At 40.1% G+C, this 67611-nt stretch overlaps 1 long non-coding RNA gene across 2 annotated transcripts; it reads right to left on the reverse strand.

The window, feature by feature from the left end:
- Positions 1 to 34927: 34927 nt before the first annotated feature.
- LOC133213209 (uncharacterized) lies at positions 34928 to 58848 on the reverse strand. 2 transcript variants are annotated; one of them, XR_009725730.1, is made up of 4 exons: positions 58754 to 58848; positions 55293 to 55749; positions 51689 to 51761; positions 34928 to 35252 (listed from the first exon to the last, which is right to left on the reverse strand). It is a non-coding gene; the product is annotated as an uncharacterized LOC133213209 (long non-coding RNA). The 2 variants fall into 2 exon arrangements; XR_009725731.1 differs by lacking the exons at positions 34928 to 35252; positions 58754 to 58848 and adding an exon at positions 43277 to 43562 and having other exon boundaries at positions 55293 to 56593.
- Between the last annotated feature and the right edge of the window lie 8763 nt (positions 58849 to 67611).

Here is a 67611-nt window from a genome sequence, read left to right on the forward strand (position 1 = left end):
AGTCTATCAGAGAGTACATGATGCTTGTGGAGCAGGGACTTGGCCATTCTCTGCCAAGCTGACTGCACTCGCCAGCAAGTCCACTCCACTCTGGCCTAGTAAATCTGGCATTATTTTCTGCTCTAACGTTCCATGAGAAAAGAGAAGGTATTCCACCATGAAACATCTTAGATGCCTAGCTATGGCTTATTCTAGTGGGAGACTTGAAATGCTTAATGGTTTTGAACCCTGTAAGCAAAACTGGGCATCAAACCTTTCCTTACATCCCAAACACTCCACCTCAGCAGAAGGCCACTGTACTGCTATTTGATAGCTTTTGAATATAAGTTTCTCCACTCCCTTCAATCTCTTCTCAAACCCTCAAAACGCGGGCAGGGAAATGCCTAGACAAGGATGTCAAGCTGAAGACAGTTTCTTATTTCCTGTGCTCACGTGGAATGAGAACACCTGGGAACACAGAAATCTTGAGATGCAAATGCTTTTTGGGCACTTACAGTAAGAGGCCTATGTCCCACACACTGATTTAGCCACAGAGGGGAAGTTAAACAATACTAACTGCTGGAATCCAGCTAGGAATCTCCTCTTAAGCCTCTTTGCACTCCAGTTTGCTAGGTATAATAAGGAGAATAGCATTTTCGTGCCTCTCAGTGTGGTTTGCAAGGACGAAGAAATGTATGCAGCTCAATCTGTGTGTTACAGAACCAAAGATTGGTTTGAAGAGTCAATCTCTCCAAACCCATTTTTTCAGAAAAGCATCTGATCTCAAAAGAAAAAAATGAGCTACACATCCTTACACCAGTTTGCACATGAAGAAAGACAGGCTTGGTAGATGGAGGCACTTCACAGTGAACCATACAAATAGGCTCATCATGGAAGTGAGTGGGATGAAAATAGCTTGGAGTTCAGGACAGTCCCTAGGACAGTCCAGGACAGGAAATGTCATGCAGTCCGCAAAAGCAGCACCTGAATCCTCAAAAAACGTGATACAGGCTTTTACCAGCAGAAGCTAAAATTGTATTCCCTGAGTAGCTAGCAGTAATGAATTCGGGAGGGGAAAATAGGATTACTGAAAGAAACCCCTGGAGGACTACAAGTTCTCAGGTGTAAGAACTAGGATTCTCTTCCAAGACCTCTCTGGATAAAGCAAATCTAAGATGTAGGGCATGCAGGAGAACACAATCTCTCATGACAAAAGATTTTAAAGGAACTCTTCTAAGTAAAAGGAAAGATATTCTGTAAATCAGTGAATTTATAACAAGTATGCTTTTCTTTCATTCCTTCACCTGTAATTTCTTTAGGAATTCATAACTCGGATGTAGTTTGTAAAATGGCTTTCATTTGGGATGGTTTATGTTCTTTTATTTCCAGTTTCACCTTCACCTAATCTGAAGTTTCTAATACCTGACTAGCATCAAGACCGAATGTAAAAGTTCTTAAATTGAGACATCAGTGCAACAGTTGCACACTTGTGCACATTGCTTCCTAGTATGAAAAGAGTAGCTGTCTGTGCTAACCAAGCAGCTCCGTAGGCATTTTTCGTACTGATGGGAGAGGAGAAAGTGCCGCCAGTGGTCAGAGAGAGACAGGAAAACCTTCTGGCATGTGGCAAAGCAATCAGAGCATATCTGAATCCTAAGGAACCATTTGCAACAGTACACAATGCTACTGAAAGCTAAAGCTGTTGGTCTTGCACAGTTGTGGCTTAGAGAATCAATTTGCAACTTGCAAGCTTCGTAAAATCATAGAATAGTTAGGGTTGGAAAGGACCTTAAGATCATCAAGTTCCAACCCCCCTGCCATGGGCAGGGACACCTCACACTAAACCATGTCACCTAAGGCTCTGTCCAACCTGCCCTTTAACACTGCCAGGAATGGAGCATTCACAACCTCCCTGGGCAACCCATTCCAGTGCCTCACCTCCCTCACAGTAAAGAACTTCTTCCTTATATCCAATCTAAACTTCCCGTTTAAGTTTTTATCCATTACCCCCTGTCCTATCACTACAGTCCCTAATGAAGAGTCCATCCCCAGCATACTTATAGGCCCCCTTCAGACACTGGAAGGCTGCTATGAGGTCTCCACGCAGCCTTCTCTTCTCCACGCTGAACAGCCCCAACTTCCTCAGCCTATCTTCATACAGGAGGTGCTCCAGTCCCCTGATCATCCTCGTGTCCCTCTTTTAGACTTGTTCCAACAGATCCATGTTCCTTTTATGTTGAGGACACCAGAACTGCACACAATACTCCAAGTGAGGTCTCACAAGAGCAGAGTAGAGGGGCAGGATCACCTCCTTCAACCTGCTGGTCACGCTCCTTTTGATGCAGCCCAGGATACAGTTGGCTTTCTGAGCTGCGAGCTCACACTCATGCTGGATCATGTTCATTTTCTCATTGACCAGCACCCCAAGTCCTTCTCTGCAGAGCTGCTCTGAATCTCTTCTCTGCCCAACCTGTAGCTGTGTCTGGGATTGCTCCAACCCAGGTGCAGGACCTTGCACTTAGCATGGTTAAACTTCATGAGGCTGGCCATCAGCTCAGCTCACAAGCATGTCAAGGTCCCTCTGGATGGCATTCCTTCCCTCCAGCATATCAACTGAACCACACAGCTTGGTGTCATCCGCAAACTTGCTGAGGGCGTAGTCAATCCCACTGTCCATGCCAGCAACAAAGATGTTGAACAAGACCGGTTCCAACACCAATCCCTGAGGGACACCACTTGTTACAGGTCTCCAGCTGGACATTGAGCCATTGACTACAGCTCTTTGCATGTGGCCATCCAGCCATTTTTTTATCCATCAAGTCATCCACCTATCAAATTGACGTCTCCAGTTTAGAAACAAGGATGTCATGTGGGACAGTCATGTCATCTCTATGGTTTTGCTCCTGCAGTGTGAAAATTTGTGTCTATCAAGTTTGCTACAGGAGTCTTAACTTCTCTCACAATGGGCCCAGACTCACAAACCAAGTTACTATGGAGCAACAAGATACTACAAGCTAAATAACCAAGTATGCTTAGCCGCCTTCTATCCAGCTATTTTGAATGCTAAGATACATTTGGCCAGTCATGTTTTGATTTGTTGAGCCTATAATGGTGAGCTTAAACTTAAAAAAGTATCCCTGTGCTCTTTCTGCTTACAAATGATACTTGACACACAATGTTAAAATTTCCAAGCTGTTTCTTTTTGGCATTCACAAAAGCTTCACAGTTATATATGTCACATTGCCATCACACCCTAACAATCATCAGCTCAGAACCATCCTCTCCCACTACAAAATAAGTATTGTTCTTATAGTTGGGCAGCAGATTTACTGGGAAAAGCAGTATTAAAGTATTTTTTGCTTCTTCAAACACAGCCTACCAAAAGGAAATAAAAAGCAGACTGGCTATAGCTGCACAGTCAAGAGTCTGAAAGAAGAGTGGTGATATCCTAGTTTATGCAAACTAGTCTGTCCTGTAGGTTTTTCATATGTACTCCATTTCATCTTCATATCCTTCTCTACTTACATTACTCAACCAGGCTCTTGAATTAAACGGTATTATGCACCATGAACAGGTAACAGTTGTACAAGATGAGCAAAAAGAACAAGTTATGAGTGTACATACAAGTTGCCATATATGAAAATCTATGAATTTTAAGTATTGTAGAAGTCCCATCAGTCATATGCATACACACAAAGGGCATATTCCAATTCTTCATTCACAAGGGAAGTTACTTTTCCCCTTTCACTTGGTAGAAGTTAGTTTTGTATTTTTTGGTGAGCTCTAGGTAGCAGGACTAGATATACCAGGAACCTATTGCACGAATTGTATGTGTCAACATATTAGAATTATTGTTGTATTTGCATGAATATTGTCACAGAGTTTTGATGGTTATACTTCAGACATATTTTCTCTGATTATACTTTAACAAGATTTATGAATTAATATCACAGCAAGAAGCCTGCAACATCTGGATGAGGTTCACTCAGAATCATTATGATGGCATTTACTTTATCAGAGTCACTAGAAAATACTTTTATCTCTGGTTACATGACAAGCAGCAAGAATTCAATCTGTGTGTTTGGTGTACAGGCTGATTGCTATCCCATTAATAGTCTGCATTGTTAACAGTTGTGGAGCTTGAACTGTTTAAAAGTGGTTTTGCTACATAATGGAACATCAAAGCTTTCTAAGACCACTAAATTTAACCACTTGTTTGCCTTTCAGTGAAGATGCATGCTTCTAGGGAAGCTAAATTCCAACATGCTCTTTCAGAAACAGACCTGCTTATAGATGTCAGTCTTAGATCAAGTGATGTGTAAATTTAATGGGCAAAGGTGTCACTGAAAGTAGTAATTACAGCCAGAGAAATTAAAAATAAAGGGATGTTAAGTCAACTACCCAATCTTCCCTTTCTCTTTGTTAGCATAAGCCCATAGAGAAAAAACACAACCACCAAAACAACCCAACAGAAAAACTATAAAGACCAACTTGTAATTCTTCTTAGTTTCCAACAGAAGAAAATATATTCCAATAATGTTATATAACATGGATATACTATTCAGTTGTTTACAGAAAACATATCTTTCCCACACCAGTGTTATCGTATCATCAGCGTGTTAACTTGCCCTGTTTAGCTGCCATGTGAGATGGTCAACCTCTTTGCATTGAATGACCAGAAGAAAAGTTACAGTAGAAATGGTTACCAAACTTAAGAACACCCTACCATTTGATGTCCAACATGAGTGCAATGGAGCTTAATACTTTCAGAACTGAAATAATAAAAAAAAAAACAAAAACAATAGAACCAAGTGAGTACATTCACCATTCTCTTCTTGCCATACTTTGAGGATGAGGCTCTCTAAATACATTCTAAAGAATGACAAACTGCTGCTTCCTGATACAGAACCATAGAACAATTAGGGTTGGAAAAGACCTTATGATCATCTAGTTCCAACCTGCCTGCCATGGTTAGGGACACCTCACACTAAACCATGCCACCCAAGGCTTCGTCCAACCTGGCCTTGAACACCGCCAGGGATGGAGCATTCACAACTTCCTTGGGCAACCCATTCCCTTGCCTCACCACCCTTACAATAAAGAACTTCCTCCTTATATCCAGTCTATAACTTCCCCTGTTTAAGTTTTAACCCATTACCCCTTGTCCTATCGCTACAGTCCCTAATGAAGAGTCCCTCCCCAGCATCCTCAGCATATGTGAAAGGCCAGTTATGTACTCACACAACTGATGATCTCTGCTGGAAAGGAATAACATAAAAAAACCCTCCAGTTGGACTTTTTTTTGCACTCTCAGACTCTTGAGCATCTTAGTAACAATGTTTTCACATTATTAACTCCATAGCATCACACAATCAGAAGAACTAGGAATGTTTCTACAGTTACTGCTATCAGAAACTTATCAACTCTTCCCAGCAAAACACATTATCAGTGTTTAAGCATTCAGACCAACAACTCAACTATCTAGTGAAAAATCTTTGCTAAAGAAACCCACTGGAGCAGGCTGGAGCGAAGCAGACAAGGGCACTTACTGCTGTTTGTATTTACATCAATTGTATGGGTTTATATTGTTATTACAAACAATACTCCAGCTGTATTTAGTGGCAATATTTTTATTAATTATTGTTCAGGGAACTCATTTAATTCTGAAAGAACAGATGTTGCTCCATTAAAGTAAGTCACAGGAACTCTTCTGAGAGAGTAAATGATGTTTACCTGAGACAGTCTCTTCATGTTAACATTTATGCCTTTATTACATTACTGGCACAAAAATAAGCCTTATACCAATGGAGGATAACAGAGAAATATTACAGTATAATAACAGGTAGAGTTAATTTTATGCATATTTCTTCAGTGAAGTTGAAGACCAAGAGCTCCATCATGAAGTTCCTATGACGATAATATAGATCTTTAATTATGAAAAAGAACCTTTCTTTTTGCCAAGAAGGGCCTCTTAATTTAGATGGCTATTGTTTAAATTTGTACCCATATGTACATATTTTGTACATATATTACACTTAATCCTTCCTTCGACTGATCTTGATAATCCTTTTAGGAAAAAACACAGTAGAAGGATTTTGTGTTTAAATAGTATATATAACATGTAAATTCAAAATTGACAGTTAAATGTTCATTAGAAAAGGTTGCAGAACAGGAACACTGACTGAGATTAGAGAAATACGAATTCGCACAAGCTGTTACCACATGCTCTACGTAGGGACCTGGGCAAAGCTGATGTTAAATCACAAAATGAAGCCAAAACCTTTCAAACCTTGAGAGAATCTGCGTCGTTTCAGCAATATGCATTTATTCACACATTTTTCTTTGTGCTATCATGGGGTTTTGAGCACCCTACTCAGGTAACCATGCTACCTGTAACCTGGGGGTAACTTCCACAACCACAGCAGGTATATGGGAATGATCATCCATCACAAATCCTACCTCTGATCAAAAGGGAGCTGCAAGGACCCAGGATCTCCCACATCAGACTGCCAATACCCACGTTTCTGAATGCAGGTCACCAAAGATCTACAGACCCAACTTGGCAAACAGCTGTCCCAGTGCAAAGCTGTTGGATATGGGCAGTCTGAGTCATCTATCATCTCACAACATAGGCATCTTTAAAGTACCCAAGAGGGAACGGATTCACTCTGACATGACAAGAGCTCGCTCGTACAAAGGAATGCCTTCCCATCAGCAGTCAGATCTGCTTATCTTGTGCAATCACTATCATTGCCCCATTTATGCAAACTAGAAGAGTGCATTGCACCTATGGGACATGCTCATTTTCACTTTCCTCTAATCAGTATTTTACACACCTGAAGGAACTGACCTTCTGGTCAAGCCTTTTTAAACAAAAGATGTGGCCATTTGAGCGGAATAGAAGCAAAGTTTAGAAGTGGTGACAGACTTAAAAAAAATAAAAATAAAAAAATAATGGAAGCACCAGAAGCTGACAGAGGCCACATACAAATACCCAGAAATACAAGCACACATCGTGAAAGTCTGCAATATCATCATCCACAAATACATACCAGACTTACATCACTTGCTAGTCAGTCATAATAAAGCCATATAGTAAAGATGGATAGCTGCACTACAGTGGCTTCCAGCTGTTATGTATAAATGCAAAGAGACAGTCAGAAACTACTGGCTCTGACTGCAACACTAAGAACTTCTGAAATGCAAACATGGATCAATTTTTTTCCCAAGCCCACAATTTGTTTGTGCCACATCCATTTTGGACTGCTATCTGAATTGCCTGGAGTTATAAACCACCACAGATCTGATTCTTGTTCATGTGAGTCAGGACAGTACAAACAACCAAGACTCTCAGTTGAATAGGGATTTGGATTACTGAAGCTTGGCAGAGAACACGCAGAAGGAACAGAGATGGGAACTTCAACTAGGTGTCCCACAACCATACTCAGGAACAGCTATCTGTGTGTTGTACCATCTCTTCACAACACCTTCTGTGCACTTCACTGAAGAGGTTTCCAATCAGTACTCTTTGGTGCACTTAAGAGACCGTTTTTATGGAGCATCACCAGCAGATCATCTCAGCAACAGACTTCTGTTCTTTCCCATACTACTTCTATCCCCTGTACCACTTCTTAAGCTTGTGAGGTACAAATATGTCTACTTTGGAAAATCATGATTTCAAGGATGCTTCTTTCTATACTTGCAAGTTTAGCCAAAGAGCTTACACCTTCAGCTCAGATTTTTGCTGGGCATACACTTTGAGCAAGTCAGGAAGGTACAAGCATGAAACCAGTAAAAGCCTCTAAAATAATTAAGAAATTTAAGCCTCTGCTTCCAAAGAAGCCTGGGCTGATCACTTGCTGCCACATTCCTACTTTCTTTGTCCATCACAGACTGTGGTTCTACACCCTTTCTGTGCCAGCACTGGCCTTATTCCAACTGTGCCCAGAGACACCTCATCTTGTCAAGATGGCAGAAAGCAAGTCACTACATCAGCTAGGGATAAGGTATTGTTCTCAGTCCCATGTAGCTTCCCACCAGACAGTCTGCCTTGTGGTCAGCACAGATGGCCCCACATCCATCCCTCAGATCCTGTGAAGAGCTTCCCAAGCTAAGTTTCCAGGTCTCTTCTACAGTCACTGTCACATAACTTGAGAAGAAAATGATATTTTCTCCTGATTTCTCGGAATTAAGGGATAATAATGATCCCTTTTGAAATCTAGTCACTCAGATTTTGCACTGGCATCCGAGTATCATGTTTCGGTCGCAGAACAAACTGCTGTCCCAGGAACTTCTCTTCTTGAGTCCCTCTAGAAGCAAGCCAGTCTAGATTTGCTATATAATTATTCCTTTAAAGGCCATTAGTCTATCATTCAGAGTATCCATATTCCTCTCCACACTCCTCAGGACTAACAATCCCCTGTTTTAAGTCTTCAGGGAATCTCCTTCATCCTTAGGCTCCTCCAAAACTCACAGGCCAGCAGAAAACAGCTGGTGTTTCATATACTGCTACTGAAGGACTTTTCTCTCTCCATTCATACGCTGAACACATCCTTCTTTCTCTCTTCATATAAGCAATTACTATTTCACAGAAACACAGCTGCCCACCTAGGTATCAATTATCTCTTATCAATTCTTGCTTAAAAGAGAAGGGATCAGCATGCCAAAGCAACAACAGCCCTGCTTATGGGTAGAGATTTCAGGTGCTCTTTAGATAAGATCTATGTTAGGATTTCTCAAGACACTTCCTGTCCAAGACTTCCCTTGAGATGGGCTGTATTCTGTATCTCTCCTTGGTATAGTTTATAGAATACAGAGGAATGTTTTTAAGTAGGAGTCTAACTAGAGAAACATAAGCATGAAGTGAGGAATTCAGATTATTGGCCTTAGACCATCTGGGTAAAAAGAAAATGTCATAGCCCCTCCTCCCTCAGCACCCTGGTACTAAGAAACAAAATGATGACAGAAAACCGTGCAAGCCTACTCTACTGAAACGTAAGTACATTTGACAGCAAAATGAACACATTGAATCCAACGTTTGTGCTTATGGCTGTCTTTTACTACTTTTTGTTTTTTATAATACAGTTTGGATGCCTCAGGCCTGAACTGCAGATGGGCAGTCTACAGTAACGCTGATTGTACTAGCCTTGACCCAGCTTTCTCTAATTTATCTTGATCCAAGATCAGACCTCTGCTGAGTACACAAGCAAAGCTTGGTCATTCTCACATTAATTAAGACTTGCAACATTTGACTGCAAAATTGCTTTAGACATTCCCAACACCTAATCCCACAGAAATGTGAGAGCTGTTAAAGCATGGATTGCTCCAGTAGTTTAAAATCATTGTGCAAAGTAATTAAAAACATCATTGTGTTTCCAATCATTAAGACACCTCGTTAATTCTTCAATACCCTATGTCACTTCTTGATATCAAGTACCACATGTGGTAAGCTGCCCATACTTCCTAAAACACAAAGAGGAAATTTGGTTTCAAACAAAACCTAGAACAGTTATTCCCCTGATGACTGCAAATACTTAATTCCAGAGTACCAAGCAATCTTTATGTTCCTTCCCTCCACTTACATTATCAAATGGATTAATTCCTATTTCTCTCTCACCTGCAGATCTTATGCAGAGTTTTCCTCTTGGAAGCAGCCATCCAGTATGGAATAAAGGGAATGGCTACAGCCAGATATATTATGGCTGTCAAATTAATTTGCATAATTGTAAGTATTGTTTTGAAAGCTAGATATCAATGTGGATTGAATTTCATGGCTGATTTTCCAATTCTAGATATCTGGACATATACAAATACTGACTTCATTCTGCTACAAAGGATTCAACAGTACATCTACAGAAAACAGTATTAGTCACATCCTGGATCATTTGCAGACAAAGGTTTTTGAGGGCCTTGACTGTAAGTATTAATACAATGGAAAGACTTCTTCACAGATAAGCAGACATGTTGAAGCACTAAAATACAGCATTAAGAGTTGATCAATGTCATATACATACTAAACCCACTTAGCTTGGTTCTTTGACTTCTTTTAAAAGCTACACTAAAGGTAGATTCACAACTTGCACAGACCTGCAATTTTAAATTTTACAAGGGATTTCAAAGCTGATGGGAAATTTGTACATCTAATTGAAAGTGAGTATAGGAGAAAGGGAAGAACCAAGCCAGTGTGTATTTCAGAGACTCCATGCCCATGAAATCCCCACATGGGAACAGATCTAGCATCAGACTCTAGAGAATAACATAGGACTTACTCCACTACCCAGCACGAGCTGGATTTATTCTGAGCCAAGGCAAAAGAAAAATTACATTTTGTGACAGACAGAAAGAAAGTACCATTACTAGAAAAGTGAAATGTGCCATTGAAGTTTCATGCACACAGAGACCACTAAATCATTTTACTAAATATTTTTTAAGATCTCCTAGTAGCTTTTCCATGTAATAGCAATTTCTCTGATTAAAGGTAGTGTTATGTTAAGAACCGTGTAATAGCCTTATTCTGACCTTGGGTCATAGCTCTGGAAAGGCCGCATCAGAAGTTTGCCAGTTGTTGGAGGAATGGTTGTATTTTTACACAAAACCCTCTGCATAAGAGCTGTGTGTGCTTTGGATCAGACCTCTTCTTGAAATCCACAGAAACAAAGTTTTTCTCTGCAGCTATAACTGAAATAATTCATCAAACTCTACGAATTGTCAGAATGGGCAGAAGGTGCTCCCACAGCAAAATAAGTTTAGGAGTCTTGTCTGAGTGTGTTTCACTATTCATCCAGACAAGCAATCATTAAAACTACAAGACTAGACAATACAGGCTTCTAATGTGAATGAATTAAACTATATATTGCAAACAAAAAGGTGTATTTGAAGGGAATGGAATATGCCATGCAAATAGCCTTGAAGTAACTCGAGCAGATCACCACTTAGATTTACACAGAGTGCTGTGCAATCTCAGACCACAGCCACCTCTGCAGGAAGTCATATCCCCATAGCTTCATGGGATGCAACACACATTAAATTACTTTTTCTTCTGGCTTTTGCTTTGCTTGTTCACATCCAAATGAATTCTACTGTTTGCTATGCATCTTACTGGGGACAGTTGACTATGTGCAGTGCTTTGAGGGAGACCCATACTTCAGTGTGAATGCCACACTGGATGGAGGAAACAGCTGCAAGGGTACAGGGCAGAGTTCACCTCCCAGGAATGCTTTGCTTGAAAGAAAGGTGACAGAAGGACAACTTAAAGACTGGTTATAACAATTCCAGAGCAAACTATGAACACTTCAGACAACTAAGGTAGCATGCCTCTTCAGGGAAGAGGTCACCATGGAGATGCAGCTCTTTATATACCTAAGTTACTATTTTGCAGTATGGAGTACTTGCCAACACCAGACATTTGAAAGGAGATGAGAAGACAGACAAATAGGACTACAGGAAACATACACAAGGCTGGCTGGGAGAGACAAGACAGTCTATCACTGGTTTTATCCCATATACCAAACTCAGCTGATGGAGGTAAAAAGTGACAATAAAGAAGAATGGATAAGCATTCCTCAGCAAGACTCAAGTGTCTAAAACCTTCTACATTTATGTCCCAATAGAATAAAACCAAAAGTTTTTTCACAAAAGTGAAAAAGCTACTGGCAGAGCCTTCACTGGCTTTATCAGGCAACCAATTAATAGTGCATAACATTCCAGCAATATCTGGGCTCATCACTAAGCCTTTAATGTTAAGATCTCTGATAAAATTATGTATCTGCATATTCAGTCAACTGTGACATTAAACCAAAAGCTGCAACATATTCTAGTTAGAACCTGTTAATAAACCTTAAGGTAATGTAAAAAGATTATAAACTTAAAAAGTTTTGATAGTAAACTGTTTATCTACCTCAAAAGTATTTTATGACTATGGAATAACCGTATTTGTTTTCATAAGAAAATACAGGCCAGTATTGCATTTGGTGATCCTGACTAACAGTAACAGCTCTCCCTAGCCAGATAGGTGACAGAGATTTCACCGAACATTTTCTTATACAGAGTTCTTTGCAGAGAAGGAAGGTGCTGCCCTCTCAGCAATTACCAGCTGCTGTAATTAACATTTTCTTCTTCTCTGAGATCTGCAAGACCTTTATCTCATTATAACAAATGAACAATGAAAGATTACTAGATTTCCTAAGCAACTAGAACAGTCAGCTTTAGAAATTCCAGTAATTTTGAAAGACGCTAATCTTAGAAAAGCTGCATTCTTCAAGTGCTAAAGACAAAGAGTAAAGACCATGGCTAAGCTTGCAAAATGAAAGAAGAACAAGAATTAAAAGCAAGTTAGTGACTATAGAACAATATATATCAGACCTCTTTATTTGCAGTCAAAGTTTTCAGTCATCTATGCTTCCAGAAAAATTAAGTATCTTTCTTTAGACATTAAGCTACAAATGACAAAAGTGGGCATAAAATCATATCTACTTCCAGCAAGCACCTTTTACACTACACTCATATCTGGACTGCTGCCCCGCTCATGAACATCTCAGTTTCTCAGTGCTATGGAACAAATGGGGAAGGACAAAGCACAAACACTTTCTTTTGCACTTTTATTTTCACTCTTCTTTGGGAACATGGAAGTAAGCAAACATTAACTACTTGGTTCTATATTTTCAGAACACTTGTGTAGGAGAAAAAATTAGGGACTGGGTAGAAAAAGAAGAATATTTATGGTAAACAAAGAAATCAGTCCATGAAAGAGGAAAAAGGGATTTAAAGGCTCTCTGTCAGAAGGATGGAATGGGAAGACGTTTCAAAAAGGTACAAATTTTACCTCATTGGTAAAAGCTGCTGACCAAGAGGCAGCAGGGACCTCTGCCAGCTTCTGCCAGGGAAATGCTTACACCAGCTAAACTTGGCTGACCAGCTCAGCTGACAAAGTTTATTGGCTCATTCTCTAATGTTATTCTGGAAGCTTAGAGGTAAAGGTGGGTAACTGGGGCTCCTACAGAGTCCACTTCAAAGAGGAAACGGCATATTTCAAAACACTGGCATAGATATCTCCATTCTATAAAGTGGATAACGCGACTTCCACAACTTCACAGAAACTGAGGTACAAGAAGAGCCCAAGGCACCAGACAGTGAGATACCTCTCCAACCAAGATCAACCTGTCATTCCAAAACCAGTTTAGTCCAGAAATCATGCCAGCATGGGATCAAGGATCTGTTGACACACTTCTTCAGGTTGAAAGAAAAATTCAGCCTCCAACCTCAATCAGCACAGGAGTAAAGACCCAAAGAAAAGCAGGCATTTTACGATGTGGATGTCCCTGAAGTAAAAAAAGTGCATTGAAGCCTTGCCAGCTGACTCATCACACAGACATGGGCCCAGATCATTAAAAAAGCCTCAGCTATTAAAGGCTAACCTACTTCCTAATCTAGTCAGGCACTCTGCTCCTCTCCTTATATCAATATTGATTACAACGGTTTCTTATAGGTTTCCCCCCCGCTCGTTAAAATAGGGTTCTGTTCTAAAAGCTCCTCCTTCGTGTCTTGTTTGTAAATTCACTGACTCATTTCCTTCTAAGAAGCTCATGAATAAAATATGAAGATTATAAGTTCAGGAGTCTTTGATGTGTTTTTAAACATTAGAAACCTCAATCAGTTCTGTGCAGTTATCCCTTTGAAGTTTCAATTGGGCATTTTTTCCCTCAAAAAATAAAAGCTCCTGTCCTTTCGAAGGATGGCTTTCTTAAAGATACACTTTATTTTTTTCTTCTTTATTCTTCATAATTGTTTAAGTCAGAGGACAGCACAAGGATCAGGAAAGAAAATAGCAGCCATTAAGAGGAGCTACCTTTGGGGCAAACATGGATTTATGTACCTACAAGGACCTTTTCACTCATCCCATTTCCATATATATCCACACCAATACAGTTATTTTACATCAACCTAGAACAAAGCAACGTAGACCTCACCCTTGATTATTCACAGCAATGCATGGAATCAGTCATTCCAAGGTAGGGCTCTACCTCTGAACTTATGAGCAAGTTAACTGACAGAATAACAGTGAATAATTCCAGAAAGGTATATAAACATGAAAAAAAAACATTAAATTTTACCCTGTCCCTAGTTACACAGAAACACTGCCCTTTGTGTTCACTTAGTATTTATAGTGTGTAATACCGCTTCTTAATTTTGTCAGATTTCAGGAATGAGATGTGATTGTTCAGAGCCCAAGTTGTTCCCACAACTTAAACACCAACTTCCTTGAAGAAGCGCATTAGTGCCTTGCGGTGACATACATCATAAGGTTCTGTGGAGCTCAGAGAATACCTTACCCAAAGGGCTTCCATGCAGTCATCCTAAGAACAGAAATAAAATCAATTTCCTTTAATTCCCTTTCTACAGACATTCTTGTCTGCCAGGTTTTCACAAGGAATACTTCTGTTAGAAGATTAAGTTCCCTCATGAGGAAACATGGTCTTTTATTCTCTCCACTAATTCCTTTTTTTCAAGCCATATCCTAAAGAAGTGGCTTGTGCAATTTCTATAGTTATGGTCTTCTGCAACAATGACATGACTTCGGTAAACCCAGCCTAGCATTACAATAGCATGTAGTAAGCTGCAATTTACTTTCAGCTCAACACAGATACAAAATCAGTCAAATAGCGAGACTTTAATCTGTGTCATGATCTGTAAGCCTTCATTATGGCTGTCACTGGTAGCCAAATGAGGTATTTTTGGGCCTGCAATATCTGAGTACCAGTTTTCTTGCCCATAGGTGGATTTGTCAAAGCAGCAAGAAGAAAAAAAAAGCCAACCAACCAACCAAAAAAACCCCCAACCAAACAACAAAAAAAAAAAAAAAAGAAAAAAATCCAAACTTGAGCACCCACATACCTACAAGAATACCGTAATTTTCCAAGCTGAAATGGCCATACTCATATCTCTGCTTTCAATCACTCATGCGCAGAAACTTGGGGTCTTACCTTCTAATAATCTCCTCAGTAAAGATGGGTGTGAATGCAAGTGCTAAAGTCTCCCAACCCAAATACACATACCACCAATGATCAGTACATCCCATAGAAGGTCAGCCTCTCTCTGCTCCCATTTGTATATACAGCATAGTGCTTGGCTGAAACACTTCAGAAGATGACCCTGACAAAACTCTTCAGACCCAGTATGTTCTGGTCTGCTTAAGGCTTGCCAAGGGAGGTGATTTTACACCATTGCCTCAGAAGAGGCGATGCGCCTGCATCTTCTGTTTCAGAAACTCAAAGGCTTTCAGACCTTAAGCCAACACCGTACATTATTGAACTTCACTCCTTGCTCAACCAAATGGCAATCTAAAATAAAACAAGCCTTTGAGTACACTGAAGAAACACGGGTTTATTTAATATTAGCATATTAAAAATTAGACTTTTTACCTTCTCTGGCAAAAGAATTTTATTCCAGCTTAAAAAGGCATTAATACTATTTGTAACAGGCTGCAAGAATGAAAACCATGAGAGAGATAATAAAGTCTGCAATAAACTAATAATGCTCAAATTACTAGTTCAATCAGAAATGAGGATGTTTCACTCTTGACCTAGTTTTTCTTCTATAGTGCATATGGGTGCCAAGTTGCAGTGTGCAATTTGTACACAATTTATTCTCTAACATGCAACTGAAGTGAGATTTAAAAAGTAGTTTTCATGGAAGTTTTTTTAACAGTTCTCATTTTTTGTACTTTTTATCAGTAGTTAGAAATGAGGAAAGATTACTTTAAGTACATGATATTAGGCAAAAATAAATACAACTGAAGATAGCCAAAATATAATTTTGATACATTTTAACCATTAAAATAGTCTAGATATGTTGGTAATGAGCATTTTAAAACAATTTTCTTAACTCCTTGGATTGGTTTAAAGGAATACATATGTATGAAAAATTATCTTCAGGCATAAATGCATTTAAAGTAGTTATTACAGCTTTTACAAATTGCAGTTATTTTATGTGCACTTAGCTGAAAATAGTACTCAAAACATTGTCAGCTGAATCCCAAAATGCATTGGACTCTTGTTGCTGTGGCAACACATTGTTCATGGTTTGCCTGTCTGAGGCAATAAAGATATAAAATATTGAATGTTTTAAATGTATTTAAGTCCAGCAGTTAAATTGTGGCACCATGTCCTACTTGAAAGCTAGATTATTCCATTTCCACCTAAAGATGTCCTCTCTTTGTGAGCCAAACTAATATTTAACAGATCAGAGGACAGCAAAAGGCTTTCCAGATGCTAAGTAAAAGGTTCATTTAGCACACTGTGGAGGGAGCAGGACTACTAACAAAGGGGATTTTGCCTTCTCCACTTTCCACCATGCGATGGGGTATAAGTCAGAAAGGCATTGCTCTGAGGCTGAAGACATTCTGCTTGCGGAAGACAAATTAGGAACTTCTTTCCCATTTCACCTGTACTGAAATCATTCCAGTGACCTCTGTTTACTTCTAAGCAAGCAAGACTTGGACCCCCCTCCGCTTTGCAGAACACCCTTGTGTCAGCCATGCTGCTCCAATGAATGCTTTCCTTTCTCCCAGGGCAGAGTTGCTGAGTGTCAGGGTGCAAAAGCAGAGACACCTCCTTTAAAACAGTGCAGTCTGCTCTGTGTCTAGTACAAACACTGCATAAGCATTTGCAGAGACGTGGAAGAAGCTAAGCATTACTCAAAGCTCCATCATGTGTCATCTTAAAATCAACCCTATAACACAACATTAGGCATGGAACATACACAGTTTTAGCAGAAAATGAATATGACCTCAGAATCATCTCTGCCCTTACCTTCCTTAGTAAGCTTTGGTATTTTGCTTTCCTTCTATAAACAATTTTTCAGGAGAAAAAACAGTAAGTGAATTAATTCACATGTTTACAGGGAATTCTCCAGTCCTGTGGAACACACACTTTCCATACATGTCAGCTAACCAGAAATCATATTCTTCCATTTAAACAGAAGGGAAGTAGTTCCTCTATGAATCACTTGCAGTGACTTTGATTTAGCTTTCATATAGCTGCAAAACGACTACCTAATACCCAGCTACCAATGTAGACGGCAAATGAGGCTACCAGGAAATAAATTGCTTGGTACACATATGACTTCACAAAGAAGAAAGTTACCGTTTTTGAAAGAATTTCAAAAAAACACAACACTAAAGCCAAATCTTCAATGCAGTTAGTTCACCACAAGGAAGTAAAAGCACATCTCTCAATTTTGCATCCTTTTATTCCTCCAAAACCATCTACACATACTGATGGTAGGCGGTAAAAGGAAAGCTCATTGAGAATAGCAAGGTGACGATCTTCATGCAAGACTTGTTAAATGTACTTACAAAAGAAGTTATAATGACCATAACCTGATCCTAAGCTACCCTAGGTAACCTACTGCATTCAGTGGGTCTGGCCTGAAATCCTATAATCTGCACCCATAACCGACTGCCAGTCCTTTAATTGTACGCTGCTGCCTTTAGCAAATTCAGGCACTACGATGCAGAAATTTCAGAATCTAAAATGACAACAAATGATCAATGATAGAACAGCTGAGGTTGGAAGGGGCTACTGGAGGTCATCTAGTCCAAACTCCTGCTCAAGCAGGGTCACCCGGAACAGGACTGTACTCAGATGGCTCTTGAATATCCCCATGGAAGGAGACGCCACAACTTCTCCAGACAACCTCACATTAAAGTTTTCCTCATGTTAAGGTGGAACTTCCTGTGCTTTAGTTTATACCCACTGCCTCTCAGCTTATCATCTGGCACCACCAAGAACAGTCTGGTCCCATCCTTTTGACACCCTTCCTTCAGATACTTATATACATTAATCAGATGCCCCCTGAGCCTTCTCTTCCCTAGGTGAACAGCCTTTCCTCATATGAGAGATACTCCAGACCCTTAATCATTCTAGTAGTCCTTTGTTGGACTTGCTCCAGCAGCTCCATTTCTCTTTTGCACTGAGAACTGGAGACAAACAAAGCTGTACTATAAATACTTGCTCAAAGAAGTCTTTTCTAAAACATGAAAAAGGCAGTTCACTGAAAAAGGTGAAAAGAATTCATGAATAAAAAAAGTACTGTAATACATGTCCAAAATGTCTTGAATATTTTGTATGCTACTTAATTTCCTGTACCATGTTGATAATGAAAAGTTTCCAATGACTGGCTACAAATGAAGAACACAAAGCTTTTCTTGAGCAAGACATTACTACTAAACCAATCAGTGTTATAGGAAGCCCAAAACTCTGAGAGGAAATGCTCTTGCAACCTGGACTAAAATCTTCCGGAAACAGATCAATTTAGTCAGACATGCAGGAACAAATCTAGGGAAGCACAGAAATACCCTGAATGAAAGCAGACCAAAAAAAAAAAAAAAAAGAAAAAAGAAAAAGACTTTAGGAAATCCTAGGGTGAATTATTTTTTTAGTCTGAGTGCTATATGAAGGGAAGTAAAAAAGAAGTCTTGAGCCTTTGACATTCCTACCATTTGGTTCTTTCTCCTGCTCTTTGATTCTTCTTCTGTTCAAGCACAGCACTTTTTATTGTCTGGAATGAAACAAGACTGAATCACATAAGCAACTGCTTTCACCATTAATTCTTTGCCTTTGTTCCAATAACAGCCTGCAAACCACTGACATGTAGGAAAGAAACAAGCACCTGCAACTTCTGTAAAATGGTGGATTTACCATAAAAAAAGGAGAGGTCTAACTCAGGAGTATTTTTTTGGCATTTTAAAACAATGGATTAGAACCAATCCTTTTGCTGAAGACCTATTGTGTCAGCCTAAATTAATCCCATGCCCATCCTCAAAATATTGGTACTTTTCCTCAGGTCTATAAACCTCCTCTTTCTGCTGCCTTCAAGCTGTCTGCAAACATTACAGCAGAGCCTGCTCCTCCAGGACTTCCCTTGGCCCCTCTCCAGCTAATCAGCAAAACACAAGTTATCCTTCCCCCTCAGTTGTGTTGGATATGCTTTTTAGGGTGAGCAGAACAGCCCACAGTCTCACTTCACTTGGGGGATCAGAGGTTTGAGTAACTAATTCTGTGTACTATGTGAGTAGATGTATGAGGGGGAAAAAAAGGATTCAAATCACCAAACCCACTGGGGAGGGAAAGAAAGGTACCTTGTCAAACAGGGAGCTTTATATCTCAGGAAACTGACATCACATCTGGAGCACATTTTACAAAGGGATTTTCAAGAGAGTCTGAGTTTATGGATATTGGGGTACTTCACAGACAAAAAAACCCTCAGCATGCTGTTAAGATGGCAGTATCTCACCATTAATGACAAGAGTAGTCCTATCCTGAGCTATGGCACAGGGATTTCTTCAACCCTTGGAACTATTTTTGCAGTTCAGAAATGGGCAAATAATCTTTCATACCACACACCTCAAGGATAAGGTTCCCTTGGGCCATAAATAGCAACTTACTTTCTTTTACTCACTTTGCCTCAAAGCAAGCTTATGAAAATCCCACATGCCATGTTACTCTTCTTAGAGCAGGACCAGTGGTATTCTCAATTCAGCTGCAATTCCGCTCTGCCTTAGCACTGGAGAGCCAGCCTTGCCAGGCATGTTTGCTGGCATCTATTTATTCTCCTATTTTAACAATACTTCATGACCATCCTTGAGCTATTGGAGAAATTCAAAGGAATTCTGTGTTCAAATGCTATCCAAGTATTTATATTTTGCTTATATTGTTTAGTTAATGTGAAATCCCTAGCAGTTCATTTAAATTCTCAAATAATGAAGTCATCCAGAATAGATTTTCTGTAAAGCTTAGTTCTCAATTCTAGTCCTCCAAAAAGCTGCCTTTCTTAAAGTGGTGTTGCTTACAGCAATCATTGGAAGCTGCACACTTATCAGAATCCAATCTTCAGTTCCACTGTTTCAATATTACTATAGCTACACGCCCAGGGAGTAATATCACTTTCCTCAGGTGAACACATTATGGGCTGTTTAGCTCTGGTAGTATTATCTAGCAGTCCAACTTTCAAAATCCTGAAAATACCAAAGCAAGGACTTTATACCACTCCTTTAGTACTACGATAACTGATAATTAAAGTAAAACATTAACAAAAACATTGTTTGGGGGTTTTATTATTTTTTCATTCCTTCTCATTCCCTTGAAAAATTTATCAGGTGTCATATAAGAAAAATATCACTGAGAAGGCATAACAAACATCCATCTGTTCAGTGGGATTTAGAGAAGGCGGTGATTTACTAATTTATAACGATTTATTGATGCTCCCTCACATTCCAGCTTTGACACCCGAGTGACAACCCTGGATTTAGTACCTAGAAATACTATGTCTAGAAGTCTGCAATTTTTGACATTCTTCTCACAGACTAAAGACTGGTTTTTAAGATGTCTTACAACACAGACATAGACACCTTGGAGCATGTCCAGCAAAGAGTCACAGAGATGGTTAAGGGATTGGAACACCCCAAATATGCTGAAAGAGGTGTCAGAAGAGAAATCTGGGGGAAGATATTGTGTGTGTACCTGATGGAAGCAGAGGGAAGGATGGTAAATAAAACAGAGCCAGACTCTTCTCAGTAGTAGTACCTAGTGACAATGCAAGAGTCAATAGACAAATGGAAATATAGAAAATCCCATTTATATGTATGAAAAGAAGACTTTTCTAATGCTGGGATGGTCAAACACTGGAACAATCTGCCCAGAGAGGTTGTGGAGTCCCCATGGAAGGAGACATCCAGAACACAACTGGGCAAACCCCAGGAGTCCTTCCCAATTTCAGATGTTCTGCAATTGTGACTCACTAGCAATCATGAAGTACCTACTTGATTTATTCCTTGGGAGGGGGTGGGAGGGTGAGTGTGGATGAGGTAACAAAACAAAATGAAAACAAAGCCTCACCACAGGACAGAAATAAATCACTGTTCTTTATGAAGTCAAAGACACTCTCACTGGAAAAGGAACAACATTTTATCCACAGAAAGAAATATGAAAAACTAATTTCTCAAAACCTGAAATGTTTCTATTCTCATAATACAAAGAGAGAAAAGTCAGACTATTCCATGAAAAGCAGCAAAAGCAGAGAGAAGACAATAGAGTTGTTTATACCATCCCTGGTAACAAAACCTGCTTTCCAGCCTATTTGTATGCCTGCATATCCATAGCTATTTGTCATTCAACTCATTCTAACCTGCCACTTCCCCACTTACATGTTTGGTTTTTTTTTTCCTTTTTTATTTTTTCTTCCAGTTTCAAATGCAAGAATCCCTTTTGAAAAATCCTCTTTACAGCACTCAAAACCAAGAGACCCTGTTTCCTATGGAGTACTGAATGCTGGCAGGCTGTCAGACTTCACTCCCAACTTTCTCATTTTACACAGTACTTTCAGAGCAGTTTGCTTTCAAGGGAGAAGTAAGGCAATATAAGCCTCAATAACAACAGATTTTCCCTTCTGCCTACCTGGCTGCTGAGAGACTTGAAATACATAGTTGAAAAAGCAAAATGCTCATGCCTGAGAAAAGAAAGCATGAGATTATTTCATGAGATAAATTAAAAATTACTTGAAATAGTGTAATTCTTGTTCCAAGCTTTAGAATAGTGACCACAGAAAAGACAGATATTTCAGACATCTCGGTCACTCCCTACTAATCTGCACCTCCCTTACTTCTTACTGCAGTTTGTGTTCATATTTTGAAGCTGCACAGTGATTTTTATTATCCTAAAAAGGACACGATCCCACCAAACCTCTTTTTTTCCCTAGCAATTTCTCTCATTAGCACTTAACACTGGGTCAGTATTTTGACCGCTTTGCTTTTACTGTGTGTAAGGCAAAATTGCTGAAAATCTTGATTGTCCTCCAGGTCCTATTATTTTCAGACGTCAATTTTTTTACTTTATACTTCTGGGATTTTTATATTCTTAGATGGTGCTGAACAGAAATATTAATTTCTAACTAAGTGATGATCTTTGTTCTCCAGTACACCTAATAGCTCTGCTGTTCAACATTTGTGATCCTTCTGGTATCAGATTCTTAAAAACAGCTGCTGTTAATTGCTTGGGTCCTAGAAATCTGGAAATGCTCATAGTGGCATCATCTCTTCTGTAAAGCTTTTGACAATAATTCCTGTGTTTGTTGGTAAAAAAATAGTTGGTCTTTAGGAAAGGACTACCATTTATCTTTAGATTCCCATTGGAATTAGGTGATAAAGGCTTCTGTCTACCATCTAAATCTTGCTCTTTCTTGCAGACACTAGTCCATGTATCTTGTCAGTTCACAGATTGACTAATATAATTACACACTGGCAGGTCTCCCAGATCACACTATAAGAAAATGTCAGCTGGTCCACTGTATCTCTGCAGAGTTAATCAGTTCAAAATGTCACCATCTCATTTCCTTCTTTCTCCACTTACTTGCTTTCCTTCTCATAAACTTGTGAATTAACTTTAAAAGGCTGTCTCTCCTTTGCACCAGCACAGAAGAAATACTTCGGATATGAGTAATCCACAACTGGAGCAAGGTTCACTGAAGCTTGCTACCAGTATAAAGTAACCAAAGCTTTCAATGCTGGTTCGATTCTCTACCCTATTGCTTTGGTATGCAAGGGCTCTAGGTTACACCATGTGGTCCCAAGGCAGACAGTGAATACTGAAAGCTGTCACATTTCCAAAACACTAGGAAGAAATCTGTTATTGCTTGCACACACAGGCCTTCCAGTCACAGGACTTGGTTATGTAGTTCTTAAGGAATAGGCATATTTCACATCAGTAATCCTTATAACTGGCCTCCTTCAGCAAATACTGCTGAAAATGAGCAAGAACTGGAGCTGCAGGCTCAGATAAAGGAAGGATAAGTTTTCACATATGCTGCAGGGATCATTACTACACAAAAAAATTTACTGTCACATATCAGATGAGATTCCATTGCAAACCTGGGGGAGGACTGGACATAGCCTTTGACCCTAAGATCTTGGAGATGTCTCATCAAGATCCTTTCTTCCAAACTGAAGAATTAGCCCTGAAAATATGGTACCCACATAAGCCCTGCGTAGACTAAATAGCACTACAGAGAGTAGCACTTCACCTGGTGCATGGTTTCATTTCGGTTAGACAATGCTGCACACTTTACCCCACCAGTGATACCAGTATGCTGTGTGTTATTATTGAAAAGCACAGATGATCCTTTTTTACCTCCTGTATCCCACTCAAGGTTTCACCGATCCCTGTTATCCCTGATTATTGTCTGTTGTCCTGGCTGATGCGCACCAACATGAAAGCCTGCCCATTCTTCCTTTCTATACCCCTTTTGAGCTCACAGTCAAAACGTAAGCACACTATGGATTTAAAATATACATGAAAATACCCAGTTCATTCTCCATCTTTTCACTTGATAATTAGTTACTAAAAATTTATGTCCTTTTCGTTGCTACTATCAATCAATATTATAATCCCCAATACAATTCCTGGGTAGTGGCAACCAGTCCAGAATCTATCATGGTATGTGTGAAGTTTGAGTTATTCCCCTCTCCCAACACCCAAATACCTGTCTATCCCCATTATGCTAGTAACATCTTGCTGTAATTCATAATAACAGAAGCTAGCCTAAATATTAATACAGCCATTTTAGAAATGCCACAGTGGGTAAAAAAAAAAAAAAAAACAAAAACAAAACCAAACAAACAAACCCAAAACCAAACAAACAAAAGAAATCACTTCCTTTAAAAGACTAATCCTGCTTTTAAAGGTACAAGCACTTTCACTTCTTCAGTCCCTTAAGAAGTTGGAATTGCTTATAGCCTCAAGTGAAATACATCCCCAGAGAAACAGAAGCAATACAATTTTGCCAATAAATTTTTTACAACCACTTTGTATTATTTACAGTAAATAAATTTGTGTGGAGAAGGGGTGCATGTGGAGAAGAAGAGTCTTGCCAAATATCTTTTGTTCTACATACACAAAATACAATTAAAAGAATAATTTAACTGCATTTTAATAAAACATCTGCTTTCAGGATTTTCTTTGCCCTGTCCCATTTCTTACCCTCCCTCCCTTAAATCTATGACTTGAATGCAAAATGCATGAATGGTGCAGGACTGCAAGGAGTAGAGACTGCAATCCCTTCTAGTTAATGAACTCGGCTACAAAGTATTTAACAGAAAGGCTGGCCGATGCCTTCCAGTCAAGCTTGCAGCTCTGTGGTTGGGATTGGCATCTGATAGACATAGGTTTGAAGCCTAAACTGAAAGGCCAGTTTTCACAGCAGCAGTTCTCTAAGGTTTCCCTGTACAGCATGAGGCCTGCAGAATCCTGAGCTCTGTTCCTTGTCTCTTCTTGCATGCTCATCTTCAACTTCCTAAAGAGCCTCCAGCATTTCAGATGTATTTTTCACCACTTCTGATATGGAAAAATCAGCCCCTGGTAGGGAAGTTTTGGGCAAGTTTAAGAACTTATAGTGCAAACAGCTCATTCTTGATGCTGGATAGTCACAGAATTCCTGCGTCTCTGATCATTGTCTGGAACACAGGTCATTTGTTCCTAAACTCACAAAATGATAGACTCAAACTTCATTCCAATGGCAGAAAAATTATGTGATCATCACCAAAAAAACAGATCAAGCAGCTCCATGTGGGACTATGATTAAAGTATATTTTTAACAGAAATATTTTCCTAACTTAACCTTCTTGATGTCACTTCTCATTTATAAACTGAAACCTGAAGTAAAAGAATGAATGTTTAAAACTGCTTATTGACAAGGGTGAACAGTGGAAAACATGATTCCAATTTTTCACACAGATATTCTTGGGTGAATCCAGAGGATTAAAAGCTAACATTCCTGCTGTCCAAGTTGGATCAGCTGAATGAAGTGCAGTAAGAACAAAATAGACATAAAGCTAAGTATATTTAGGAAGACTCTATGTAGTTTTTGCAAAGGGAGAATCCTATCTCATAAGTCCACTAGTGGAGTATTTGTTATTTTTTAAACAACTGCTTAACACATGAACATGGAAGTCTAGCAGATGCAAACATCTGGACTAGCAAGCAATCCTGACACATTCACTGGGACAGAGCAAAGAAGCAGCAAGTAACCAATATCCATTCTCAGTTAGAGGGAAATAGTTGCATCTGCAACTCTGCCCTGGAGAAATCCATTGCTTATTCCATAAGTCTTTGTGCCTTTCAAACACCAGCACCCCAACCCCAAATTACACTGTACTTAAACATTATACTGACCACAACAAGAAATTCCCAGACAGGTGAACTCAATATACTGACAATTGTTAGATAGAACTCACTTAACCAAGAGGTGGGAAACCTCTAAAGATGGGCTCTCACCATTTTCTTCCCAGTTAAGAGCTGGAGCTGAGGTAGAAGAGACCCTAAATGGAGCTAGAGTTGCCCCTGTCCCTGGCAGTGCAGGCAGGCACATACAACTACAGATTTCGTCACATGTTTCCATATAAATATCTGGGGAAAATTCCCAGGTGTACAGCCTGACTTGACAATCCACTCCAGAACGCTTGCTGACATGCCTGGTCTGCTAGTAATTCATCTCCACCTCGGTGTCCACTCTAGACATGACGCATGGGGCTTTTCAGTCATACTTTCATAAAGGCTGACTAGACCTGATCCACATCAGAACAAACCATCACAGGTATGAGGCAGCATCCCCCTTGCCTTGCGTTATGGCTTCAAAGTCTGGCAATACACCCAAATGCGTGTGCTATTTCCTGTCAGCACATTTTCTAGTATGTCCAAGAAACAGAGATAAACACAAAGGTAAAAGAGTCTGAGCTGTTCAGGATTAAAAAAAATAGAAAAAAAAAAATAAAAAGAATGCAAAAGTTGACTGCAAAGAGCTGCAAAACGATTTTTCGTGATTCTGAGTAAATGGGCAATAAAAATGGCACATGAAGTTAAGGCTGAAGAAATGTGAAGTGGTGCACCTAACAAAAAGCAATTCTAACTTCATATCCAAAACAATGGGGTCTGAACAAATTCTTGCCTCTCAGGAAAGTGATTTCAGAATTAAAAGAGAGAGTTTTATTAAAACACTCCATAAGTAATCAGTGGCAGTCAGAGGCAGATAAAATCCTAGGAATTACTTGGTGAAAAAAGGCAGAGAACAAAACAGAAAGGTGTGTATAAATCCAAAGTGACTGACTTTTGAATACTGCTTACAGGTTTGACCTGTTTGCAGATGTCAAAAAATACAACACAGAAGAAGAAAGGAGAATGGTAACCAGAGGTACGGTATGATTTCAATACGTGGAACAACTGGGTCACCTACAGCTTTTCAATCTAGAATACAAATCAAGTGAGAGGGATGATACAATACATGTATAAAGGAAAAAAAAAGCTATTAAAATTAATATGAAATTAATACTGGCTTTTTTTGTTATCATAAGCATCAAAGCACACCATCAGGTAGTAAGTTGATAACAAAGAAAAAGCTACAATTTCCCATGCAACATATAGTTAATCCTGTAATAATGGTCTTTACTTTTTATGTGAATATCAAAATTTCAGGTAGGTTCAAAGAACAATTCAAAATTTTTTTTACAGAAGGCCAATGCATTAAAACCCATTAGATGAACATTTCACCTTGGGTACAAGCAGCGTCCAGGCCGCTAGAAAACATATCTCAGAGAAATGCCACCGCTCTCCCTCCATTTGAGGCTCCCCCAGACTCATGTTTCTGCCAGAATTGTTGCTTAATTTGATTAGGTCATCTTTATGGTCTCAGAGAAACTATATTTGTCAATGCAGCCAGTAAAGCCTAGCAGCTTGTGTTAAAAAAAAAAACACTGAGTGCATATGGATCGTACTCAAGAATTCTCAGCTATTAGTCCCACTAAAGACAACAAGATTAAAAGCAGCTTGCTGTTCAGATCCTTCTGGACTCACCACAAAGATGTTCTTACAAACTCATATTTCACCTCCAATTCTAGATATCTATATCAGGTAGTAACTAGTTGATCAATAATTAATTAATATCCATGAGCTAATAAACAGTTACTGAGTTCAGATGATGTTATTTCTATTCCCTTCTCTTAGCAATCTTCTAGAGTTCTACAATTACCAATAACTTACTCCTAATTATAACAACTATTATTTTTATTAGCTGGCAAGCACTTTACAAATCAGATAGTAAAGCAGCTGTAAAATAACTTGTGCTTATTTTGTTACTCAATTTAAGATACTAACCTGTGACATTCTGTGCCTTTTCAAATGCCATCTGGAAGAGCAAGTAATTTCTCACTACATCTGATCAGCAATTTTATAATTTTTTCCAACGTTTTATTTTTAGCTATCTATAGCAAAGCAAAATATTTTATCTCATTACAGACTACAGTGTGGATGAACTGGGAATTTGCAATGCTGCACATAAGTGCACATAACAGCTATTACTGTAAGGTTGCCTGAAGCAAACCAAGTATGTCAAGCACTCGCGGCTGGTGAGCTTTGTCTGATTTGATATGTCCTCACAGTGCAATGGGAACAATCACAGAGAACTTGGCTACTGTCTCATCCACTTCAGCTCACACCAGGGCTAGGCATTTGACTGCCACTGCCAATTCATCTTCTCTTTTCTTCCTGTTGTCAAGAAGCTTAGAGTACATAAGAATAAAAGGCAAGGCCCATCTATTCCAACTCTTTGCTGATGTGTCCTTCAGTATTAAATGAGAACATAACAGCTCAGCAAGAGATAAAAGGGAATTAAATGACACACATCAGTTTCCTGTGTCAACATGCAGGGCACATGTGACCCATGGGATACCTTGTCTTCAGGGCATACCTTTAGCCTAAGTGTCCCATGTCCCTACAGGCTTTGGTTCTTTGAAAGAGCATTTCAGCCTAGAATTATAAAATTAATGAGGATAAAGAGGGAAAGATCTCCCATCCCTATGCCTTTTCCCTTCATGATTGCTTGTGCCACAGTAAACCAAAATGGCCTATCTTTATAATAATATTATCCAGAAGGACATGGAGAACTGGAAGTGCAGCTGCTACATTCTCTTTTGAGTTTCCCCACTCATCTCAAATTTAACCTAGTCTAGGTGTTTCTTTTGTCAGATCTTTAAAGATTTCTCTCTCTGATTTATCCTGTCCTGCTGGTCTTAATGCTAAGCAAAAAAATATTGCCTTGGCTTTCTGTGTCACAGGTAATCATGAAGGGAAATGGCGTGATGATACAGGTTTTTCACTCTTTCTGATCATCATTTTTGTAATTCTAGGCTGAAATTCGGTGGGGTTTTTTGTTGTTGGGTTTGGTTGTGGGTTTTTATTTTTCTACAGCCTGATGAAGATGACCAAAGCTTACAGTGTGTAAACTGTCAAATTGTCTTTCAGGGCAAAGGGTAGGAAAACAGAAGACCTGCTAAGGGACTTGCATGGCTATATGAAAGCCACAAACTATACCTAACTAATTCTAAACAGCACAGTCCTATATCAGCTGTTGGACATGCAGAACGGCTGTGAAGTCTGCAAACACACATTTGCCCTCCAAAATTTCACTTGTACCCTAAAGCTTTAATTCCAGACAGACCTAATATCACTTACAGCTCAAAGCCTCTTTTTTCTAAGCTACCAACCCTCCATATCTCTAGTTCTTAAGGGACCTGACCTTCAAAACTTTCTCCAAGCCTACCAAACTAGGCTTGCCAGAAATCAAAAAAGCCAAAACCCTCTGAAAGAAGGCAACAGATTCCTGCCTTCCCAAAGGCTGAAGGAAAAGGGTCTTCCTCTAAAGCAGTTTGAGAAAAAATCAAACCAGAAGGACAGCTTCCAGAAGTTCACACTGTGGGATTGAACTAAGCAGCTGCCACGAGCACATCTGTGCTGTTTGGAGGCAGCTGTATTGGCAGCTCCTTTTTCTCTGAATGATAATTCACCTATTCTAAACTAAAGGTTATTCACTACCACATTATTAAGTTTCAGTTACAAAATTATAGATTTTTATAATGAAAGTGCACACTGCTTCATTAACAAGCTTTATCTTAGACATTAAGAAGTCATTTTCCAGTCAAAACCACAAATTTTAAACAAAATTTGCCTTATAAAGAAGACAAAAAGGGAGGTGCTTTCCCTTTGCTGTCAAGACTCCTTGAAAAATGTGTTCATAAAGGTACAATAAGTACATGGTAAACTGTATGTTACTTGAAAAGTAGACATGACATACGTGAATAGAAACTATTCTTTCAGGCAACTTATGTCAAGCCAGTTTATATAAAAGTGCATTAAAAGTTTAGTCATCCCTAAAAATTTACATTGAAAAGAAGTGAAATATAAAGCATTGCTGAATTTTGATCAGAACAGATTTAAGTGATTTAACACTTCACTTACAGAAAATAAACTTGCCTTGAACTCCATTTGACAAGCCAATAACCAGCACAGCTTGGCATTAGGGACACTTTCCCATGTCTTTCATTGCCATCACTACCCCAAAGCAAAAGCAGCTATTGTAACAAACCGGCTCCAACCACAGGAGCTGGTCAGGTATCAGCAGACACCACCTCTGGGAGCTCATTACCAGCAACAAGTCACTATCCACAGTCTCCAAAGCCAAATATTTAAGCTTCACACAGGAATTAAAGTGTAATAAAAACAGGAACAGCAAAAAAGAAGCTCCAAAACATACCTCCCTTACCTAGATACTGCTGCTTTTCCAGAGATGAAGTACTTTACCTATGTTCCCCCACACAGCTTCCATACAGAAAAGAAGTAAGTCTATCCCCTAGTGTTCGGCAGTAGCAGGACCCACAGGTATCTTCATTACTCCTGATTAGCCTTGCCTGACCTTCCACTAATTGAAGATAACCTGAAGGGTCTCTGCCCTGGGCATGTGCAGAGCCCCAGGGGAGGAGCCGCTGCTCTGCTCTACCACCCCACAGCTTGGCTGCCTTAGAAGTTAAACTCATTTTTCCTTCCTCTGAGCAGTCCTACCTTGTTTCAGAGGACATGCATGGCAATTCTGTTATAAATACAGCTCAGATTGTCTGTCGTAAATTCATGAAAAGGCCTGGTTGTGCTCTGTAAAGCTGAAGACAACATGGGCCTGAGCTCCATTCCTCTGCTCCCCCCCCCAGTGCATTTAGTAGAGTCACACATTTTGGAGACTCACCTCCTCCCAGTACCTCAGCAAAACCTCACCTACCTGCTTCCTTGGGCTCACCCTTGGGACACCCTTTCCTGGCTTGCATGCACACCAAACACATAGTTGTCCCCCAGGATCCAACACCCCACTGTGAAAGCCACAGCCTGCCAGCTACCACACAACAGACACCACATAAACTCTTCAGCAACATCTTGAGCACCAGAAGCAAGCACAGCTCAAGCACTCGACCAACAGATGCAGCGAATGACCGTGGTCCAGCTGCTGCTTTTGCCTAAGCCCAAACAGTGTGCAGGGAAGCTCTGTGGGATCCTCCTGCTGCCCCCAGTTATGGACTAACATGCCAGGTATCTAAGCAACAGCAGACACACAGCAAAAGCCTTCAGAGATGAAAGTCTTAAAGATCTAATTGAGGAGATTTTTAGGTTTTGTGAATTTTGGAACAGTGGAGAAATTCAAAGACTAAACACAAATGTGAAAATAATCCCCCAAATAAGTAAATGTGACTGCAGCTTGGTTAGCTGGCCCACAGTTCTGAATGCTGCATGGGAAGATTGTGATGGTCAAAACCTGTATCCCAAACAAATAATGTGTTTTGATCAACTACAGCACCCAATTGAAGGCTGTTATAAAAATAATTGCCATGTCCCCTTTTTACATTTAAAGTTCCAGAAACAGAGAACAAATAGTGTGCTGCCTGAAGCAGAGTCAGAGCTAATTCTACAAAACTGTACAGGAATCAAAAAGCCATTTACCTGGGCTCTGCTTTTTTCTATCACCGTTAAATTGCAAGTCAAACATTCACTAACTGTCCTTTCTTAGCCATGGAAAACAATAAAGCTATTGATTTTCAGCACTTTTTTTGTGTGCTGACTTCTTGCTCCCATTAAAATGAATCCAGAAAAGCAATAGGCTTCCCACTGAGTTTGTATCCATTGTGAGTTTGCATGGAAGCATTAATGAAGAGTAATAAAATACCAATAAATTAGGCATGACAAGACTTGCAAAATGTCAGCTCAGGTGATTTGGGTCCTTCTGTCTTCTCCCAGAAGATGGAGCCAAATGACCAACTGTCTATGGCACAGACAAGATGCACACAGGCACTACTGAACAAATCCTTTTTCCAGTGAAGGTAAAGGTAGTGTCACTCAACCGCTCCCATGACAAAGGCTGGCTCAGAAGGCAGTCAGGTTTCTTGCAGGGTCTTTTTGCATGTCATTTGCATGTCACAGTTGTTTCATAGCTATCAGATTCACTGATCCCAGCCTGGGACCTTATGACTGGTTCAACCCTAATGGATTCTGTCTTTTTATGCTACCACGTTATTCTCATTGTAATGACACTGGGCCAAGTTCTCTCTCATGTGAGAGCAAGTCCTCTCGTCTCCAGCAATGATACCAAGTTATTCAGGAGAGGTGAGGATTGCCTGACCAACTAATTGCCTGAGCTGACGGAGAACATCTAAGACTTGGTGACTAGCCAATATAATAGCAGATAAAATTCAATGCAGACTGCAAAGTGACTGATGTGGGGAACAAAACAATCCTAATTTGACATACAAACATTGATTTTTCAGCAGGCTCCATTTTCAATTCAAATTGTACAGCATGAAGAAAGGCTCCAGCTACATGGCAGAACAGGGCACAGTAGGCAACCTTTACACCCAGAAATTCAGCAGATCTGTGAGAATTAGGCCAGTTGGAGGCCACTAAAAAGGCTGGTATGAAAGTCTGGGCTTGGAGTCAGCTGTAGATACCTCTGCTGTCCTTGCAAATAATCTATAATACACGTGCATTCCTCAAAGAAGAAAATAAGGTCTACCTTCTGACAATTATGATAGAGGTAAAACTTATAACTTACTAAAATTGCAGCTAAGGCCACTTAATACTTTAATGCACATTTCAATGGAAGTGTAGCAAATCTCACTTTTGATTCTTCCCACACAGACCAAAATGGACATTTTTCTCCCATTATTTTTAACAACTAAAGGCCTGTAAAACCATGGATTTCAGTTGTCACACACTGTTTTCAAAACATTTTTCTCCCCTGCTTTTAAAATATAAGTGGAAATCTTAAAATGTTATTTATTTGTTTCCTTCAAGGAGTCAGATGACCATTGAAAATCAGTTTTTGTGGCAGAACAAGCTTGCTCACCTAAGACAGCAAAATTTATTTCAAATAACTTGGAACCATAATTTGTTTATGGGATTGAATTCTTCCTTGTTTCCCTAAAAATAAACCTACAGTTTTATTTCAGTATCATATTCCATATATCTCCAGAGATTTCAGAGCTTCCACTTTAAACCATATCATACTTTAGGTGAGATGGGCATTTCCGTACTAAAAAAAGTCATTATTTTATCTTTGTGACAAAATGCTGAGAGTTTGTCACAAATTATACAGATGTTTCATATTATAGAAGATTTAGAATTGAGCCTGAGGTATATGCAGGAGATATTGTCACACGCTGCATTTGCTAAGAAAAGGATGCAAAGGGATTAAAATTTGATGGTTAACATAAATATTGATAGGATATTGTAATTATCACATGGAGGTTTTGGATTCATAAAGAAAGGAAAACTAATAAGTGAGCACAGTGAGTGAAAGCCCAGCTGCATCAGTTCTGATTTTCATTCAACTCAGATCTTTAGGCACCATCTAAAGAACAGAACAGTAAGCAAGTCATTTGTGTTGGCTAGCCTTGATACAACTGCATATCCATGGTCCCACTTTGGATTTTTTTGCTATACAGAAAGCAGGAAGCTCATTAAATAAAGAAAAGCTCTATTTTCTTTAAAGATGAGTGAAGAGTCAGCTACAGTTTGGGAACAAACGCAAAACATTAATTTAGCTTAGCCTTGCATAGACGTACTGATGTTGATGAACCCAGACCAAACATGGAGATGACCCCTTTTTGTCCAAGGAGTTATTTAAAACAAAAAATAACAAACAATCAAAAAACCTATGGGGAGGGACACTTGGGGCAAAGCAAACTGGACAGAGGAAAAGAATGCCTTTCAGCCCCTTTCAGCTGCTGTACATCAGAAGGGATGTGGAAGTACATAATCCTGTAGGAAGCAATTGCAACTGAGTACATAAAGAAACAGATCCATTGCATAGGAGTTTGCAGATGTGCTGTGTGACTACGTTTAGCCTTCACATTGCATTCTTCTTGGGCAGGTGGGATTTTTAGGAAGCCTAAATAATAGATATAATGCAAATACAGCTGTGGAAATTCCAGGCATGACAGAATACAAGTCAGGAAGTAACAGGAATTCAAAACATAAGATCTGATTTGCTCTAGAGCCATTACCATGCTGATGGACCGAAAGAAAGAGAAATGAATTTGCTCAGTCCTTCATAGTCTCAAATCCCACAGTTGGGAATGTGTTTTCAGAAATGCAGTCCTCATCCCTTTCAGAAACTTAAAGATGGAGGGTGTCTTTCAAACAAGATTATCACCTGCACAAAATCTGTTTGCCAAAACAAGAGCTAAGCTCTTAAAACCTCTTGGCCCATTCTTTGAGATAATACAGACCAAAGACTTAAACTTGTATTAGAAGAAAAGTGTATGTTTTAAGGAATATGCAAATCCCCACAATTTAGTTTTAAAATCACCGATAACACAACTTGAACATCATTACTCCAATAGTTAGTTAACCACAGGGTTAAATGTTTGTATCCCATTTCCACTTCAGATTTCAATTTCTAACTACTGGATTTTGTTATTTCCGAGGGTCAAGCTCAAAGCTGTCAATTATCAATGTTTTTGTATCCCTTAGAGGTAATTATAGCCTATGAGGAAGTTGCTCATTTATCTTTGCTTTGATGAGACAAATACAGTTTCTGGAGTCTCCATGTATAATGTGTATTTTTCCAGCTCCTTTAACCATGTGTGTTTTCTTCAAACGTTCTCCAACCTCACAACACTTTGGAAGTACAAAGTCTAGAACAGGACTCTGTATTACAGAGGTGTTCCAGACAAGTCCATGTGTGGGGCTGGTGGTGTCTTACATATATAGAGGTACTGTCATAAAGACAAGGAGACTATTCACAAAAACTATCAAATGTACTTTTATCCAGAAGAGCTATTTAGCTCCATTGGCAGAATATGGCATGAACATCTGCGAGAGAACTGGGTGAACAGTCTGATTTTATGTACTGCTGCTTTAAATTAAAATCATTGTGTCTGGCAGGATTCCAGTTCAACTCTTTCAAATTATCAGAGGGAGATTTTGAAGGAGAAATGTTTGAGATTCAAGATAAAAAAATCCAACAGCTTCAGGTCAGTAGCAAGAGCACAGTTCCCCTCCACAGTCTCTCTTTTACAATTTCAGGTGCCATGTACCTTTCTCCTCAAGAAAAGTAGGAGGTAATAAAACCACATTAAACCTGTTCCTGGTAAATAACACTCCTTCTGAATGGAAGCAATGTCTTATAAATTCCTAAAAGAAGCCTTATATAGTACGTTTTGTGGCAACTAAAATCTGCCCGTGGCTGTTGCTGCTGCTATTTAGTGGTGTATGGGGAAAGTAAGGCTTAAAGAGAACTTTGCAAAGATGATATTCAGCATAAGCATGCTTTGACATGAGATTCACATCTGGACCAGCCACAGTATGTCAGAAGTTACTGAGGGATCAGGAACTGTGTTAAGCACATGACCTGCCACTCCCTCCTTCTGTTTTACAGATGCGACCATCTAGGTATAGACTAGGAAGGCATTTCAGCTTCAGTTCTTATCTAAAGCTCTTGAAACACTTTTTAATGGCAAGATAAAAATGCCTTGCACAAAGTGATTATTTTCTGTCAGATCTGGGAATTAGTGCTAAATTCTGATGCACACCGTAAATAACTGCTTCCATTTAATGATGCTGAGCATGTTAGGCTATGTCACTCATTCCTCAGAAATGAAGAGGAGATGTGATTTGAAATGACAAGCTGCGGGTGTCTAATCAATAATCCCATTATGTGTCAAGCAAACCAAATTTGATTATCACATAGCAGCTACAGTCCTCCTCGGTGAAGTTGCAACTCAGCTACCGTTCAAACTCCCAGTCTCAAATCCAGCAGGTGAAACTTGTGGGAGATTGTTTAGCTTCCAGTTTTGGAAGTGTCTAGAGGGTATGTGAGACTGTAGTTCCATAACTGCTGCAAACCACAGGAGAGTCTACCCTCTGGCGGAAAAGAGGCAAAAATGCTAGTGTTTTCATCTGTTAAAAAAACCTAGCTTCCCACCATTCCTTGAGACATCACTTCTTCTCCAGGCCCCTCACTGGTTTCTTGCATCTCTAAGCCCTTTAAAATATAAGGAGTTCCAGAGCTTGACTAGATTCTTCACTTGTCCTGTAAAAACATCAGGATTGTTCAACCCTTCTAGTTTGGCTCTTCTTAGCTCCATATAGCATAGTCCATCTCATAGACTGCTCCTGTTCATTGATCTGCCCACAAAGGCTCATATTCTGCTTGCTCTTCAACCTTGTAACATAACTAAGGAATCTGGACAGGAGTAAGCTGTAAATCAAAGGATACTCTGAGATCCAACAGTGTATTTCTACAAAGGGTCTGCAAGACTTCATGACATCAGTCAAGACACTCAATTATTTCCTCAACATGCTCTCCACAGTCACAAAAATATCAGTTCAAAGCTGTGTTCTGCTTACTCAATATCTACATGTATGATAATGACATTGGATACATTTGGTAGGCGTAGATTTAGCAGTTGTGTCATCACCGCTGTGAAGGTGGTGATACATACACAGGTACAGTAACATGGATGTGCTGAAGTTAGTCCAGTCAAGGGCCACAAAGATGATCCAAGGGCTGGAGCACTTCTACGAAGACAGGCTGAGAGAGTTTGGGTTGTTCAGCCTGGAGAAGAGAAGGCTCCAGGGAGACCTTAGAGCATCTTTCCACTACCTATAAGTGGGACTACAGAAAACCTGGAGAGGGACTTTTTACAAGGGAAAAGTAGTAACAGGGCATGGGGTAATTTGGGTTTTAAACTGGAACAAGGTAGATTTGTATTAGATATTGGGAAGAAGTTCTTCACTGGGAGGGTGGTGGGACAATGTCACAGGTTGCACAGAAAAGCTATGGCTGCCCCATACCAGCAAGTGTTCAAGACCAGGTTGGATGGGGGCGTGAGAGCAACCTGGTCTAGTGGAAGGTGTTCCTGGCCATGACAGGGGTGGCATCATCAGCAGAGTGGCAGACTTGGTGATCTGCTATCCCATACACATTGGCCTCAACAAGTACTACAAGGTGACAAAGAATGTGTCCAACCCCAGACAGTGCCACTGTTGTGACACACCAAGTTTGTGCAAGACATGATCAGGGAAGTCTGTGGCTTTCCACTGTATGAGAGATGTGCTATTGTTGAAAGCTTCCAAAGACCTTTAACATCCCTTCTAATCCAAGCCATTCTATAATGATTTGATTATGGTTATGATTCCATCTGAGTCAGTACAAAACCAGATTTTGCTGCAAGCTACTATTTGTGGTGAACCTATATCAAAAATAATTATAAAAATTGTGTGTCTATAGCTATCTCTAGGCCAGTTTCAGTAGACACATGGTCTTTTTGGAAGTGATACCAGAATTATTTTTCTCCTTTTCTGTAGTGGCAACACAGTGAGAGGTTTGTGAAGATGAAGAGATAAAATGGACTCATTTAGATTTCAGAAATGCCAGCTGGAAGTGTTTCCAGTCTGATTAGCAGCAGCACTGTTCACAAACCTGAGATTAAGTTTTCTTATGCCTTATGTAAAGCATTAAAAAAGTTTTAACATTTATTTACTAAGTTAATATTCTAAATAAAACTGAAAGTTTTAGACCAAGATAAGGAATCATTTATTGAATCAGACAAAAGATTTTTAAGAGGTGATGACTCACTGTACTTTGGGATATAATAAATCAATGCCTTTTCAGTCATAGGTAATGAAAGAAATGCTTCATGATATATTTTTGTAAAAAGCAGCTTACAGACAATTGTGTAAAGCATTTGCCTTGGATCGCTCTGTTGTGGAGCTGAAAGCCAGATTTCACTTGTTAACCACACACAGGACAAGGTTTTTAGGGAGTTCCAGTCCCAGTTAGGTACAACAGATAAGTTGTAAAACATCCAACAGCCAGCAGCTTCTCTGTCACCTTTACAAAATCAACATTGCTGCCACCATTACTGCTGCATATAGCTGAAATGGGAACCTCTGGCATGTTGTAAAGGTGTGCAGCCAGACAACAATAAGGACACAGCCATGCTCCCCTCCTTCAGAGCCTTCACGCACAAATCCTAGAGTTGCAGGTCTCTCATCTTCACTTGCTGAGCTCTCTCATGGTTTCAGCATAGCCAGCAGATGGGCAGTTTGTAGAAGCAACAGATAAGTGGCAGAGCCTTAGATAAAATTTCCCTGTGACTTGCAGTGTATTTTCTTCCGGCTGCCATTCATTTTTTTAAGTTCTGCTACCTCTCAGCAAAGATCTCAGGAACTATTTTCCTTTACCCAAACGGTCATTAGTTTCTGAGATTATTTCAGTTCCTGAAGGAAACAGATACCCTGAGGAAAGCAGGCAGTTCACTAGTTTTCTGACTGTGGGAGGTGAGGATGCTTTTATAATGAGGTATACAGAAGGGGCAGGATGTGTTTGTTACTTAATTCCACAGCTTGCCTCATAACCCTAGTTGAATTCTGAGCATGTCTCCTTTATCCCTTGTCTTCTTTCTCTTCCCTAACAACCTAGTTATAACAATCATAGTTAAAACCTAGAAGACCTGAGCAGGATTACAATGTTGTGTTTCCAGTTTGGTGACATTGGCCAGAACACAGTTTGGTATGAGATAGGTAAGCACTTAAGGAGCTAAAATTGTGTTGTGCACAATCCAAAGCACATCAGCCTTACAATGCTTTTTACAAACAAACACAGGCTCTGACTTTAAAAAGCCTAAATACACTGCACATCCCAAACAGCAGCATTCAGGCCATCATACTCCCTTCCTCTGCTAAGTATAGAAAAGTAGGCAAGACCAGACTGCTGTGAAGCAGACAAGTTTTCCTATTGACATCAGCAGGAATCCAGCCTTTAAGCATCTTATTGCTTCTCCATTCCTTCTTGTGTAGCGACTGCAAGTACCAATACCACTTTAATTTGAATTGGAATACTTAAAACTGTGATTTTTCAAGGACTGCTAACAACACCTACTTATCCTAAGCAATGGCGCCCTATGATGTGCATGTTTATTAATTGAAATTTCTCTTAATGTTCCTAGAAATGTTGCCTGATTGAAGTTTTCCTCAGAGTCAGGGTGAGTTTTCTAAAGAATCAAAAGGAACAAAAGCTGCATCTTCCTCATGCTGTGTTCTAGAATCTAGCAAAGCGCCTTCCAGCTTGAAGTATCTGAGCAAGCCCATTGAGACTAATAGGATTATTTTAAGCTGGTAAGGCTTCTGTATCTTGCTAAACCTTAAATGAGATGTGAAATGATTGAAAAGTCTCCAGAGAAAGCCTGGTTTGATCAGGTAGAATTCAAGGTGCAGTCAGACTCAGAACGCAAAGTGCAGCCTGTGTGGTAGGATCACATGAAGGAGGCATATTACTCTCAGAGGAAGGCACACTAGAAAGAACATGTATGTCAGCATGCAGGGTCACATGCCATGTAAGGGGATGGCTTTTTTTTTTGAACCACATAAAATGTCTTCCAGAGAAAAGATAGCTCAGAAGAATCTTCCATGCCATGCAGTATAAAAAGCCTGTGAAATCTCTTTCACACCAACTGCCCCAACTTCCATTCCATTCTCCTTATGTTGTATTTTTCCAGTCTTCCCGTGCAATGCACTTTTCCAGTTAAACTGTCCAAAACCACTGGAGAAACTCTCCAGAACAACTAAAATTACAGATTTATAACACGCTTACCTAATACTAGCAAATCATAAAGAGCTGCTGTTCTTAAATAAAAGGAAGCCTGGAGCAACACAAGCACTAAGGTTCAGGCCCTGCAGTGCTACTCCCTGAGCTCTGATAGAATCATAGAATCATAGAACAGTTAGGGTTGGAAAGGACCTTAAGATCATCAAGTTCCAATCCCCCTGCCATGGGCAGGAACACCACGCTCTAAACCATATCACCCAAGGCCTCGTCCAACCTGGCCTTGAACACTGCCAGGGATGGAGCATTCACAACCTTGCTGGGCAACCCATTCCAGTGCCTCACCACCCTAACAGGAAAGAATTTCCTCCTTATATCCAATCTAAACTTCCCCTGTTTAAGTTTTAACCCATTACCCCTTGTCCTATCACTACAGTCCCTAATGAAGAGTCCCTCCCCAGCATCCCTATAGGCCCCCTTCAGACACTGGAAGGCTGCTATGAGGTCTCCATGCAGCCTTCTCTTCTCCAGGCTGAACAGCCCCAACTTTCTCAGCCTATCTTCATACAGAGGTGGGTGTTCCAGTCCCCTGATCATCCTCGTGGCCCTCCTCTGGACTTGTTCCAACAGTTCCATGTCCTTTTTATGTTGAGGACACCAGAACTGCACACAGTACTCCAGGTGAGGTCTCACAAGAGCAGAATGCCTCAGCAAAAGCAGATGTGCCTGTGAAGTCTTTGGCAAATGTCCTAGGGCTAAAGAAGTTTTGTTGATGATTCATTAACACATTTCTCTTAAGTCAAGCAAAGTGCACAAGAAGTACTGTCCGTCAGACTGAGGTTCTCTGCAGCCGCAGTGATCAGTATAAGGTCTATCAGTTCCCATTCTGGTTTTCCAGAAAAAAAGAAATCCCATATAGTGAACTTCTCATTCTATCTTCAGCATTTTTTCTATGCTGAGCTCTGCCAAGAAGGTGTTGGCAAACTAAATATCCAGCAGGACAATTAGCTAACTGGTGATATCCTTCTTAAGAATTCTATGCTTTTTAATGTAAATTCTAGTACTTTCAAGTGGGAACTAAAGCATCTTCTCAGACATTTCCATCAAGAGTAATGCGGGCATAAGAGTTATACACCATTTTATTCAGTACGCTTAGGAAACACATAATCTGATTCATTTAGCTTTGCCTTATCAACTTAAATAGGTTCTCATGTACCAGGTGTTGTCAGTATTTGAATATTGACATTTCAAGCTGTATACATTATCAATGTTTCTAGGAGTAGACCTAGCATTTCATAAAACAGAATAAATGAGATTTGAAGGTAGTGGCACACTTGCTTTCAACAGTAATGAAAAACTGTACCAAGGAGTCTAAAGCAGGTTACTACTTCACCGAGTATGAGAAGTAGCAAGCTAAGCTACATAGAACATGTCACTATCCCAAACCATACTTCAACAGCCAAACATTTTGTAGGAAATGTTTTGTAGGAATTTTGTAGAAAATGTTTGGATGTTGTTTTGTAGTTACAGATAAAATATACAGTCCTCAGAAGCATAAATGAAACCTCACCAAAACTTTTAATGGGGTTACACTGGCTAAATCCCACATCCACTAAGTTTCACTTATGACTGGTGGAATTTCTTTCCAGTGGAAGAGAAAATTTCTCAGGAGTGGGCATCAGGCTTGTCATTGTACCAATGGAGAGAAGCTGGTGCCTCTTGTAGCACCTTCTGAAATTCTTAAGAGAAACTGGAGTGATTAGTTTCTCTTGGAGCTCAAGAAAAGTGCATCTCCTCCATGATAACCTTTCTAATGACAGGCAACTTAGTATTAGAACTCCACTTAGCAATATCACCAACTGTTACTTTGCTTTTCTATGCAAAGATGTGTACCTCTCCTAAAAGATGTCACCTTCTGCCTCCATGTTTAGTATTTCCAACTTTATTCTAGGATATCCAAGAAGTCCTGGTGAATTATTTTGAGAAATAAAGGGCTGTACTCCATAGTTGGTTTCAGTCCAGTCAGTGTACAGTATACTTAATCCTATAACCTACACTTTAACTGGTAAGAAATGTTAAAGCCACAGGCCAACCCTCCTGTGAGTGAATCCCATTAATACCTTTCAGCAGTGTTACACAGTATTGGAATAATCTGGTGTTTGTGGAAGTTGCATGGAAAAAAACCCACAAACAGCTGTCCAGTGAGCAGTGAAACCATTGAAGGTGGGCATCCTGCACCCATATGATGGATTTCCATGATACTATATTTGCACCTTCCCCAGACCTCTTTTACTCTTGGACAATGTTGCCTGGAATAAGCTATCATACACTATACCTAATGTAAAGCAAAACTCATGCAGATTATACTGTCCAGTACAAGGAACCCAGACCCTGATCTAGCTATTCCCTAATGGTTTCTCAGGGCTATATTTGGTGTCCTACCCTCAGCAAGGGCACTGATCTGCACCACTCACCTCTTCCAGCCACCAATTCTCATTAATCACATAGGAGCACAATGACTTTAAATATCTCCTTTTCCAACTGGATTAGGAGATTTTAAAATTATTGAAGAAATTGCCTTACCATGTAATTATCTGAGTCTCTCCCCTGGAAAAATTCCCCTGGAAGCTTAAAAAAAATCAGAACTAAAGAACAACCATCTCCTCCTGCAAAACAACCTATCTGCCCTTTTCCATCTATTAATAGATACACAAATGTACAAGCACGCACACATTAACTTCTAGTGGAATTTTTATTCTTCAGTCATACCTTTTCATTGCTGTTACAATATGAAACCTTCAATTTTTTTATGACTTAGAACACAGAAACTTTGAAAGTGAAAAACTATTTGCCGTTCCAGAACAGCAAAATATACTTGAAGTGAGCAATAGGAAAAATAAGTCATGCACCTTGCAAATGATAACTGTCAGTTTTCTCTTATGGAAAAGAAAAAAGTGCCTGAACAGAGTCAGTCAAGCAAGAAGATTCATTGATTACAGGATTGCCTTTTTTATTTTTTTTCAATTGGATTTAGGACTGGGGGAAGAAAGTCCTGAGCGAGTGGGATGGGATAAAACTCAAGACATTAAAACAGAAACAGAAAAAAAAGGTAGGTGCATTAGCACAGCAAATAAGATATGGAATAAGTGGGAGAAAAATTAAAGAGAGGCAGCTAGCCTCTGATAGAGATCCAGTCTTGGAGACCACCTTGGAAGGATTAGGAAAGAGTTTAAGGACACCAGAGGAAATAGTCCTCTGCCCCTAGTTCCTTGTCAGGACTGCATACAGGTGTGTCCCCATATTGGCTTTGACCTCCTCACAGGCTGTAAAAAGCCTCCAAAGGGGTATCTTCCACTAATACAGGAATGGATGATCTGTACAGTAAGTTACCTTCACTATCTCAAACCAGTTCCTTAAGTATTTTTTGCCCCTTCACTTTCCATGTGACATTACTTTCCCTAAGTTAAAATGTGTCACCAAGCATTGCTGCTCCAGGAAACACAGCTGCTCTGTTCAGGTTCCCAGCAGTGCGTAGGTCTAAGCCATGAAGAAGGAACAAGAATCTTGTTGCCAGCAACTCAAAAGAAGTGTCAATAATAAGACCTACAGGGTAAAATTTTCCAAACCACCTACCTGTTTTAGGAGCTTAAGATCCATTTGTAGAAATCATTGAGGAATGTAAATTCTACTGAAAAATCCTATTTGACTTCAGAGTGTTTTTAAAAATTACTCTTTAATTACAGGTAGCATTCGAAATATGGGTTGTAGACTAGCATGGAAGCATGAGTGGGTATATAATAAAATTTTCCGTAGCATCTCACCCATTTCTGTACTTCCATATATCCCTTCAGCCACTTATATACAACCTTTATTTATAAATCTTTTCCTCCAGACTCCTCACTGGAAGAGGTGGGTCTGAGAATTATATCCCCTTTATCCTTGGAGTCAAATAGAATTTATCTGTGCAGCAAACTTACTTAGGTTTGATTTAATTTTTTGGGGGCTGTGTAGGTTGAAAGCAGATGTTTAAGAAACCCAAATAGAGTAGTCTGACATGCTCATATATGACAACTGGCTGCTGGTAAAACAGTATATCAGGTCCTTGCTTGTACTCATTTGCAAAGATTGAAGAGACAGTGATGAGTTTCCAAAACACAGCATGTGGCTTTAAAGCCATGAAATCTACTCTCCTGCTGTATATTCAGAGTGCTGAAGGCATGCAGGTATGTCAATTATTTTTCCCTGAGCAGCTTGTGAAAGAAACTGTAATTCCTGAAGTGCTCTGACACTGTCTGTATCTACATGGTTCTCACTACAGAGGGGACTGGCATGAATATACTATACATTACCTGCCTACACATCAGTTTATTTATAGCATAATTGGCAGAGTACAGCTATGGCATGAATAAAAATGAAGCTTATGCAAATCAATTTCTCCTCCCAAACACAAAGATCTTTTTGCAGCCATTGAGGTGTATGCAAAACAGTAGATCTAGTCAGCTAGGATGACTCACTTGAGTTTGCAGGCAACAGGTCCCATCTGGGCATTGAGATGATAACATGGAAGATATTCTGAATGGCATATGCTAGGCCAATGGCAGAGACCCATGTCCTATACTAAGCACCTGAGAATAAAAAGGCCAGATGAGTATCCAATGCCTACCCTACCCACCTGGGAACTAAGAAACATTTAAAACCTTACTTTAATGTACCCTCTTCATCTCTCCCTGAAAGTTGATCTGAAAAGTTAAAAAGGACCCAAGCGTTTTAACAAAGGTCTGTCAATATCTGCCCTATTTTGAAGATTGCTTACCTTGCAATCTAAGGGCAAGCTGGTCACATATGTATATTACAGTTAATGGCAGGAATAGACAGGTAGTTAGACACAGCTGTGGGCTTCCCACTCCCTGCCAAAGCAGACAAGTTATGGAAGGGCAGCAACTACACCCTTAACAGTTTTTTTCAATAAACATAAACCATGCTATCCACGGCCTGTGATTCTCATGTAGTTTATAAAAAGGATTTAGCTCATGTTTAAGCCTACATCTTTAATGTTGTCCCAAAGGCAAAGGGGTTGGTCACAATCATGAGTTTAATAAACAACGGAGGAAAACCAAAATGTGATGCCAAGATTTTGCACAGTGTTCATAAAAATGCTCAGTTCTAGTAAATTTTCCTTCTCTTGCTAGAGCTGATAAAACGTATAACAATGCACCATCAAAATGAGCAAATCTCCTTCCCTAACCAGTCTGGCATGTACATACAGCTGCACAGACAGATAGTGAGAAGGTTTAGACCCAGCTGGCAGAAATGTTAGGTCTTTCAGCTCTGTATCTCTGTTAGATCATATACAAACAGCATTTGCTCGTAGCTGTGCCAATCCTTCAGGAATGCAATATTTGGATGCAGAAAGACTGGGTAAATCTAAGCCTGGACATGGCTGGAGAAATTACAAAGAAACAGGACATAAGCAGGAGCCTGAACTACTTTTAAAGGCTTGCTTTTACTGTGTATCGTTAGCTATTATGTTTATCTCTTCTTTTACATGTGCCTGATCTAAAGATCACTAGCAGCTGCATTCTGAGCTCATCAATAAAATGAGCACTTCTCCTATGCACACAGGACCAAGACATCACACCCACCCTCAAAGAGATGCAAGAAAATCTGTTCATTTATTATTTAAGATCAGTTTAAAAACAGAAACTTGTGTGATGCTTCTTTCTTCACAGCTCCTGGAAACAGCACCTTCTTACAGCAAATGTCCCCAGACCCAGGCCAGGAAAACCATTTGGGAAAAACTGAGTAGTCTTTTTTTGCCTTTGTATTTGAAAACAGGGTATGTAACCTTCAAGAGTCTGTGCTCAAAATGCCTTAAATATGTAGCAATACAAGCTTAATCTTTCTTCTTTTGGCTTGCTTGCTGTGGCTTCTCACTCAATACAGCAGCAAAAGGAAAGCAACAGACCTAGGGACAAGTCCTCCAGGGACTTTTGTTCTCTCAGGGGGACCACTTTGTCCACATGACTGTAGCACATGTGTTACCTAAACAAGCTGACACTAACTCTTCATGCACTTGCTGTTTTTAGGATAGAGACTTGCTGTAAACACAAGCATCTTCTTGGCAGTTTGCTAACATCTGTGAAACTCCCTGTTTCATCTCAAAGCAAGAGGAGGTATCTGCCTTGTTAGGATGCTGAGACCTGTTTTGGGAAGCATTAGAAGACCCCTCTCCTAACATTTTGAAATATCCCTATCGTACTGTTTATGAGGTTTCGCACAGTTACTTCAAAAGCCAGAAATCTTACTTAAACTCTGCTGTGTTTGAAGATATCAACATTTTATACCACTGACCTTTCATTTCCTCCTCTTCTTAGTGAGTATTAAATGTTTCTCAATCAGATTTAAATTTACTTCCAACGTCATCTAGGCTAACAGAATTAGGACCGCTGCCTTAACTTGATATTCAAGCACGGAGCTATTTTAATAAATGTCAACGAGCAAATTAAATATTTGAATTTTGATGTTGGTCTCCAGAAGCAGAAAAGATTTAATGCTCATCTAAGGAAAAGCATGATTAATATTCAGGTCAGATCCAACCAGCAAAAGCTGCTGAGTCTTCAGCACTAACACATTCCTTTTGGAAGCGCTAGTCATGAGATCTGTTTGCATATAAACATATGTGACAAAACTGACAAGTCAATCGTATATAATTTAAATATTCGCAGATTACTTCAACATGGTTATCACTGAATTGGTGACATGGATGCTGTTGCTATGGGACCTGGATATGTTTATGTAATGCAGGGGGCATTTGCTCCACCATGGTCAAAGCATGCACGAGGTTGCTTTGTAGTAGCCAAGCTCTACACTTCATTTGGCTATGACCAAATTCTGTTCAGGACACTGAAGAAAACAAGACTTGACCTTAGTCTGCCCTTTGCTCCCCAGTATGGGCATTGCAGTGGTTTATAATAGTCTGGATATTTCTCCAGTAAATGCCACATGACATGTTCTATCCACCAGCTATCTCTGGCTCATGGTATTCCTGGATTACCTGGACCCTTTGACACCTGTCATTGCAGATCTAGGCTACCTATGTGCAGAAGCAGGGCCTGTTCTAGGGTTTCAGGTAGCCCACAGCTTGGTCAGAAAAGGAGCAGCATGCTGTCACAGCAGAAGGCAGGTTCCAGGGTCAGCTGCACTGGCCTGTGTTATCTGGTCCTCTTATATACAACAATATGACACAGATGTGGGGCAGAAGGGACTAACATTGCAGCATTCAAGCCAACATAGCAGAGGGGGTTCAGCAGGACACTGGCAGAGTCAGGAATGCAGTCTTGATTTCCTCAGTCCTGCCCAGAAGGCCAACATTTATCTAGGCAGGCCTCCAGAAACAAAGTTTGGAAAGACATGAATGGACAAACAGGGGACAGCAGGACATGGAAGGAAAGTATATTTGGGGTGGAGTTTAACACATCAGGTTGTGCACACAGACCTCACAAAATGAACAGCCTCAACTACATTCTATTTTCCACCCCACATTAATCAGCAAGCTCCACAAAGTCAAGACAAAGAGATTGCATTTGATCAGATCCCTGATTATCATTGATAGAAGAGTACAAACGAAACACACAACCCTGAGACAAGATAAAACAAGGATGTGATTGGTATTGTAAACAAACAAATAAGAGATGAGTCTCTGCAGATGCAGAATTCCATTTGTGATAAAGTTAACAAGTAAAAAGAAAGCACTCTCACCTAGAAGCCTCCATGACCAAGACACATAAAGACAGTATTTGCATGTTAATAAACTGTAGTGTAAAAGCAAAAACCTAATGATAAAAGCTGAGCACAAGATGAGTACTGCCATCCAGAGTACCTCTGTGCAAGTTAAAGGACTTCACACACTACTACCCCTCACTCTGTGCATCCGTATTAATGGCCTGGGTTCTTACTTTTCATTAGTGCTGCTCCCAAGCAGTCAGCGGGGTGACATTGTGGGAAGTGACTGTGACAGAGAAAAACCACTCGGCAGTGCTGCAGCCGCAGACAAGCCCTTAGGAAGTCTAGTACTGAAAGAACAAAGACCAAAATAAATCCAAACCACGGCCAACACTTTTACATGAAAGATGAAAGAAACATCCTCCCAGCAAAAGTGTTGTTCTGAATTCAACCCTGGTTATTAACATGATCACCTTGAATCTCAGTCCCTGTAATTTACCATTCAAACAGATAAGATGTATGTAGAGGAGAAGGGAATGCAAGCCTTTGCTTTCCATCCTCAGACAATCCTATCAATGTGTCATTGAATACTGTGCACCAGAAAATTCTAAATTTCCCAATAAAGAGAATATTGTGGTATCTGAGGTCAACCTGTGATCTCTGTTAAGAGACTGTAAATTCAAATACTTCAGTGAAGTCAGCTCAGATTTATGAATGCACATTAGGCTGTGTGAATCTCTGAACTTAATGCCACTGGAGATAATTTTGTGCATAAAAAAGAGAAAAAAAATTAAAAAAGATGAGAGAAGCTATGTTATGATCATTTCAACACCGGTTAATTTGAAAAGAAGCCCTGAAAGGAAGTTTTCAGAGAGAAAAAAAAAAAACAAAACAAAAAACAAAACCAACAAACTATTAAGACAGCATTAAAGGAGCTGAGAAACTAAAAAGAAAAGAAAGAGTTGAACAATGCTCAATTAAGAGATATTCTGATACAAGCTTTGTTATGAGCTGTCACTGACAGAAACTATGGTATTTCACTGTTAGAGAAGGCCTTCTGAAAAAGTGGGGAGTGACAGAGCCAGAAAGCAGAGGCAAACAGTTTTATTACTAACTTTAATTCACTGTGCAGAGATTTGAGGTGCAAAGTATAAACAGTGACTCCTAGCCTCCCAGGGGAGAACATCCCAGTGCTTCAATCTCTGAAATAAGGGAAACAAACTAAAAACAGAAAACTACAAAACAGGATGGACAAAACATGGTCAATATCTTATATGTCTGAACCACCTCAAATCTATCCCTTTTGAGCAATGCCACCAAGAGTCCCTAACATACTACTTTTCTTCCAGAAATGAAACATATGAAAATTGCACAGAACTATCATGTGGGAAACATTAGGTTGGTTTCTGTGTGGTCTTCATGACTTTTACTAACTTCTGATGTTACGTGATATGGGTACCAGAGATACTACATTCATTCATTATTTCCCATGCCAGAAACTAGGAGCTGCCAGGCTGAGATGCCAGGACCCATGTGTTTAGGGTCCAGAGGAGGGAACTACTAAGTTCCCACAGTCTGCAGGGTATCTTAATTCCTGCAGTAGTTCCCTCCCAACTACTGTAGATCATCTAGCTGTAACAATAACCAAGGCAGTATTCCTTATTTAGACACTGCCTACCCATTCAGAAAGCAGCAAAAATAACAATCAGTTTGTCTTTAATTGACAGTGTTTAACCACATGAAAGTTATACTTATGAGGAATCTATAATCCAGCATCCTCCTGGACACTAATAATTTCAAAAGATAACATCTCAAAGTTTTCTGATTTTGACTAATCAAAACACATTGCAAAACTCTTTCCCATCTATTTAATTTATTTGGCACTGCATTTAAGACTCCTTGAAAATCATGTGTCTTTTCAAATCAACTCAGCTGTACAATAATAGGCCAAACATGTCAGCTGCTGGGAAAACTCATGATGTCCTGTCTCTTTTTACTTCTTTTAGTATCCTTACTAATTTAAAACACCATCATTCTTAATAGGATGTTATTCAAATTTGAGTAAGAACAACCCCCTCAGAAGCAAGTATTTGGTAAGATTCTGTCATACCAAATTCAGGTTGATTAAACAGCAATAACTATTGTTTCCAGGACCAAGGATATAACAAGCAGGTATTTGAAAAGGAGCTCCTTTTATGTTACCAAACAACTATGGGTCCCAACTGCTTCTATGTTACCAAGAAACTATGATATACCTACAGTCGATTTATTTTTAAAATTCATAATAAATTTGCATTGAATATTTCCTTGCCAGAGGAAAGCCTCTCTGGGCAGCATGTTTAATACAATTGAGTTTGTTGATTTGTGATTTGTTATTCTCCTTCACTGAGTTTTAAGCTTCTCTACCTGATGATGCATTACATCCCTACGGGCAATGCCCACCAAGTACATAAAGCTGTGATTTGGATACTTGATAAACATTAGTTTGATCCCAGCATATTTGATTGAAACACCTGCTGCATGAAAATAATTTGCATCTTTTTCTGATGCCAGAAAAGGTTCTGTTTCTGTGGAAGCTGAAGTGGAGCCAACATAAATACATCCACCTCAGCTTAAGAAGAGAATGAGCATAGTTAAAATTATAGCTGTCCATTTTGATTGAGCAGAACAAAAAATTTAGATCTACTTTCCCAATTTGCACATTTGTGTCTTCTTAGCACATGTTCCAGGTGCAGCCAGCAACAGACCCATGCAATAGGTTATAAACACAGTATAAGATAAACCTCACAGTGCACTAGCCTGAGGGGCTCCTACATATATGGGTCTACCAGCCTTGCTAATGGAGAGTATGCAACCACTTCTGAAGAAACAGCTGGCAGAAAGAGTGCATAACAGAGTAGGACCCACCTCTGTAAACTTCACAAGTCATCTAAAACAAAAACACAGTAATTGTATTTCCCCACTGGCATCCTATCCCATGACTACTAGACCATAAACCCGAGGTGGATCAGACATTGAGAATGGTAACCTTTCCTAGCCCACCAGAAGGTGCTTCAGACAGAAATATCTTTCAAGATATTTAGAAGATGCCTTTTTCCACTGAGTTTCTCAAGTATCATCACCAATCTGTTAAACCTGTTTACAAGCTGTTGACTGACATAGTTTACTTCAAAACATCAACGCTCATTAAAACATTAGAAGACAACAAACACGTTATAGTAGTACATCATAATAGACATAGAGCTACTGTCAGTCCTGCCTGAATTTGTTCACCTGGAGAAACAGGAGTAGCAACCCAAGCAGGACAGAAAGGAAGAAAAAAATCTTTTTCATTACAAAATTTCAAGAAACCAAAGTACTTCACTAACCAAAAATACTTTGGTTTAATCGTTTTGCTTAGACATAGCTATTGATTCTTAACCAACTATACTAATGACCATGTCTGTGCTAAATAAAAACAAAGGACAATTACAGCATCCAAAGGGTTTCATCATGTCTTGGCTCCTTTGAACATTTATTGCCAAGGGAATGTGAATTATTAGTGGTGAAAAAACAAAACCTTTAAATTCAATGTTTTAAAATTGTACATAATACGCACTGTAAGGTTGCACTGGTCAAGCTACTATCTACAAATCTTTCCAAAAGCCACCAGTTGTCACTCCATATACCTATTACAGATGATAGTACTGTTAAGTTTGTTCTCAGTTTGCACGACCTTATGTTTTCTTAGGAAGCTGTGGCTGAGCAAAAGGAAACAACGTTTTTGCCTTCTTCTGGTTACTCCCTTGTTCTCCTGTATGACCATCCAGCAGTCAGAAATCATTTCTTTGACCAGAGAACCCTGCCTTTAGAGCAGACTAAATGGATCCACTTCTTAAGTGCCACAGGCCAAGACAACACGGCCAGGGAATAGTGGCAGCAGGAACAGGATGACTATGATTAGACTGATCTGGGCTCCTATGCATTTCCAGCCTAAATATACTCAGCTGGATGAACCTGACTGGGGAAAACAGGGAGAGAGAGTTACCAGATCTGAATGAAAGGAGCAGCTGATATCCAGCATTTGCATAGCTAAATTCAGGGATGACTGAAAGACATGGAACCCCCTAGGAGTCTGAAATGGAAGACATGGAACCCCCTGGGATGCTCCAGAAAACTCCTGAATTGGAATAAACGACCTGCCCTAAAAGGGCTCTGTGGGCATATCAGAGATTTACTTTCTGAAAATTAATTTACTTCATCCAACAGTCCTGACATTTATACTGCCAAAGAGGGAAAAAGAAAGGAAAAGATGACGGAAGCCAAGGGAAATAAAATACTACAGAGGGGAAAATGGAAGAAGCAGCTAAAATCACAAGCCAGGAAAAAAGGCTCAATACAAAGCCTAACCAGAAGTAGGGCAAGTTTCCTGATTAATTCTATCCAATACAGAGTGTCCCATCTTCCCCTTTCCGCTCAGTATATCCCAAACCTGTTCCAAGGATGAGTCAATGCACGTGTCTGGGGCTCCTGTTGCACATTCTGGTTATTAGCTCCAGAGGACTGTCACCTCTGCAACATGCTGTACACCGACATGGCTTGTGTGATAGCATACACCCTGCATGATGTTGGCCAAGTTTCCCCTACTCCCACCAAATGCCCTAACAACAAGCTATTAAAATCCAGCCTTCCCAAACTGTCCCAAGTTAAACAGCCACAAATTAAACAGCCACACATCTGTTAGTTAGGGCAATTAGTGTGGGATGCAATCAGCTCAAATTCCTAACCCAGGCTGAGCCAGAGCAGGAATTGAACCCTCATCTCCCTTTCTGTGTAAATTCGTCAGATCCTGTTTCAGAGTAAAATCCCCTCTTCTCACCCTACCAGAGAGTATCCCCCCATCCCCTCCTCTGAAAACTGGGAAATATTTACTGAAAACACTTCTGTGACAAAAATTATATGTATATCAAAAAAGTGTTGTCTGCTTTTGCTGAGCATAAATATTCTCAGCAATATAATCTGATCTGTCCAACTAGTAGATTTACCTTACCCGGTCTTCTCATGTATTTCATACTGCTGATTTCTGAAAGTCTCATTGACAGTCTTTCCTGCTTCCAGATGGTCTATAAATAGCAAACACAAAATAACCCTTGAATTTAAACATTTCCATCACCATCAACTATTTATCCTGTGTATCAAACACATCTTTGATTACATTCTCAGTGGGACAATAAAATTATCACCTCTTATTAAAATCTGATGGACACAGGAGAAAAGTGACAATTGCAAGCATTTCTGTTCAAGAACTGCGATAAACTCATCTGTGATGACTTCTGAATAGAGAAAACAATTTCTGAAGGTGGAAAAAAGCTCTGTCCATAGGCTGCTATTAAAAGTGCTGTGATTTGTACCAAGCTGCATTTTTAAAAGTAGGAGACTACTGCACTGAATGCTGATCTGAGCCCGATTTTGGTTGTTTGTTGTTTTTTTTTTTTTTAAGAAATTTTGCTCCATCTGGAGCAATAAATTTCTCTTGCCTCAAACATTTAAACCGTCTCTAATCCTACAGACTAAACAACAGGTGGTAGATTATTTTTCAGAATCAGCAGCCAACTGCTAGAGCAATTGTCAGCCCAATTAGTTTGATTTGAGGTTTGAATTTCATGGTTTAGTGGCAGCCTATGTTTCTTAACCAGTAGAAAGCAGTGTCGATCCTCCAAGCCATGTGTCCCCAGTTCCTCAGTCTTTCCAAAGAGAAGACAACTTCATAGCTCTCATTTTAAAGGGAAATACACTTCCTGGCATTAAAACCCTAAATATAGTAGGATTCCCACTGCAGCATATAGGAAGGTTTTTTTAAAGCTGTTCTGAGTTTTCCTAATATTTCTCCTACTGGGCCTCAGAAAGGAATCACCCTTTTATTAAAATGGAATCCATTTAGACTGGCACTTGGTAGAGACAGATAGAATATTATTTTACCTGCCTAGGCAAATAAAATATCTGGAAAAAAATCCCTATATCAATTTGACACTAATACTGAAATTGCAAAACCACAAAACCACACCCTAAATTAAATGCACAGTGTCAGCCCAAGTCAGTTTAATACATCATATGTCTTGGTCTAAATTTGATCAGTTATCAAAACAAAATCACCAAACAGATGCTTTTATATATTTTTTAGGCTAGAAGACAGAAGCTTTTCAGTCTGCACATGCTGCTGTGAAAACACATTAAATCTAAACCTTTTTTTTCTTAATTTTGTTGTCAACATCTTGAAAACAGATCTTTGTCCCCAAACTTTACCTTTCAATAAGATGGCATTTTATGATTAAAAATATTTGAGATCATTCTGAGAAGTTCAGATGCTAAGTGCTTTTGAGATTCCAGCACTGACAGATTTAAACATTATCCCAAAGTTGCGCAGGTGTATATTTTTTGAAACAGCAGGTTTTGTACAAATGGCCACTCCAGGTGCTGCCAGAGGAACAGGCTTACAGCAGGCTATCATTATGTAGCTGGGAGACCAGACAGCAGGTAAGCCATGGGCATCTCCCCACTTCCACTTGACTTTTTGTATCTGATTATTAGGTGACCTGTTCGAGGTAGTTACCTTGTTCACCCCCAAAGTGACAGCAGATGCCTTTAGAGGGCAATTCATCTCATCTATCAAACACTGATCTCATGATGGGGCTATTCAGCCTTCTCTGCAACAGCTACAGCAGGGCACCTGGCTGGTTTGAAGAAAATGTTGTAGCATCTCCACAGCTCACAGCAGAGAATGTGGATCACTGTGTGGGTAATTGGCAGGACTCTTGCAGACGTGCTTTCTTGTAGACTAGTTGTCCCCATGCTAGTCTTGCAGACTAGTTGTCACCGAAGTTAGTTAAGAGACAAGCGATTGCTTGAAAAAGCCTCATCTGAGATTAAAATGAAGCTAAATAGAAGATGGCAGGAAGAGCTAAAGTTATCTGAGAGCGAAGTTTTTCAGACGATGACACATTTTCATAAGCCTCTCTTCAATTTCAGTTAAACCTACCTCCACCCCACCACTGAAAACAGAAAGAACAATCTACATTGTAAAGTTCACCTCCAGACTTAGAGATTTCTTCTAAGCATATTTAGAAAAAATAATTAATGCATCACTATATATTGATCATGTTAATTGAAAACTGAGAGACTATGCACTTGGCTTTAATTAGCAACTGTTCAGTATTTACTTAGGCGCTTGTCATGCTAGAACTTCTTCAGCTTGCTGCTAAGGATATTTTTGCCATACACATTTTTTATGTTGGTAGGAAATAAAGGAAAAATGTGGAGTATCACATAAGGATACATACATTAATGCAGAAGGCCTAACTTCTGATATCATTCTAGAGAAGAGCAACAATGAAGACACCACGATTATTTTTGCTCTGCTCAACCATGTGACAAAACTCAGAGCCTTACTATGGCTGCTTGCCAAACACATGAAGCTTCTCCTCCCTCTCCAGCATAACTCTCAAGCTCTTGCAGTAATAGGTCCATCTCCAGAGCTAGTTCCAGCTCAGACCCACTCAACAAGCTGCTGCTGCTCTGCCATCCTGGCTGGCTCTGCTGGTAGTCCCCAGAACACTCCTTCTCCCTGCACCCCTGTCATACATTCACTGGTCCTGCTCTGCCACACAGGTTTTTCAGCTTCCTATCACACTCACCCTTTCATTTTAGGGTGAGTGTTGCTATTCTTCAGGTGTCTCTATGCTTCCTGCTCTGTGTCCCTGTACATAGGGATCTATTTTATTCAAGACAAAGGTCAGCCAGTCATTGATCTCATGTTTTGATTACACATGCAGCTCCAGAGATATCTGCTTCTTCCATTTAGTTCCATTACTCCTACTACCTCAGTTTTCTCAATCTCCCCCCTCCTTCTCTAGCATCTTGTGCTCCTGTTTCCTCCTATCCATCACCATTACTCAGGGGTAGTCATATGAGCCTCTATGCTTATAACACTTTAGCAACTCAGCTCTCTTATCAGGGATCTGCTTGTTCCATGACTCTACAGGTGCCTTATTTCTCCTCTGTTTTATTCCATGGATTCCATCTGACATGGTTTCTACTAAGAGTCAGCAGATCAGACCTGCTCCCTACAAAGTGAAGCAAGCTTTGCAAGAGGGGAAATGGAGTGATTTATTCCTCATGCCTGTTCTCATCAACACCTTACTGCTGAGTATATTCATGAGTGTGAATTAGTGGTATATTATCAGAACTCAATACCAGTAATGTCAACAGTGAGACGGGGCAGTAAAATATCCAGTTCTATAGGTCAGAATAGGTGTGGTGGGTTGACCTTGGTGGGAAACCAGAGTCCTACCAAATCCACTCTATCGCTTCCCTTCCTCAGATGGATAGGAGAGAGAAGAATATCTCAAAAAACTTGTGAGTCAAGATAAGGACAGGGAGAGATCATTCACCAGTTACCATCACAAACCTAACACACTCAGCCTGGGGAAAAATTAGTTTAATTTTGTTACCAGTCAAATCAGAGTAGGATACCGAGAAATAAAACCAAATCTCAAAACCACCTTTCCCCTAATCCTCCTTTCTTCCTAGGCTTAACTTTACTCCTGATTTTTTCTACCTCCTCACCTCCACTGGGGTCACAATTCCTGCCAGCAAACCTGCTCCAGCGTGAGCTCCTCTCTCCATGAGGACACAGGTCCTGCCAGAAGCCTGCTCCACCATAGGTTTCCCATGAGGTCACAGCCTCCTTCAGGCATCTTCCTCTCCTGTGTGTGGTCCTTCAAGGGCTACAGGTGGAGATCTGCTGCACTGTGGATCTCCACGGATTGCATGGGCCTACCTCACAGTGGCGCACACCAACCATGCGTTGCAGGGGAATCTCTGCTCTGGCACCTGGAGAAACTTCTTCCCTCCTTCTTCACTGACCTTGGTGTCTGCAGACTTATTCTGCTCACATATCCTGACACCTCTCTCCAGCTGCAATTGCACAGAGGTTTCCTTTTTTTTTTCCCTCTTAAAATGGTATCCCAGAGGTGCTACCACCATCTCTGATGGGCTCGGCCAGTGGTGAGTCCATCTTGGAGCTGGCTGGCATTGGCTCTATCAGACAGGCTTCTGTCAGGAAGCAGCAGAGGTCACACACCAATTAAATCAAAGCTCCAGTTACTACCTTTCATTTTTACAGCCAATTCTCCTGTAACATCTTCCCTTAGATACTGTGTATTACTTAAAAATAGAACTGCTACAAAGACACAAGTTATTCAACACCAGTTCTTTAGAGCCTGTACTTTGTCTGCAGTATTTCCAGACAATAGCAATAAATACATAATTTTAATTTTAACCTTAGCAATATCAAAAGACTACATGTGCTAAAAATTGAATGCAGACACAAAACCCCATAAGCATAATTTTCAATTAAATTAAGTGCCACTTCATTTGTTTTCTTTGATTCTTGACAGCTTAAAACTCAATCTGGGGGAATTGTTCCTTGGTGAATGTTTTAAATAAGTAAACACAATCTACTGGCTTTTCCCTTTTTGAAGCATTGTTTTCTTAGAGCCAAGCATTTGCGAGAATGCAATTATTAATTTCTAAAATGTAGCCCTTGTCATCTTGCCTTCTTTTTGGAGAGGGCAGGATGAATATAAAGAAAAGATGGTGCTTGTTCAGAATGAAATCATCATAGAAGAATAATTTCTACACCTCCAGGGAACAAAAAGACAACAGGCTCCAAGTGTGCAGAAGTTGAATATGCAGCAGAAAAAGGCAAGGGAGGCTTAACCTACATGAACATTCAGAACACAGCATCTCAGCGGGATCTTCTCTTCATCTTGTACTGGTGGGAACAAAATAGGATCTTTCTGAGCTACACATGTGCAGCAATAGGTAACGCAGCCCTGTTTGAAGTAGGGGAACAGTAGACTGCCAGGGGTAACAAAACCCTGTGCAGTACTTAGAATGAACTACTCTGGCCACTCACAGGATTGCTACTATTATTAGCCAGCTCCTCTGAGCCAACATAAGACACAACATCCAACATTTAATGGATTTAGGCATATTCATTCCCAAAGGACTACGTAAAATCTGCTACACAGTCTACATGCATATCCATGTAAATGTTTGAAGCTGAAACTCTAATAAGCCTACTAAGGATCCAAGTACCAGAAAGAGATTTGGATCCTTCCACTGCCCTCATAGTAAATAGCCTATTTTACTACTCTCTGCTACTGCCATATGCACACTTTCAGGTGAGGGTTTGTATTGCCATTATGTATTTTTATTACCTGCTAAGAGAGAAGCTATTGGACTGATAGTTATCCATTACTGGTACCTGAATACATTTTCCTGAGAAAAGCTTTCCACTAATTCATACCCTTGTCATGTCTGCTGCATCACAACTAATGTCGTTTTTCTAAATTAGATAAATAAAATATTTATATTTGATGACCTTGAAAAGAAATGTGGACCACCTGCTCAGGATGTATTTCCTTGAATTCAATAAATATTAATAGAATACAACAAGCACCAGAGCAGAAAAGGAACAAGTGATATACCTCTAATGAGTGTGGTGGTATTTATTATTTAAATGACCATTAGAAACACTCTTAGCCTTTGAGGAATTCAAGCAGGAGTAGTAGACAAATGCTTCTGTATGCAAGAGATTAATCACTCTCTTTGTGCAGTGCAGGAACAATTAATTTGGGGGGTGGGAGGTGGGGGGTGTTGGTTTGGGGTTTGTTGGTTTTTTTTTTTCTTCTCTCCAGTAAATAAAAACAAATTAAAATAAAATCTGAACCTTCTTAGCTGTTTAACTTATGTAGTAGGAAGTGCTACTTTGGCTTCTGGGTGGGAGACAATACTTCCCACACAAACTCCTGTAGCCTGGCTCCAACCAGTTTTGTTAATCCTCATGAACAAATCATGTTTAGGATACAAGAGGACAGGAGTGCTGTCATAGAATAAAAAGAATTTTGATGTTTTTGAGCCAGAAATAGCAGTTCTGGTCAGGAATGGAAACTGCTGGGTTTTAGCAGACCTCACAAGTAGTATAACAGACGGATCTAGAGACCTGGCTTTAAGACTCAAGTTTCATCATGACGAGATATGAATAACATGAGTTACCATCACTCAAATAGATCATTGTGATATACACTAACCAGAATCATGGCAGGCCATTGTAAAAGTTGACATAAGAAAGAATGGCTATATATAATGCCACTCTTCCCCTTACATCTACAGTCACTGGTCCCAGAATATGGCAAAGGAATACTGTAAATCCAGGGTGACTCAGTTCCATCCTCTAGTCAACTGCCCTTGCTCTACCATAGGCCTGTACCAGCACCAAAGGATTAGAGAAATTGTTTACAGGGGCTGTGTCCCATCCCACTCGGCAGATGTGGGAAAAGGTGATCCTTTACAATACTCTCCACAGGTTGACAGGAGAAACCACAGTCTCTCAAGAGGATAAAAAATGAAACAACAATTAGTTTTATTATAAACTTCCCTAAAACTGTGCCAGAACGAACAAAATTCTTGGCTGGTTCTTATTTTCATAAAAGACATGAAGTAGAAGAAGAAAAGAAGAAAGGAAATAAAGAAGGAAAGAAAACAGAAAGGATCACCAACCCTTGGATCCAGCATCTCCTCTGTCTGAGTCGAAGTTCTTTCAATTGTAGTCCTTTCAGTTTTCAGCTGTGGTCAAGTCCTTGTGATCCCTGTGGTCAGAGAGTCTGCTGGAATCCAGGGCGGAGGGATGCACCACACAACTGAAGGACGGCTGCCTTTTCACAGGGTCAGGCTCTCTTGGACCCCTCCCACAGGTCAGACTCATCCACAGGGGGTCTGGTGAGCCCCAGACCTAGTTCATGTTGTGACCTGGCAGGCGCCTCAGTGTCTGTGTCCTTGTTTCCGGGCAGTTTGTTCCTGGGGCAGTTATCTTTGCGGCCTCGGGGCAGACAACACAGGGAAGCATCGCCACCTTCGTGGAGCAAAAGCCCTGCTGTGCCCCCTCCCGGCCGTTTTTGCTAGCGATAACCAGCTGTCAGCACCTTCTGTCTTTCGACTTATTTTTGAGAGAAATACAAAAACGGTATCTTGACCATCACATCCTGCAACTCACCTCCAAAACTAGGAGGTTGCAGAGCATCATCTATCATGCAACCACAGGGCAGAAGAAAAGGAATCAAGTTAGTATTGCATAAACAGATCCTGAAATCAGATAAAGGCTTTTAAGTTCCACATTGTACATTTTGCATTAGATTGAACAAGCACAAGAGATTTGCCGCAATGAAGTTCTGATGCTGGTTTCAATGTAATTCTGATTATTTCCACAAAAAATTGGAGATGAAAAGAGAAACAAATCATGTCAAATATCACGCTTACTGGCTATATAGGGCAAACACGAGGAGGGAAAAATAATCAGTGTACTCCATTGAGATAATCAGTACTGCTTGGCATCTCGAAAAAATAACTTCAAAAACGAAAGACTGCTATTCAACATAAAAAAAAATTCAAATAAGGCTGATTGAAAATGGAAACAAAAATTAGCATTTTTGTATATGTAAAGCAAGAGCGTTAAAGGCTTAGTACCACTTGTTCTGGTAAATCTTTGTAAAAGATAACAGAAAGCTGAAGCTTTTAGGCATCCTTTTATTAAACATAAATGCAGCAGAAGAGGCACATTTCTTACCTCTCTTGCTATTGCTTGTCCTTAGCTTCACACCTTGATTTTCTGGCTACTAAACAAGGGGAGCTCTTATTTTACAGCTGGCTTCTAGGGTTTTGAAAGGTTATAAAATTTTGAGTAGCCTGAACCTGTTTAGATAAGTTTTAGAAAAAAATAAGTTTGGTGGGATAGTTACTCCACCCTTCTCTTCCCCTGCAGACTTCTGCTGGTAGGTAGGTGCCTCTTAAAGGCTGGAGGCAAGGTGGGCTTTGCCTCCAAGCCTAACCTGAAGTCCATAAACATATCCACTCGCAGGTTTGATTGAAGTTGGCGAATGGCATCGCTAATATGGGAACTGAAACACAGAAATCCTAATGTCTTTGGGGGGGATTCTGGGGTGCTGAAGGTAAATTTGCAAGATCTTTATTGCAAGCTTTGAAGTTTAAAGCCAGATCCGGTGTTGGTATAAACCAGCAAAGCAACTCTGATGTATGCTAAAATATTTCAACAAAAAACAGACAAGGAAAAGACCAAGTTGATGCAGAGGGTTGACCAATGTACGGGGGGGGGGGGTTGGGTGTTCTCAGGGGGGTTGGAGGAATTCGACTGCTTAAGCAAAGGTATTGTCTGTGCCTATCATGCCTACTAAGCAGAAGAAAAGCACTAGCTATTGACAAGGAAAAGCAGAGACTTGGTTCTATTGACAAGGAAAAGCAGACACCTGATTCTACTGATAAGCACCTATTGATAGGGAAAAGCAGACCCTGAATCTCCTGTTAAGGGGGAGAAGCAGATGGTTGATGGCTGGGACCAAACCCTAAGGCCATACGTGAAGACTAAAAGGTGAAAAGTTCAAGAAGAGGAAGACTCATTTACTTCATCTTGAAGACCCCTACCCACAGGAGGAAGACTCATTTACTTCATCTTGAGACCCCTGCCCATGACCAGAGGGGGCACTGCACAGGTGCAAAGGACCTTCTAGCTCACTGTAATACGAAGCGGGGATAGGACATGAATATATATACGCGTATGGTGCAACCTTATAAATGTAGAGGGAAACAACACTGGGGCACGCATGACTTTGAGGAATTATCCCCATGCGTTTCAGCGCTGAATAAAAAACATACCTACTTTACAACTTTAACGAGTTGTGGAGTCAATCCGCGCATCAATTTGGCGAGCCAGCCAGGAGACCTCTGTTCGGCTGCAGGATCGGCTGACGGGCGGACATCCTAGGCGCCCCAGGCCGCTTGCCTGGAGGAGCTCCGCTTCTCGTCCGCTCACTGCAGGGACAGACAACAACCTGTGCCGGCTGCGGAGAAACGGTATGCTTGAAATTTAGGTAATTTAGGGGGCCTGTAAGGCGTACGCGTGGCCCGGGGCTGCTGGTAAGGCGCGCAGAGACGTCTGGCGCACAGCGAAGTTCCCCTTGGCAGGTAGGGCTTGCAAGCAGGGAGCTCGCCGACCGATAGAGCGGCCGCTAGCGACCCTGGAGGTGGGTCGGGTGAGTCTCGGTTTTCGCTGCATCCCAAGTTTTGGGAAGCAGGACGGATCTGCTACCTTAAGAAGCAGGAGAAGGGTAAGCGGAACTATAGTGTGGGTGTGTGGGATCCCGTGTGTGTTTGTGTTTCTGTGTGACTGAGACGTAGCATAGCTACGAAGCGAGTGTGGAGTCCTGATCCGCGGTTCCGTGTTCTCCGCGAGGAGAGCGGCCGGAGACAGACGAAGCGTCTTTGTTTTGTGTTGTGTCAAAGTGTTTTGTGTGCGTATATGTCTGTCGTTAGTGTTAAAGATTACAGTGCTTAAGCGGTGGGGGAGGAGTAGACAAAAGTAAACTGTTGCTATTGGGGGGGGGGGGGGGGGGTTAAGAGTTCCCTCTGCGCCCCAGTGGCTGTATAACAGAAATATAATTTTAATAAAGTCTGTAGTCCTACTCTTGAGACCTGGCCTTTACACTCAGTACCAGAGGCTTGTAGCCTCACATATGGGTGCATAATAACTTTTGAACAGTGGAACCTGCCGTGGATACTAGGACAGTGTAAATTTTGATGGAACCGAAACTATGATCCAACAACAGGGGAGTTGATCTGCAGAACCCAGAGATATTATTTTACTGAACCCCCTGAGAATATCATAACACTCGTGTGTAGGTGATCTCATATTTTTTAAGTGCATTTGCAGAGCACTGGGAAAGAGAAGCTATAGAGATTTGTAAAAGATTGTTTGAAATGGGAGCCGGTCAAAACAAGGGGATTCTGAAGAAAAGCCCATTGGGTTACATTTTGGCACATTGGAAAGAACTGGGAGGGTCTTCTGGGGCTCGGTAAACAAGAAAACATTGATAAAATATTGTAAGCAATGGTGGCCTTTATATACTTCGGAAGACCAGGAGAAATGGCCTAAAAATGGAACTCTGAATTATAATACATTGTTACAATGAATGTCGGTTTTGAGGTGGCCAGGAAAATGGGATTAAGTACGATATACAGATATGTTTTTCACTTTAAGAAACCACCCAGAGTGGCAGGCAGAATGTGAAATTAATACAGCTCTGCCAGATCCCTAATTTTGGCTTTGGAAAAGGACAAGGAAAAACTGAAGGCTAAGCTGGAGAGCTGTTGTTCGGCTTGTGATATTGGGGAATGATGTTTAAAAGTTATAAATAGGAAAATTATGTATCACAGGTACCTCCGAGAGGAGCATCCTCTGTATCTGTCCTATCAGATATTGATAAGGAGGAGGAGATTGCTGTCACCTGCAACAAGCAGCACATTCACATTAAACCAGAAGTGCTGTTGCAGCGGCAGGCATCTGAAACCTCTGCAGAGCACGGGGAGCAACTGAGGAAAAAGTGGGGGGAAACCAAGTGGAAAGGAGGGGAACTCGCGCAGCTCCTGTGTTTGAGCACGGGATGGGTGCTGGAGCAGGCAAACAAGTGGGAACAGACATGTTGACAGACGGGACTGAGGGGTTGTCGAATAAATGTGGACAGAAGTGCTTTGAAACTGATGGAGGAGGAATGTCGAGCAAAGGTGGGGGAAGTGGATTCTTCTCCTATGGGATCGGATCGGTGTGTGTGCTGTGGGGAGTTTTGAACGTTGGAAGTGAGACTGCCCTGCGGGGGAGGGAGTGCCATGGGGTGGCTCCGGTGGCTGAATTGGAACTAGGCTGACAAGGGACCTGGGGAATCTACCCTAGCAGATCCACTGGTTACATTAAATCTATGGACTAGAGGAAATAAAGTGGAATTTAGGTGGATACAGGAGCAACTTATTCGGCGTTAAATCAGAGGGAAAAGAATTTATTACAGATGTGGGAGCTACTGGCCACCAAAGGAAAAAAAAAAAAAAGCGGGAAAAAAAAAAAGTGCAAAACGACGCAAGCCTTAAGGTACAAACTGGGATAACAAATAGGAATGCATAAAATTTTTACGCATGCTGAATTCTCCGAAATCTTCACTGGGGCAAGAAGCAACATTTAAAGAAGGCAAAATGGAATTAAGAGTTAAAAATCAATTAATTGCAGTTTTAAGTATATCTTTAATTCAACAGAAAAAGCAAACAGGAGGACCTCCCTGAAACAGAAGAAATCCTTAATCAGATATATGTGGGAGTATGGGCATCTGAAGTTCCAGGTAAGGCAAAAAATGCTTTGCCTGTTAAAGTAGAAATAAAAAGGGGGACCTGCCCAATTAGAATAAAACAATATCCCCTAAAATTGCAGGAAAGGGAATTAAAAAAAAAAAAAAAAAACCACATTTATTTTAATTGAATGTGAATTGGAATATAATACTCCTGTCTTGCCAGTAAAGAAATAAAGTTGCAAATTGGTTCAAGATCTCAGGAATCAACAAATTTGTAGAGGATGTTTATCCAGTAATAGCTAATCCATTTTCCTTATTGACTAAATTGAATCAGAAATGATTTGCCGTCTTGGATTTAAGGACTCTTGCTTACCATTGGCCAAAGAAAACCAGAATTTATTTGCTTTTGAATGGGAAAATCCTGACACAGTAAGGAAAACCCAATTAACTTGGACAGTATTATCTCAAGGGTTTTAAAACAGTCCTTTCAAAATCAGCACTGGAACTAGAATCATGGAAATCACCCACTCAGACGGGGACTCTGTTACAATATGTGGATGACCTATCAGTTGCTACTGAAACAAGGGAAGAATGTGTTCAGTGAATGGTGGGATTATTGAATTTTCTGGGACTGAATGGTTATTGGGTAACCAGACAAAGACCCAACTAATCCAAACCCGAGTTTCCTACCTAGGATATGAAATAACAGGAGGACAGAGAGAACTTGGAACTGCTAGAAGAGAAGCCATTTGTCAACAACCATCAAGAAGCTCCGTATGTTCCTGGGAGTGACTGGATGATGCAGACTTTGGATGTATGATTATGGTGTTCCGGTAAGACCCCTAGATGAACTGTTAAACCCCTCTCTCTTTATTCATCAGAGGAGGGCTTTAGAAATTTAAAAGCAGAGCTAATGAGAGCTGCAGCTCTGACTTCTGGATATGACTAAATCCTTTTGGCTATATTCCTATGAAGAACAGGGAATAGCTTTGGTGGTCCTTACTCAGAAACTAGGACCCTATAAGAGGGCAGTGGTGCATTTTTCAAAACAGCTGAATGAAGTGAGCAAAAAATGGCCTGGATGCCTAAGGGCTGTGACAGCAGTTGTCATGAATATTGAAGAGGCTCGCAAATTCACCTTGGGACAAAGGATTACTGTACTAGTGTCCCATGTGGTATCAGCAGTCCTGGAACAGAAAGAAGCCCACTGTCATGTTTTTTTTTTTAAAATACCAGGCCACCCTTGTGCAACATCATGATACAGAAATTGTCGTCAGTGTTGTCAATCCAGAATCCTTTTGCAGAACAACCAACAGAACTATTCACACCCGACTGAACTGTGCCAACCAGATTTGAAAGAAACCTCTGGAACGTGCCCTGGAATTGGCTAAAGGCAAAGGGATAAATCTTTGGACTGATTCTAAATATGCATTTGGTGTGGTCCATGCAGTGTGCCATCTGGAAAGAATGAGGACATTTGAACACACAGGAGAAACAGATTAAACATGCTACAGAAATTCTATGACTACTAAGAACTGTTCAGCTACCTGAGGAAGTAGCTGTTATGTATTGTTGAGGGCATCAACAAGGTGAATCTGATCAGGAAATTGGAAATAATTTGGCCAATTTTGAAGCCAAATGAGCAGCTGAACAATCTAAACTCATTCCCTTAATCCCTGATGGCAAACTAACAATTGAGAAATCTAAACCTAGGTATTCAAAGGAGGATAGAAAATTGATTGGAGCTTTCAAAGGAGAGGAAAACAAAGAAGATTAGGTTCAGATACCTGATGGGCGAATTATAATCCCCTATAACCAACTCTGGAAGCTAGTTCAGGAAGAACATAATAAAACTCATTGAGGTAGCAACTCTTTCTATAAATACTTAAAAGAACAAATTGAAGGAAGGAATCTGTATAACATAGTTCAATTAGTGACAATGTCAGCTCTGTCTCAAGAATAACCCTAAAATTGAAAGTAGAAATCAAATTGGTACAATTGGGGAGGAAGTTATCTGGGACAGCACTGACAAATAATTTTTTTCTGAATTATTGAGACCAATATTTGTTGGTGTTAATGAATACTTTTTCAGGGTGGCCAGAAGCATTCCCTTGTAGAATAAATAATGCAAGACAAGTAATTGGAACATTGTTAAACAGTGTAATACCTTGTTCTGGAGTACCAGAGGCAATTTCTTCTGACCGAGGCTCAACCTTTAGTACAAGAAATTAGCAAAAATTAGAAATTCATTGGCAACTACATGTTCCATACAGGCCAGTGGGCAAGTTGGAAAGATAATAAAACAACAGATTTGTATGTCAAGATACTGATACCAAGCCTTACCACTGGCTTTATTAAGAATTTGAACTAAACCTCGGTTGAAAGAAGAGGCTATCCCATGTAAAATTTTATATGGAAGACAATATCAGTCCCAGTTTAAAGGAGAAAGTCTTCTGGAAGCGGGAGAAGGTTATCTCCTAGAGTTTCTGATCAATCTGGGAAAAGCAATTAGAAGAAAGAAGAAAATACTGAGGACAAGAGTGAGAGGCGTGGATTATCAGACTCACCCTTTTAGATCCAGCGACTGGGTTTAAGAATTTTTCAGGAGATCCTCTACGGGAAAAGTGGAGCGGACTGTACCAGATAATATTGACCACCTTTACAGCAGTGAAGATAAAGGAACAAAGAAAGCACCAGAACCAGAGAAGACATGGCGGATTGAACCTTCAGGACCCTTGCATATGAAATTATATCAGTCATAATTTGGATTTATGTGATACCTGACATACCACCTTGGGACTAGTACTTATACCTGAAATTAATGCAGAATGCTACTAAAGTTGTTAATTGTAGTGACTGTTGGGTGTGTGCACGGTTGCCTGAATCAGGGGAAAATCAGGGCCCTCCATTAACTGGCATTCCAATTTCCAACACTATCTCATGGAAAGATGTACTACACCAGGAACCAGAATAGGAGACTATGTTTGTTTAAATGCCACAGGTGTAGGTCACTATTCACATTGTAATCACACTATTAATACAGATGATATTGTGGTTTAGTGGTGGCCTGTTCCTGAAGGGAAAGGATGGTATTGGTTAAGTGAGGGTTTAACCCTATTGCTGAACAGAGTACTGCATTTCATAGCTTTGTGAGATGGCTAATTCCATCTTTGGGAATAAGTGAATTAGAGAAGGCAATCATAAATATCGCAGCAGCCATAGGAAATAGAAAGTAAAACCATTGATATAATCCCAGTGGAACAAGGATCAATGAAAATTGCTGTTCCTGAAACAGATCTGGAGGAAATCTGGAAACAAACAAAAATATTTAATAAAATGGATGATACCTCCTGAGGTTTGAAGAAGTTACCTTCATGATTACCTGATCTCTCCTGGTTAAGGCAACTGGTTGCGGGAATATTAATGTTAATTGTTTTAATATTGATTACTTCTGGTATAAGAAAATTTTCTTCCTGGAATTATAAATGATCTATGATAAATTATGAAGATTGAAAAAGAAATGAAATGTAAATATCAAGTAGAAACAGGAAACTATTTCAAAAAGACTCTGGATGGTAATAGCAGTATATAAAATGTTGCAACAGAATTTTCAAAAGGACAGAAAAAGGGGTATAGACATTTGTTGGTACTGATAGACACCTTTTCAGGTTGGCCAGAAGCCTTTCCAACTGGAAGCACACAAGCCAGGGAGGTAACAAAGATATTGTTACAGGGTGGTTGTGAGGATTTCGAAGGTATGTGCTCCGTAAATTTATCTGACCATTCTGAATCAATTCATGCTAAGCTGTGAAAATCGCAGGAAAATATGCAAGAGCTTAGAATTGTTGGAGACGGATTGGATGAATGGCTAAATAACCTAGGAGTTACTGGATGGTTCAGGGAAATATTTAAACAAGGCCTTGTAATCTTAGCTATAGGATTACTCATTTTAATGATTGTACCTTGCATAATACAATGCATATTGAAATCACTTCATAAATCGATAGAAGGAACATGGATAGCTATGTCATAAATAATAGAGTAAAAGAATTTACTCACTTTATAGAAAAGGGGGGGATTGACGCAGAGGGTTGACCAATGTACAGGGGGGATTGTACAGGGGGGTTGGAGGAATTCGATTGCTTAAGCAAAGGTATTGTCTGTGCCTATCATGCCTACTAAGCAGAAGAAAAGCACTAGCTATTGACAAGGAAAAGCAGACACCTGGTTCTATCGACAAGGAAAAACAGACACTTGGTTCTAATGACAAGGAAAAGCAGACACCCGATTCTACTGATAAGCCCCTATTGATAGGGAAAAGCAGACCCCTAAATCTCCTGTTAAGGGGGAGAAGCAGATGGTTGATGGCTGGGACCAAACCCTAAGGCCATACGTGAAGACTAAAAGGTGAAAAGTTCAAGAAGAGGAAGACTCATTTACTTCATCTTGAAGACCCCTACCCACAGGAGGAAGACTCATTTACTTCATCTTGAGACCCCTGCCCATGACCAGAGGGGGCACTGCGCAGGCGCAAAGGACCTTCTAGCTCACTGTAATATGAAGCGGGGATAGGACATCAATATGTATAGGCGTATGGTGCAACCTTATAAATGTAGAGAGAAACAACACTGGGGCATGCATGACTTTGAGGAATTATCCCTGTGCGTCTCAGCGCTGAATAAAAAAGCATACCTACTTTACAACTTTAACGAGTTGTGGAGTCAATCCG

Source organism: Neopsephotus bourkii, unplaced genomic scaffold, assembly GCF_033783945.1.
Source record: "Neopsephotus bourkii isolate Nb327-2 ecotype Australia unplaced genomic scaffold, CSIRO-AGI_Nbou_v1 NB_787, whole genome shotgun sequence".
NCBI classification, from domain to species: domain Eukaryota; kingdom Metazoa; phylum Chordata; class Aves; order Psittaciformes; family Psittacidae; genus Neopsephotus; species Neopsephotus bourkii.